The sequence below is a fragment of the Brassica rapa genome, chromosome A02 (genome assembly GCF_000309985.2).
Source record: "Brassica rapa cultivar Chiifu-401-42 chromosome A02, CAAS_Brap_v3.01, whole genome shotgun sequence".
In the NCBI taxonomy this organism is placed as follows: domain Eukaryota; kingdom Viridiplantae; phylum Streptophyta; class Magnoliopsida; order Brassicales; family Brassicaceae; genus Brassica; species Brassica rapa.
Window position 1 is genome coordinate 17,730,820 of NC_024796.2, and position 71,531 is coordinate 17,802,350.

Here is a 71,531-nt window from a genome sequence, read left to right on the forward strand (position 1 = left end):
AGAATGGAGGAAGGTCTGGATTCCCTTTGGGTGTCCAGAGCAGAAAGGCGGAGTTTCTTCGTCGGGGATATCCAAAGGTGCGCAAATCCTCTGCAAGGGAGTCATCTTTTTCCGAGATACAACGATCAAATCCGAGGAAGAGTTCGAAAGGAAGTTCTGAGAAGAGTATTGGTTTGGAGGGGTCCAAAAAATCCTCCAGACATCATCCATGAAGACAATCAGTTGGAACTGTCGAGGGATAGGGAACGACCTCACAGTTCGACGCCTTACGGAGATGTGTAAAAAGCATCGCCCAGGACTTGTGTTCCTCTCTGAAACGAAGAACAGAAGGCCGTTGTTGCAAAACATTCAAGCCGACTTAGGATTTGATCATTTATTTACTTTTGATCCTCTTGGACTCAGCGGAGGTTTAGCTTTATTTTTTATGGATGAATTTCAAGTTAATGTTTTATTTTCGAATAACAGAATGATTGACATTGAGGCAGTCATTGATGGAATAAAAGTTTTTATGACGTTTGTTTATGGTGACCCTGTCTTGGAACGAAGAGATCAAGTTTGGGAACGTCTTACGCGTTTCTCAACAACTAGATCTGGACCTTGGTTCATGATAGGAGATTTCAATGAGATTGTGGGTCATAATGAGAAGGAAGAAGGGAGACAGCGTCCTGATACTCTTTCTTACCTTTTAAGCAAATGCTTACTGACTGTGGAATGTTAGAGTTTCCTTTTACGGGGGACATGCTTTCATGGGTAGGGAAGAGAGCAGGACGTGTAACTGTTCGATGTCGTCTAGACAGAACAGTAGGAAATGCTGATTGGCATGAGAAGTTCCCACACTCTAATGTAAAGTACATGAGGTTATGGGGATCGGATCATCGCCCGATTCTCGCAGACATACTCACAAAGCCAACGAGAAGATCAAAGAAATTTAAATTCGATAGAAGATGGCTAGACAATGAGGAACTAAGACAAGTCATTATGGAGGGATGGAAATCTCATGACCCCCCCAATGCGACTATAATGGAACATATCTCTAGCTGCCGAAAAGCCTTGAGCGAGTGGAGGAAACAACATAATATTAACTCGGCAAAGTTAGTGGAAGAGCTAAAGGAGAAAGTCGAGGGTTTATACGCAGATGATAATGCGACGACTGAGGAAATTGCAGCAGCGTTGAAGGAACTCTCTGATGCTCTTAAGGCAGAAGAAATGTTCTGGAAACAGAAGAGTAGAGTGTTCTAGCTGAGAGAGGGAGATAAAAATACAAAATTCTTTCATGCCTTAACGAAGCAAAGGAGAGCAAGGAACAAAATTACGCAGCTACTGGATGCAAATGGTAACATAGTTGAGGACGAGGAAGGTTTGGTAGCCATTGCTACTAGTTATTTTCGGCAAATCTTTGAGTTTTCTGCTCCAGAAGATATTGAAGAGGCGCTATCTGAAGTTCCTACGACGATTACGGGATCAATGAATGACAGCTTTACAGCTCTTGTTTCCGAATGGGAAGTCAAATTAGCTCTCTTTACCATGCACCCAGACAAGGCGCCGGGGCCAGATGGGATGACTGCACTTTTTTACCAGAAGTTTTGGGATATAGTTAAGGAAGATTTAACTCTTATGGTTAATAAATTCTTTTTTGATGGGACTATGGTCTATGGTCTGAATGATACAAATATATGTCTTATCCCAAAGATAACTAAGCCTAATGATATGGCTCAATTCCGACCCATAAGCTTGTGCAATGTTAGCTACAAGATAGTCTCTAAGGTCTTATGCCAGAGACTAATGAAAGTCTTGCCAGGATTGATATCAGAAACCCAGTCAGCCTTTATTGCTGGAAGACAGATTTCAGATAATATCATAATTGCTCAAGAAATGTTCCATGCCCTGCGAACTAAACCGAGTGGTCGTAATAAAAGGATGGCCATCAAGACAGATATGAGTAAAGCATATGATAGGATGGAATGGTCGTTTATCGAAGCTGTGATGCGAAAGATGGCTTCTCCAAAACATGGATCACATGGATCATGAGGTACATTACGTCGGTAAAATATAAAGTTCTTATGAATGGGTAGTCAAGAGGAAATATTGTTCCAGGTAGAGGCCTGCGTCAAGGAGATCCTTTGTCTCCTTTCATTTTTATTCTGTGCACGGAAGCGCTCGTTAGCCTTCTCAATCATGCAGAGAACCAAGAAAAAATAACGGGGATGCGTGTCACACGCGCATGTCCTTCGGTATCCCACATTCTATTTGCTGATGATAGCCTTTTCTTCTGTAAGGCGGAGCCCCGTGAATGTGAAGAAGTAATGAAAGTAGTCAGGACATATGGTAAAGCATCTGGCCAATGTATTAACTTTGACAAATCTTCCTTACTTTTTGGTAAGAGGATTAATGCAGCTACTAGGCAAGATATTAAAGATACACTTGGAATACATAATGATGGTGGAATGGGAAAATACTTGGGAATCCCAGAGGACATTAGTGGCTCCAAATGCAAGCTCTTTGCATTTCTTAACGATAACTTGATGCATCGAGTAAATGGATGGACATGTAGATGGCTCTCAAAAGGGGGAAAGGAAGTAATGATCAAATCCATTCTACTCGCTCTTCCGACATATGTTATGTCGACATTTCTGCTCCCATTTGAGATTTGTGAAAACCTCGCTAGTGCCATTGCACAATTTTGGTGGAGTTCGAATCCACCAAAAAGAGGAATACACTAGGCGAAATGGGAAAAGGTTTGCCTACCAAAAGAAGAGGGTGGGATTGGCTTCCGGTTAATTCATGAATTTAATCTAGCACTATTGGCAAAGCAATTATGGAGATTGGTTCAGTACCCAGATTCATTGGTTGCCCGAGTCTTGAGGGGCAGATATTATAGAATGACCTCGCCATTAAGAGCTAATCCTGCAAACAGTCCATCATATGTATGGACAAGCATTTTCGCCGCAAGGAAGCTCTTGCTTCTATGGATCAGACAGAAGATTCATTCAGGTTATGAAGTCAAAGTGTGGGAGGATCCATGGATTCCAACGATACCTGCTAGACCAGCTACACCTGTAGCGCCTGTGATGCACCCGAATATGAGAGTTAGTGACCTCATTAATCAGGAATCGAAGGAATGGGATGCAAGGCTATTAGAGGATTATGTCCATCCCGATGACATACCACTTATGCGTAGTATGGCCATAAGCTCTACTCATCGTCGTGATACTTTATGCTGGAACTACACGAGGAATTGCCAATATACAGTTAAATCTGGATACTGGGTTGCTCAAAATCTGTTGAAGCCAGAAAAGGAAAAGGAAATACTAGAACCAAGTATCACAAAACTGCAAGCCTTTGCTTGGAAGTTGAAAGCGCCAAGGAAGATGTGCCATCTTATATGGCAATTGATAACGGGCCAGGTGGCAGTAACAAGGAATCTGGTAAGGCGTAATATAAGGTGCGATAATTATTGCCCAAGGTGTGGAGAAATAGAAGAATCTGTGACTCATGCAATATTTGAATGCCCTCCAGCAATACAAGTATGGTCCTTATCAACAACTCCTACAAGTCCAGGTACATTTCAAGTGTCAAGCATCTACACAAACATGGATTATCTATTATGGAGGAAGAATGATATCGTTGAACCCGGCCGAGATAGAGATCCTTATCCTTGGATAATATGGTATATCTGTAAGGCTCGTAATGATAAACTTTTCAGGGGAATAGACAGAGATCCTTTGGAACTAGTTCGATACGCAGAAAGTGAGTGTCAAGCATGGTTTAATGCAAATGAGACGATACCACCAGTAGTACAGGCCATCAATAATGAGGAAAACCAAGTCTTAAGCTTGGGTAATATTTCTCTGGTAGATGGATCTTGGACAGCTGCTGATAGATTTAGTGGATGTGGATGGGTCTGGATGGATAGCGGGGAGAACATACAACTTATGGGAACACGGAATTTCATTCGATGTGATTCAGCATTGCATTCAGAGGTAGAAGCACTGCGATGGGCGATGGAGAACATGCTTCAACACTCGCCATGCCAAAGCTTTGGAACAGACTGCAAGGAACTGATTGCAATGATAAAGGAACCCCAGGAGTGGCCAAGCTTCGCGACAGAATTGGAGAAGATAGAGACGCTGCAGATTTGTTTCCCGGAATTTGAAATCACCCATGTGCCACGAGTGCGCAATCAGTATTCTGATTTTTTAGCTAAGACTGCTAGAACCTTTCGCAGAGAGTTACTTTTCATTAGTTGTTTTATTTCGGTCTTGTTATCCAGACCACCTCAAGCTTGAGCAATGGAATGCTTGAGCAATGGAATGGCCGTTCGACGATTAAAAAAAAAAAAAAAACTGGCCTTAAAGTCGGAAGTGTTAAACACAAAATAGAATGTCGAAAGTGCACGTTTAATTTTTACTTTTTTGGTAGAGAAACCCAAAAAGGGAAAATATCAAAAAGAGTGTACCCATTTTTTGCCTTAACAATATTTGTATTCAGTTGGAAGTTGGCCACGAGTTTATTTTTTCATTTCGTGAACCAAATTTGATAACTTGTATTCAGTCGGGCACGAGTTAGTGAACCATAACATTTGCACCTAAAAAAAAGGAGTTAGTGAACCAATGGTACATTCTTTTTTCGTTTCGTGATCGACAACCAAACACTATTAGCTCCATTAAAAGAGTTTTAACCAGAGGCGGAAACGGGATCACGTAGCCCGTCTAAAATTTGATTTTTCTTTAATAATCATCTTGAAATTAGCTCAAAATTCGTTAAATGGCTCGCAACTAGTTCAAGATTTATGTTAATGCCCGCAACTAAATGTTCTCCTAGATCCGCCCCTGAGTTTTAACTCTGTGTAAATCTGAAGACACCCCTTGCAATTTCTCATCAATCTCTCTAATACGTGTGTCAGTATTGTTTCTTTCATTCTCTTAAAAATCGATCATTGCTCTCGTCTCTTACCACTTTGCTATAAATGTAAATATCGTTTTAAAAAGAGAGAAGTTTGGATTTGTAAATTTTGTTAACAAAATGCTTAGCCTATCTAAATTGGTCCTATGCCAAAAAAACATGGAAGCAAAAAGCTCCCACCAGTGTTTTTGGCCAAAATTTTAAAAATGTAATTTTTTTTGTTAACAAAACGTTCGGTAATGTTTTAGCATTTTTCTCGAAAGAGGAAATATTTTTATATATAGAAAAAGAGGAAATATTCATCCCAAACGAAATATTCATAAATATTACAACACTCCAAATCAACAGTTACAAAATATATTACAAAATAACACCCATCCCATTGACTACATTATTTCTGCTTCAAAGTCGAATAGGTTTTTCGCTCACTCGAACCCTCGCATAACACATACATTTAGTTCACATTCACATTATTAGGCCATGGACCTTATATCGTCAGACACCGAGTTCTTGAGGGGGTATGCAGCTCGCATCGCGATACCACATAATCCTCTTGGATTTGCAATGTTGCGAGCCATCTTCATGTAGCCAGCTTCTCCCCAAGTGTTTCCCCATGAGTTTCGCACGATCCAATAGTCACGACCATTCTCGGTTCCATACCCAACCACAACAACTCCATGGTTTAGGTTTGTTCCGCACGTTCCATCAAAAATTCCCTTCGAAGTTTTAAAAATGATATACAAACAATTATAAGAATAAAGCTTTTAAAACCAATTTTAAACGATATATTATAGAATTTATTTTATTTACTGATTCATAAAGCTGAAATTCCCTGCTGCTTGAATCGATAACGGCTGTTACAGGCTGGTGAGCAACCGCTTTCATTAGAGAAAGCTCGTCGTTGGAAGGCAAACTCTCATACCCATCAATCATAACATTCTTGTTGTTTTCCTACAACACGATATAAAATTGTTATTTTTTTTGTTGTTAGAGACATTTTTCTATATGTGTGCGTGTATCTATACCGACCTTGAGGGGGTATGCAGCTCGCATCGCGATACCACATAATCCTCTTGGATTTGCAATGTTGCGAGCCATCTTCATGTAGCCAGCTTCTCCCCAAGTGTTTCCCCATGAGTTTCGCACGATCCAATAGTCACGACCATTCTCGGTTCCATACCCAACCACAACAACTCCATGGTTTAGGTTTGTTCCGCACGTTCCATCAAAAATTCCCTTCGAAGTTTTAAAAATGATATACAAACAATTATAAGAATAAAGCTTTTAAAACCAATTTTAAACGATATATTATAGAATTTATTTTATTTACTGATTCATAAAGCTGAAATTCCCTGCTGCTTGAATCGATAACGGCTGTTACAGGCTGGTGAGCAACCGCTTTCATTAGAGAAAGCTCGTCGTTGGAAGGCAAACTCTCATACCCATCAATCATAACATTCTTGTTGTTTTCCTACAACACGATATAAAATTGTTATTTTTTTTGTTGTTAGAGACATTTTTCTATATGTGTGCGTGTATCTATACCGACCTTGAGGCCGGCGTCGCAGACCCCATTAACAGCCTTGTAAGGATAATCGTTGTTTGTACCAAGACCACCATTGGTAACTATGTACTCATAGGCAGTTTCAACTTTACCTCCTTCGCAGCCATTATTTTCTTTGTTACAATTGATCAAATCTTGCTCGGACAAAGTGACTAACTGTCCTGTCACGATCTTGTTTAAGCCTTCCACTGCCCCCACCGTCGAGAAAGCCCAACAACTCCCTTCACAAAAGAACAAAGTAAGCATGAAGCATATATACTTTTGGACTAAAAGGTAAAAAAAGTAATTGGTTACTTATTTCAACTACCACTAACGTTTACATATCCTGTGAGACTGATACATGTTTTTAAAGCCTGATACATGTTATCAACCAACACTAGTTATAATGAATCCAAGATCTACTTATCAAGATATTTTCCAGTTTGCCCTGTTTTCAAAAACAAAAGAAGATCTTTTCCAGTTAAAACGGACTAAGATCATTTTCTTATTATTAATTAGCTATGGATTCGTTTAGGTTTTACGTTTTTTACTGGTTTTAATATTTTCTAACAATTTTATTATTCTATTCTGAAAAGAATGTCGGAATTAAAATCACAACACTTACTGCAATGGCCTTGATCTTTGACTTTAGTAACTGCACCTTCCTTCCTCCAGTCAACAGACTTAGGAAGCACATCACCAGCACTAGTCTTGTATCGGTTGCTGCTAGTCATGAAAACATGGTCCTTAGGTGGTCTCGGATCAGCCCCATGGCAAATTTGTCCGTATTCATGGAGCGACAAATCTGCAAACCGGGTCAAACCAAGCCGATAACCAAGGTTTTCAGCGTTTCGGTTAGTGATGAAACGAAGGTTGTCCTCGAAAATAGTTAAACGCCGTTCCTTCTCGGCGACGGACTCGTACACCTTCCCTTGCTCAACCATCCATGACTCGAATATCAACGATGCCTCCGCATCAAAACCGCTGTTGCGGCGGCCGGGACCACCAATTACATGGTGGTTGTCATCGTAGGAAACGACGGACATATCCATGGCCATGGCGCAAGATGCGATACCCATTGATACTAAGAAGATCAGTGTGGCTGATTTAGGACTACTCATTTTCACTTTGGGGCTCAAAGCTAACGAGACTTTGGTTTGTGTGTGTTAATATGGCTAACACGTGGTGGCATTTATAGTACTCAGAGCTCAGACAGGTAACAATTATTTATTAGAAATAAAAACGTGGTAGATGTCCATTGGAGTGAACCAGTGGATGCGAGTGAGTGCCTTAGTAAATCTTTCACCATGATTTTAAAATAAATAAAATTTAGTAATATGTTTTATCTAACAAGACGAAACAACTAAAGCATCTATGAATTATAAATATTCCTTGAACTTTTCTTTTCGTATAAGCAGGAAATTATAAAACGAAATCTGGACTAACTAATTCCACAAATATATTGAAGGGGTATATTTACAATTTAAATTCTTTATAGCTAGTGACTAATTAATAATGATAGAAAAATCAGAGTAAGAAGACTCTGGATCAACCATCATACAAAATTAAATTTCGACCACTACAGAACCAAATACTAAATATTTATAAAATAATTCAAATTTCTTTTTTGAAAAAAAATATATATATATATCACATGATAGTTAACATATGGTTTAGACTAATGTATCACAAACGCTATCACGTTAAACATAATTGTAGAGGAGGTATATCTTTTGTTATAATTAATGCAAATGTGGTTTAATTAGTGGTTGATATAAAAACACAAAGAAGAAGATTAAACATACAAAAAACATTCATCAATAGACCCAAACGAACTATCCATAAATATTATACAAACTCGAGACATTGACCCTTTCCATATCCAAAATATATTATTGAGACCATCATTATTTCTCTTATGAATACATCTGAGTAGTCTCACTGCTAGATTTAGGGTTCTTCAAAAGATGATATATGGTTTGCTAATATGAATTATTGTTAGTATAATTTAATAGTTATTCATCTAGTTTTCTTTACTGCTAAATTTAAGATTGATCACCCTGAACTTAAATCTTAAGATTGATTGGTACAAGCGGAAGTTTGATTTGTTTCCTAAAATAAAATTAGTATGATCTAATTAACTTGGCGCACACAGAAGTTGGTCTAGGCGATTAGAGAACACATTAACCCATTCGCTAAAGCTTGCTAGATTTACACATGTCTTAAGCTATTCTCTAACTAATATACTCTATCCACACATACTTAATCCCAAAACAATACAAACACCCGTATACAAGTCTGAAACATCATACAACCATATTTTTTTTAGCAACCTATGAGTAGATCGAGGTGTTCACCCATTATAATACAATATATATGTCTATATATGATATAGTTCATTTACCAAAAAAATACGTGATGCTTATAGATAACACACAAGTATGAATGGTTTAGTTAAAAAATCCTTCTATGAAGCGATAATGAAAGAAGGAAGAAGAGATCACATCAGTCCCCACCTTAGCATTAGATCTGCGGATAGAAAAGAGAGTAGAAGCATATCTACAGTTTACGGCTTCACACGAACCAGTACTACAAGGAATATGATAAGTGCTACACCAAAAACTCGGAATGATATATATATATATATAAGATAAAAGAGAAAAAAAGAAATGGAGAAAACGAGAACTAGGGTTTCTTACCTCACCGGTGATCAGATCTAGAAAGAATACAAGACATATCTAGACAACGAGAGAGATCGGCTAGTTGTGGATCTCCAATGGCTTAACTCGCCCCCATCAAGACAAGAAAACTCGAAGGTGACAACTACACAACAGAAAACGAGAGCTACCTGCTTTCATGGCGTCCATATTGAGAAGAGAAAGAGGAAGATAAGAAGAAGAAAAAGATTTAGAAGACGAAATAGAAGGAGACGGTTAGACCAACAATCCGACAGAGCTCTGCTACGTTTTCTCTCTTGTGTGAAAACCTAAGGGACTGCCCCCTTTTTATAGGAGAGGAGATTAGTATGCAGGCCAAAAAAGAAGAGAAATGAATAATGGACTTTGGACCAAAACAAGTTAGTTAAAAAAACCATCTCGGTTTAAGAGAAACTGGATGTGACAACTCTTCCCCACTCAATAGGGAATTACTTTCAAGTTCTATTTGGAACACAGAATAACTCGACCGTTAAGAAAATGAACTTATTCGGGTCATATTGGTTTGAATCGAGACTGACACTCAAGGTTAAGACTAGAGAGTCTTTCATGGGTTCTAATTCCACTTGTGTCACTCCGAACCAACATAGCTAAAATGGTTGGCGATATCAGTACACTTGTCTTCTGCCACAAGGACCGAAACAATATGTCTTTCAACAAAGTAGGTTCTCATGACGCCTTTGACAAACTCTCACTAATATGAACCGAACATGCAAAAGGAAAGGGAAGAAGGGTGAACATTTCGACAAAAGCTCAGTGAGGAAAGATTTAGGAGCGATGAAATTATCACCTGACATTCACCACACACCATAACAAAAGCTCTACCTAGAAAATCCAATAAAGCAAGAGCAATCAACAAGTAACGTAAACTGCGATGGTGCCAAAAAGAGACCACATCACCTAAATCGGTACACACGTTCGTCATGTTGCCACCGCAGGAGATATTACCACTTAAATTGGTACCCATGAGTTCAATACGTTTTCGCAATTATGTTAGCGACACATGTTCACGCATGATCCGCCACAAAATTTTAAAATCCACATATATGCACGCCACCGACCCGTTCCGGTGATGAATCATGCCACCTTATTCGGTCCCCGCATGATCCAACAAGAAATGATGCAATGCTCGAGAAATTTTACATGTTTGCAAACGCTCGTATAAAAGTCTCAATCATCATACAACCATATTCTTTTAGCAACCTATGAATACATCTAGTTGTTCACACATTACAATACATTATATAGGTATATATGTATGATATAGTTCATTTATCAAACAAATACATGTATGCTAATAGATAACACACATGTATAGATTTAGTTAGAAACTCCTACTACGAAACGATAATGAAATAAGGAAGAAGAAATCACATCAGTTCTCATCTTGGCCTTAAATATGCCAATAAAAAATAGCATAGAACATATCTACAGTTTAGATCTTCCACAAATTAGATTTACAAAGAATATAATAGGTGCTATCTTGAAAATATTCGATTTTTTTTCTGTGTGATAACATAAGTAATTGTTTCTTGTTAAAATGTAATCCATTTTAATCTTTTTTGCTACGCATACCAAGTAAAAAAAGGATTAAAATGGGTTACAATAAAAAAATTCACTATAAAAAAAACCAAAAGACTTCCAGTTTAAGAGATCGAGGATATGACAGTCAAATTGTAATATCAAACAAATATTTTAAGAAATCGAATTAAAAATATACGTTAAAAACAACTGACATGACAATTTGGGTCTACTAAACCCCACTTATCACTATGAAATGTCACTGCTCACGGAGATGTGTATTGACTAGCACTGGTCACGTACTTTGTTAGTTACATACCAATGATTTTGGTGTGTTCCCCATGTTCCATCAAAACTCCAAGGTAAAATAAAGTAAAAAAATAAAAGAAAAAATTCTTTCTTTTTTGATCAAAGAAATAAGTAATATATATGAAACATTTTCACAACATTTTTAAGCGAAATTGTTTTTTTTTTTTTACCGTTTCGTAAAGTTGAACGGCTGGTGGAGTCAATTAGTGCGGTAACAGGCTGGCGAGGGCCCCGTGAAGTCAAAATCAGTCTTCAAATCCTTTTTTTACCGTTTCGTAAAGTTCCATAAGGCAAGTTTGTCGTTTTGCTACACAAAAAAAGGATTTGAATAAGAGTTTCTAGTTACAAGAAAAATGATTTGAAGACTGATTTTTCTTTTTATTGTTGTAACAATATCATTTTTATAACGATATCATTTTTATATATCTGATCGTAAATATACCATCTCTAGGCGGCCATCAGCAAACTCCATTAATAACTTTGTAAAAACATCATTAACCCAAAAACTTACTTTAAACTTTTTAATGATTTTTAAATATTAAATGTTACTTTTTTGTTTTGTTGAACTCACTTGAAGCATGTTACAACACTCGACATGTCAGAGATTTGGGATGGATTGTAAGGACCTGATTGCAATGGTAGTGGATCCATAAGCATGGTCAAATTTCGCAACCGAACTAGAGGTCATTCAACTTCTGAAAATGTGTTTTCCGGACTTCAAAATCGAACACTTCCCAAGAGTGCAAAATGGAATTGCTGATTCATTAGCTAGGAATGCCCGTTCTTTTCATAGGTCTTTGTGCTTTGTTGGTTGTTCTATTTCGGTCTGGTTACCCAGACCACCTCAAGCTTGAGTAATAGAATAGCCGTTTGTTGCAAAAAAAAAAAGAACTGACTTGAAGCATATTACATCATAGAAGAATACATCAAAACGATAATGAAAAACTAATGATTCTTCTGCAACAGAAGCTCGTGAGGATAATCATCACTGATGACACATTAGCCATATCATCTGAGTCGAACATGAGGAGCTAGCCGAAGAGCATGCCGAGATCACTCGCAGCAAACGCCGACGGGGTCGAAAAACTCCTGGCAAGAATCCCGACATTCGTGACCTTCGCAATTACATAATAAAGACTGCCGCAGAATTAAGGGCAGTACGATCCCAGATCCATTACGCTACCGGTACCGCCACTGAAATCGATTGAATGCTTGAGGAAGCTCAAAAAACACCCTTTAAAGCTCGCAAACACTGGTAAAGTTACTCCAGCTGTGACTGCTCCAATGGCCAATGCTTACGAAAACGCCGCAATGCTCAAGAGAATCGAAAACCTAATTATGACTTTCGATTTCCCTAGAGGGCAACGATAAAATCTATCAAAACCCGTAAAATTTGTCTCATTACCAAGTTGGAGAAATCTCAGTAAATAAGGGTTCGAACAAAAGACTTTTTCAAAAAGTTTTCAGAAAAATAAACCCGGTCAATCACACGAACTGGTTGCCATATGGCAACCGGTCGAGTACGCAACCCGTTTGCCATATGGCGACCGGTCGATCAGTCAATCTGGTCGCCTTATGGCGACCGGCCTGTTAACCGAACAGATCACCGTATGACGACCGGCACAATCCCTTCCCAACTCGCCATATGTCGAGCTGGCGACTCATTTCCAACTCTCCTCTTTTGAGCCTCGACTGAACGTTTCATGAAGTAACTTTCCTAAAATTAAAATCGACAACTTTTATGAAACAGTTTTTGAAAAATTAACTCGACAACAGTTTGTGGAATAACTTTCCGAAAATTAAGCTCAACAACATTTTGCAAAACATCAATCGTAAGATTAAGCTCGTGAATATTTTACGAAACATCATTTGTTAGGTCAAACAAGCTCATGTGAAACAATCAACCGAAAAATAAAGACAATAAGGGCTGTGACAGAACCAGTTGACTCATAACTTGACAAAAGGAGAACCTCACCCGAATGACTCCATGTCCCTTGCTTCATCACTTACTTCTCCTCACTTTGTTTCAACGATTTTGTAAAGTTCATTTTGTACATAAAATACTATCCGGTTTACAAAATTCTGCCATGATGAGTTGAAAACATCTATTCATAAACGTTTCATAGACTTTTCAACAATATACAAAGTGCACCTTGTCCATTTAGTAAAACCAACATTACGAAGAAACGAGAACAGAAATTTAGACGGGGAAATTCCTTCCTTACTCCGATATTCTCGTCAGAATTTCATCGAAAACCAATACATATGAAAATCAGTATCAGACCTTTAAAAGTCCTTTAACATTGAATCGAAAGTGGCCAATCCTAAACGCCTAAATTTTTTTTGACAAATTACTTACTCGTACTCGGGAATAACCTTGGACGAAACACACGCCTGTCCTTGAAATAACTTAACACTTCAAAAATTGAAACTCAGATCAGAAGACACGGGGGAGAAGAAGAATGAAGAAGAGGCAATCCCGAATCACCGATGAGACTAAGGTATGTCCGACTTAGAAAATTTTATAATATTTTTAATTTTTCGTAGGAAAAAGGATGAAAACGTCTTAGGAACTGCCGTAAACTTTAAGGAGCTTAGAATTTAGGGGGATAGTCTAGTGAGCTAAGTCTTATGCAATTTTTCCAGTCTTGTTCTATTGTTCCTTAACTGACCAGGCAGAACTCGCAAACTGATCTAATCTCTCGTAAAACCGAGAAACGATCATCACACATTCAAGCATACTTATCTCGCTTCCTAAAGAAAGAAAGAACTAGAGATACAAACGTCGTCTTAAAATCGGTTCGTTCCTAGTAATTTTCTTAAAAACTAAAATATTCCAAGTCGTCAACCTGAAAACCACCAAGTCACAATCCTGGCATTGTCTTCAAACCGACCTAGATTGTCGATCATCCCAATCTTTAAAAAAAATGGAGTAGATACGTATACTATATTCGTATATTCCCACACTTCAAAAAAACCTTTTTGCCTGGGCATCTCGAAAACGCTTTTGACAAAGCAAACTCCCGCAGCAACAGGCAGAAAAGCACATATGCATTCTGATGCCTCATTAAAATTGTCCAAAAAAGGCAAACGACAACCGAAGATTTGTCTAAAACGCTAGCGATATAGCCCAACCATCAACGAACATGGTCTGTAGAGCTCTACAACATCTCTTGTCCTAATATCGTAAATATCGTCTTGAGAGCTCTACAACATCTCTTGTTGCAATCTCGTGATTAGAAAACTTGTACCAACATCAGACTCATAACACGACGGTTAGCGACTAGATCGTAATGGAATAGACTTTGGTAAAACTCCATCAGTAATTCCAAGCAACTTTCACTGAAGGTCAAAATCAAAACAGAAATGTTCCCCGTGTAATCCGCTGAAACATCGCAACTTTGAAGTTTTTGATTTCCTATCTTCATAAAACTGGCTACCCATTATTTTTAGTATAACAAAAATATTTTATACGAAACAGCCTATGGGAAAACAAGACCAGTGTCACTACAAAACAACTTCACAAATTTCACGAGTAATTTGTGAAAAACACTCTCCATTTACTCCTATTAGAAGCCCCTCTCACAATACTTTCACTAAAAATCCCATGTATAGTACATGAGAGTTCCTTCAACGCTGCTGCAATTTCCTCAGTCGTCGCATTATCATCTGCGTATAAACCCTCGACTTTCTCCTTTAGCTCTTCCACTAACTTTGCCGAGTTAATATTATGTTGTTTCCTCCACTCGCTCAAGGCTTTTCGGCAGCTAGAGATATGTTCCATTATAGTCGCATTGGGGGGGTCATGAGATTTCCATCCCTCCATAATGACTTGTCTTAGTTCCTCATTGTCTAGCCATCTTCTATCGATATAAAATCCCATGTATAGAACCCAAAAACTTACTTTAAACTTTTTAATGATTTTTAAATATTAAATGTTACTTTTTTGTTTTGTTGAACTCACTTGAAGCATGTTACAACACTCGACATGTCAGAGATTTGGGATGGATTGTAAGGACCTGATTGCAATGGTAGTGGATCCATAAGCATGGTCAAATTTCGCAACCGAACTAGAGGTCATTCAACTTCTGAAAATGTGTTTTCCGGACTTCAAAATCGAACACTTCCCAAGAGTGCAAAATGGAATTGCTGATTCATTAGCTAGGAATGCCCGTTCTTTTCATAGGTCTTTGTGCTTTGTTGGTTGTTCTATTTCGGTCTGGTTACCCAGACCACCTCAAGCTTGAGTAATAGAATAGCCGTTTGTTGCAAAAAAAAAAAGAACTGACTTGAAGCATATTACATCATAGAAGAATACATCAAAACGATAATGAAAAACTAATGATTCTTCTGCAACAGAAGCTCGTGAGGATAATCATCACTGATGACACATTAGCCATATCATCTGAGTCGAACATGAGGAGCTAGCCTATCTCCCCTCATCACCGGGACCACCCTCATCGCGCAGGACCTCTCCTATCTCCCTCATCGTCCTGGCCACATCCTCATGCTCACTCATCGCCCATGCCCTCTTCCTCTCTCCTCATCGCCGTGGCGTCATCACCCAAGTTCCCTAATCTCCCTTCCTCATCGCCGTCATGCCTCTCAGTTTTACTCATCTCCCATGCCTCATATTCATCACCCATTACTCTGTTCATCCTGTTCTCGTGTGAATAAGAACATCTTGTTTTCTTACTAAATAGCCAAATGTCAAGTCAAAAATGGTTAACTTGAACACCAGAATGTTAGCGACAAAACAAAATTATTTTTTGATCATTTTGTAGAATAACGGCACAAAAAGCCGCAACTTTGAGCGAATTGACGATTTTTTCCAAGAGAAATTAAAACGTGTAAGTCATAAAAACGGTCCAAAATGACTTAAAACACGGCAGAACCCTCTTACAATTTTGGACATGATGCGGCCAATGTAGATTACGGTTTATCTTAGTTGGAGGGGATAATGGAAGAAAAAAAGATAACATAATATTTCTGGGAAGGATAAACTTGAATCTCGAAAAATAAGCCAAGATAAAACGAAATAGAAGATATGGATATGCGGGGACAATGAAACTCGTCCGGCCTTATAGGAGAATATTAAAAAGGCGAGGCAGAGAAGAAAAGGAAGAAACTTAGCTACTGTAACTCTCTATGATTAGAAACTTAGGCTTTATTTTCGTCGAAGGATGAATCATGCCTTGAGATGTTAGAGACCAGTGTGCTGGTTTAGGGCAAGACCTAGGTTTCCTCCGGGTTTTAGAGGGTGCGATGACTAATTCGACTTACGTATCCCGTTTCAGTTTCATCATGATTCCATACCGATTTAAAGTCCGCGATAGGTTCTCGGCTTATACGACTTGTATGGTTGGAACCGAGCATCTCTCCAAGGACAATTTTTAAGCCTCCTAGAAGTGCTGATCAAAAATTTTGGGTTTCTTTTATAGCGCTATTATTTTTGTGTCGGATGTACGAGAGTCATCTCTACGAGATGGCTAAGTCTGTTTAGGATGTTAAGATTTTGTTGTGATCAGCAAAAAACTTAATAGTAAAAATTACCGATTTAAGTCTTCGCGAAGGATATGTTTTGAGAAGATGTTAGTGCATATGACTGTCTGGTCTTCCAAGAAGGTGTTTTTATCGAGGAAGAAAATTTCGTCGAAGGACGAATCTCCAGTTGTCTGCGACGTCTCGCGATGCTGAAGATTTGTTATTCTTTCGTATCTCGCGTTTCGTGCTAGAAATGTTCGCGGGCTTGAAGGTGTTCCAGTGTTGCAAGGGTTTAGTCTTAACCCTGCGTTGGAGAAACGTCTTGGTTTATCTGCAGATGTTCGCAGCCAAAATTGTTGTTCCATTTTTGATGTTAAATAGTTTGATTTATGATTGGGGGATTAGGATCAAGGGGTCACATAGATTTGTCCCTGGGAAGAAGCGTTTTTCTTCACTGTGCTTTTGTGAAGAGTCGGCCCTCTGAGATTTTATTTCGTGCATTTATGATTCGTATAGATGCATGAGCTTTGTTACGTGTTTTTCCTAACATGCTGCGTTGTACAGGTACAACGTTGCATGCTTAAAGTGAATTGTAAAACTTGTTCGATTATCGATAAGTTTAATTTTTCCGTTAACTGTTTGGTTGTTAGGACTCAAATTTGTTATGGAAAAATGTATCGTATAATTTCCGCTCTGGGTTATACGACAAATAGTCTGTGTAATCGTCACTTGGCGTTTTATGACAAATCGTGGATTTTTCTTTACCTGTTTAAGTGATTGGAGCGGTTGTCGCTTAATTATTATGGCTTGGATGAAGATTGTGTTCAGCCGTATAGCCAAGGACGTTGTTGGTAAAGGACCACGCCATGGAACTTTTGTCTTACGATTATCCTCAAAGAGGATGCTGAATTCTGGTTCGGGTTTTACGGGGAGGCGTAGTTGGCCGAGGGCCAAAAAGCGTTTGTCGAGATTGATAGGCCAAGTTTAGCGGAGTTTTTCGTGTTATGGTTGATGGTTGTTTTAAAACGAGCTTCCACTTTGGGTTTAAGTTATACGATGAATGTTTCGTATACTGTTTTTTTTAGTCGTATAAAATTGTTTCCTTTTTATCTGAGGGAGACAAATTTTAAGAGGCTCAACGCATAACCCTTGTGGATTTGGTTGCGAGGAAATTTCCTGCTCAGATCTAACCGAGGGAAGTAAAAAGTAGAAGTCAACAATCTTGATGGAGCTTTGTTTTTATTATACGAAAAATTATCAATGATAGTTTTTCGGAAGACCCATAATGTCTATTTCATAAAATTTCTTCGTATGACCTGATTTGACTATACATGGGATTTTTAGTGAAAGTATTGTGAGAGGGGCTTCTAATAGGAGTAAATGGAGAGTGAGAGATGGGTAATGAAGAGAGAAGAAAAGAGAGAGTGGCAATGAGGAGAAAGGAGAGGGGCGACGAGGGAGAACGGCAATGAGAACTTGAGAGTGGGAGATGATGGCGATGAGGCCACCCTCCTGCCTTGTCATCTCCTCCATTCTTCGTTGATGGTTTTGTATACTTTTGGAATTGTTCTTTTGTATTTTTACAGAAGTATTTCTGTATAAAAACTTTTAAAGTTTATTACGGAATATTATTTCATAAAGCATGGTGTTTTGCCGTAAAAACTTTTTGAAATAACTTTTTTTTCCAGTTGTTTCTTGTTTTTATAGAAATCTCTTCGTCCTTTTCTGGGAAGAAACATGCGGAGCTTTTTCTATGTATTGTTATCTCGATATTTCCGACTTATTCTTGTAAGTGATACAATTCTCGGAGGATTATATCCCCGATTTTGACCCTAACAAACATCTTTCTGCAAACGAGACATCAAAGGTATTTGTATCTCTGAACTCGTCGGATTCTCCATTATAACCTGTAATTAAGCTTTCGCGTGTGAAAACATCGTTATGGTATCATGAGCACACCAATTTGTTATCAACTTGAGTTGTATCCCTTATATATTAAAAGAGAAGCATTGCAATAAATGCATTCACACTATAATAGACACGTGGTAGTCTCATAATGCTTTGATAATAAGTATGTTTACGTGTTTACACTATATTCATAAATATGTTCACACTATGTACTTTGCGCTTTTTTTAAATATAAAACTCACATACATGGTTCCAATAAAATCTGGATTTTCGGTTCGAACAAAAATAGATAACGAATCAAAAGCCAAACTATATATATATATTATTTACGGATAAAGTTGAGAAAAATATTCATAAATTTGATTCAATTTGTTATCCGTTTAGATTTGAACAAAAAAAATTTGGATATCTGTAACTATACAAAACAAATCAGATGCTAAAATACAATATCCAAAAAAGAAACAAATCACAAATACCAATATTTTTAGGAAAAAATATCTAATACGATATGTTATATGCAAATATATACGTTATATATTATACTTTATATCAGTTTTACAATATTTTTATCAATTAAATTTATTATATTAGGTACTAGAATTTAAAAAGTTAAATAATGTTTTAGATTTGTTATAAAATGTTATTATTAAAAAAATTCAACTATTTTAAAAATTTTATTTTATTTACGGATCAAATCGGATATTCTTTAAAATTCTAAAACATTTTGGATATTCGAGTCACAGAATATCTAAGTGGTAAAAGATCGAATCGACACGAATGCGTCCAAATACCCAGATATTCGATTTGTGCCCACCCCTATTTGCGGATACAATTTTATTTTTTTTTTATGTGAAAAATGACTAATGTCAAGGCCTTTTTATTTTAGATTAATTTTAATTTTATCTTTCATGTATTATTTTGAAAAAAAATGTTATTTAATATTAATTAACAATATATTTGTTAACTATTTTTATATACTTTTTACATACACATACATGTGCACCTTTTTTATTGGACATCAAATACTTTATTAACTAAACAAAAGTTTACACACCATGAAACTGAGTCAGAGCTCTCTTAGCAAGGGAACATTTTGATGTGAATACCTTGTAACTAAGTATTCACCACAACTGAAATAGTTATTTTTTTTTAAGTTAAAATATTTTTTTTAATGTTTCTTTCACTACCCGACCAAATTGTAGTAAAACGATTTGTCTTAATAATTTTCTTTTCTTTTTATTAAACTATTATATGTTTAGAAACTATAATATGAAACTATTGGTTCGACATGACGACTATCAAAAATTATAACATGAAAATAAACAAATAATATTAATTTTTGGGTTTTACCGGAAAAAAAAAATCAAACATTTTAACCGAATAAACTAAAATGAATATTAGTTTAAAATAATAGTTATATTTTAGAAGATTAAAAATCATAAAAAAAAATTAAAACCGAACCAATATTCAGATTAAACAGATTTAATGTCTTTTTTATTAAAATAACAAAACTAATAATCACATTGCGCGGATTATTACATAGTTACTTTGTTAAAGGAGATACAGATTGTTCTAACAATATTTTAAACTAGTAACGGTCAACGGATGACTCATATCGTCAACCAAATATCACTAATACAATTTGCATAGAATGACCTGCAAAAGTACAACTCTTGTTAATAGTATCATGTACAGTTCACTCAACCTGTCCATATCATCCTTCTAAACTAGCTCATCTCTTTCAAGCCTTGATCACCTAACTTCTCATCAACCGTTTTCTTCTACTTACGAAAGTAGACCTTTAATGGTCCGTCAGATTAACACTCAGTAAGTATAACAAAAGTGATTAACACTCAGTAAGTATAACAAAAGTCCTAGGAACTGGTCACTAGTGTGGGAAGAGCGGTGTACACAAGGTAAGACTCATAAAAGCAAACAAAATTAAGTATACCAGAGATGTATAAAGCATCGCTTACTAGCCTCTAATATTATATCTTATCACTTATCAACGGGGGAAACAAACAAAACTTAAGATGAAACCAGTTCTGATTCTTTAAGACCCTGATATGCAGCTTCTGTACGCAGTGGAAGTGAAAACCGAACAATCACAACAACATTAGGCAGCACCCATCTAATGAAAAATTATGATCAGTGATAAAAGGTAACAAGTCTCTAGTTGAAACCTGTTGTTCCTCTACTCTCAACACTAACAATATATTAACAACTCTTAAGCTCCTAAGACAAGGCACCACTGAAAATTGGCTAGAAAGCCACAAACTTTCACACAGTAGAATTATGGAAACATAAAAATCATCATCAGACAAAAGTGAAACTAATCATCATATTCATAAAGTCCATAGCTAAGTGAAACTAATCTCACAAATAAAAGGACAAATATAACATAAGAAACTAAAAACAAAACTAATCTGAAGTGAGACTTTGGATACAAGCATAAAAGCCTTTTGTCTCACTTTTTCCAGAATAGATACCATAAACCAAAAGATTCAAAACTTAAAGAGCAGTGTAACACAAACCCATCTCATTATTCGTCATCGCTGTCTTTGCTTTTCTTCTTCTTATCCTTCTTTTTCTTCTTCTCACTCTTCTCTGCTGATTCACCAGCAGCAGCTTCATCTGTCTCTTTGCTCTTCTTTTTCTTCTTCTTCTCACTCTTCTCTGCTGCTGATACATCTTCACCATTAGCCGCAGCAGCTTCATCTGCCTCCTTGCTCTTCTTTTTCTTCTTCTTCTCTGACTTTGGTGTAGCCAACTCTTCTTTATCCTCCTCCTTGTCCTTCTTTTTCTTCTTCTCCTTTTTCTCAGACCCAGCTTCTTCTTCTTTCCCCTCCGCCTTGTCCTTCTTCTTCTTTGCCTTAACCTTCTCTTCAACCTCTCCTCCTTCGAGATCTTTTGTTTTAGCTTTCTTCGTTGACACAGGGGCAGGGCTGTCACTGCTATCATCATGCTTACGCTTGCGCACCTCTCCACTCACAGCCTCAACCTTTCCCTCGGGAGCGGCAGCAGCACCAGCAATCATAGCATCACCACCAGTTGGCAAGACCACCACGTTCCTGCTCCACTCTAGAGGCGTTTTCTCATTCGGCTTCCCATGCTTATCCAATTTACCATCAGCAATAAGCTTCTTCTTCATGGAAGCTCTAGGGCCCAATCCCCATTTCCTGGGGTAAGTGTCTCTATCCATCACCACCCGCTTGATCTTAGCCACCACACCATGGTCACACGTAGCCATCACAGACGTGGTCATCTCAGCGATACCAACAGCAATCGCCTCACCTTTAGTCGTCATCAGAACAACCTCAGTGCCAACGTCAATGTCATTCTCGAACCTCAACAACCCAGGAATCATCAGCTTAGCACCATAGCAGATGGCATTAACAGCAGAGTCCTTCACAACGAGTCTCTTGTAGCTCGTCAAAATCACCTCAAGAGGCATAATCACCCTCCTCAGATAACTCTCATCCTTGTAGTTATCATACATCCATTGAGCATCCATGACATCATGCATCGTAACCATGTTATCATTCTCACCTAAAATCCCAGACCTAACCCTCCTAAGCTCTTGCATATGAGCACCAACACCAAGAAGTAAACCCAAGTGAACGCACATGGTCCTAATGTAAGTACCTGCCTCACAGGAAACCCAGAACACAACCAAATGCCTGTCCGCATCATACTCAAGCAGCTTGCTTTGGTAGATTGTCCTAATCCTCAGCTGCCTCTTCACGGCAGAGATCAAAGGAGGCCTCTGAAAGACAGCCCCAGTAAGCGACTCCAGAGCTCTCGCCACCTTAGCCACATCGGGAACAGCAGAGTGAAGGCGAGCTACACAGACGTACTCTTTACCGGCACCTTGCTGAGACTTGACGAGCCGTGTAGCTCGGTCGATGCAGACAATGAGATTACCCGTGACCTTAGGGTCGAGAGTTCCACTGTGTCCTGTCTTCTCGACACGGAGGATTCGCTTGATCCAAGCGACGACCTCGTGGGAGGAAGGGTTGGAGGGTTTGTCGAGATTGATGACACCGTACCTGATGTAGTCTAGGAGAGGACGCTTGAGGGGAGAGTGGCCGGAGGAGATGGGAGTGTAGTGACCCGTACGGACGTTGAGGCGGTCATAGTTCTTGAGGAGGAGGGGCCACTGAGATGTGTCGATGGCGGGAGTGAAACTCTGAGGCTTGATCATGTACTCTCCCGTTTCGGCAGCAACTTCTTCGACCTCCGTCATGGCGCCGGCTGGGTTAGGGTTTTCAGAAATGGAGGGAGGAAGAAGACGGCAACTTAGTGGTGAGCGGGTTTTAAAATATGTTTTTGAATTAGGGTTTCTTTAGTTTGTATTGGGCTTTGATATAAGTTCAAATTGTTTAAGGTCCATTCTAAAGCAACTGGAGAGAAATTTTATGTGGTATTTAGGGGTGTGTATTTATGTTTAAATTCTGGTTTGATCGGTTTAATTTGTTTGCTTCTAAAATATAATTGAAATAAACCAAAGTTTATTTGGTTTCTGTTCGCTTCAGTTTGATTTTGTTTGAGTTTGGTTAAGATTAATCGAGTTGATTTTTATTTTTGTTCTAATTTGATTAAGAAAATAGAATTATAAGACACAAATAAAATCACTATTTTCATATTTAATCATTATCTTCAAATCTAGTATAACTACTATCATACTACTTTTTGATTTTTTTTATAGTGTAAGAGATAAGAAAAATAATACATATTGGTTTAATTTTACAATTAAAATATATGCATAATTTTTTTTTGAACAAAATATGTTAATATATGCATAATTTATTAACATATATTTCATATATAATCTTGTAAAATTTATCAACGTATCTCAATAATATTATATAGTATATAATAATAAAATCATAACATGCGAGATTTTTTTATTCAACCACATGCAAATTTTTTTATGATAAAATAATAATTATGTTAAGGTAACAATTATTGGAAAATATTTGTGAAGTCTGGGAATCGGATATGTCAAAATTCAATTTAAAAGTGATATATATATATATATATATATATATATATATATATATATCTTTTTTACTTTTTTTTTATTTATAAATGACATAATAGATTAGGATTAAAAACGTTGTAAGTTTTGAGGGTTCTGGGTTTTTGTCTTTTGCTGTCTCTTTATGTAATTCGATTGTTCATAGTGGAACCAAGTTTTATACTTTATCGGTTTAGTTTAGCGTTAGGGTTCATTGACGTTTAGGGTCTTCATCCGTTTGATTTTCACAGCTTTATCACGTTTGAATTGTTGTGTTCCTTTCTATGCTGTTTGATTCTTGGATCTGACATATGATCTGTTGTGCTTCTCAATGAGCAGAAGCTGTTGTAGATGCGAACAAAGCCATCGAGTTGGAGCCTACTTTGGCCAAAGCTTACCTCCGAAAGGGCTATGAATGATATTGTCATCATCTCTCAGTATAATGACACTTTGATGATGATGATGATGATGATGATGATATATTTGAATTTGGTGATGTACTATTCTGTATTTTGAACACTAGTAAAAATCTTCGCATAGTCACTGAAGTGCCATTACAAAATCGTGGCTAAAAAATAAAAGCCACGCTATTGCCACGTTTTAAACACAAGGCAAAACAAGCCACGGTATATCTAAATAAAGCCACGGTCTAGTCACGAAAACAAGTGTGGCCACGAAAAAGCAATGAAGTATTCGTGGGAACAAATATAGCCACGAATTTACCACTAATAAAAGAGTGGCCAGGTTTTGTTTTTTTGTGCCGACATCAAAAAGTTATTGCTACGTCAAATTGTTTGACGAAAAGAGATACAGCCACGGTTTTTTCATGGCTATGTCGTGGCTATATGTACTTTATTCAGTCCGTGGCAGAGAAAGATTTGATTGGGCTGTGATATTTTAAAAGAGCCACGGAATGTTCGTTGCTAAAGAGTGGCTACTTTGTAATATATATACACTACACAACCGTAACATTTACAACTTTTGTTCTTCACTCAAATTTTCTAAACAAAATGTCTTTCTACTTTCAGTCTAGAGAATGGATGGATCAAAGGATTGATCCTGGGAGTAATTGCGTTTCAGAAACATTTTTCGGAGGTATTGACGCATTTATTCAATTTGCGTGTAATCAAGCTGATTACAAAGAAAGAACTTTATTGTATCCGTGTGCTCGATGCAAAAATGTGAAGCAACGAGAAGCAAGAGTTGTCGCAAGACATCTATTCTTATACGGTTTTAAGGGAAATTATTATGTTTGGACGAGTCATGGAGAGAAATTCTACGATGTTGGTGAGAGTTCTGGGGCGAATCAGTTGACGGGTGAAGAAGAAATGTGGGAGAATCCTACTTGGAATGCTTATGAAGATCACCATCAGAATATTCCAGAAGTACAAGAAGACATTGCGCCACCTTACATGTCAGAATCTATAGAAGAGATGGGCATAGCGGAACCATATCACGATAGTGTTTTTGAAGCATTTGAAGCAGACACTCAACCTCTCTACGAAGAATGTGCAGAGGGAATATCTCAGTTGTCTCTTGCTTCGCGGATGATGAAAGTGAAGAAAGATTATAATCTACCAGAAGCTTGTGTAGATGAGATATCTGAAGTATTTAAAAACATACTTCCACAGCCAAATAAAGCTCCAGCAACATATTATGAGACAAAGAAACTGACACGAGCGCTTGGGTTACCTGTACAGAAGATTGACGTTTGCGTGAAGAATTGTATGTTATTTTGGAAAGGAGAAGATGCAAAGTTGGTCAGTTGTCGGTTTTATGGAGAAGATCGCTACTACCCGAAGAATGGAAAAGGTAAAAACAAACCGAAACAGAGAATGTTTTACCTGCCAATTGCAGATCGTCTGAAGTGTCTATACCAACTCGAGGTGACAGCTTCCAATATGCGGTGGCATAAGGAACATGTGACTCCGGAAGGAGAAATGCATCACCCATGTGATGCCATTGCGTGGAAACACTTTAATGAGTTATATCCTGGTTTTGCTGCTGAAAGCCGAAATATTTATCTATGCTTATCAACATATGGGTTTAATCTGATTGGTATGAATGGCGAAGCACATTCCCTTTGGCCCGTTATTGTAAGTCCATACAATTTGCCTCCGGGAATGTGTATGAAAAGAGAATTCTTTTACCTTTCGGTGCTAATTTTGGGGCCCAAACATCCAAGAAAAAGCTTAGATATTTACCTTCAGTATTTGATTGAAGAATTACAGAGTTTATGGAAGGATGGTGTGGAGGCATATGATATTTCAAGGAAAGAAAGATTCATAATGCGAGCAGTGTTGATGTGGACTATAAGCGATTTTCTAGCGTATGGGATGCTTTCAGGTTGGACGACGCATGGTCGGTTGGCGTGCCCATATTGTCAAGATGAGACATGTGCGTTCTGGTTACGTAATGTTTGAAAACATAGTTGGTTTGATTGCCACAGAAGGTTTTTAGATGAAGATCATCCTTACAGGAAAAACACTCAAGCATTTACACGGGGAAAAAACAGTTCTAGATCCTCCTCTACCATGGATGACCGGAGAAGAAATATTGCGTGAGAGGATAAATAATATAGAAGGTTTATCAAAGTCCGTTGAATGTGGAGGGAATGGACATGATAATCCATCTAAGACAATATCTGAATACGGAGTTACTCACAATTGGGTAAAGAAGAGTATTTTCTGGGAGTTATCGTATTGGAAAACTCATCTACTTCGGCATAACCTTGATTTCATGCACATTGAGAAGAACTTCTTCGATAACCTCACGAACACCTTGTTAAATGCTCCTGGAAAGACAAAAGACAACATCAAAAGCAGATTGGATCTTCCAGGACTATGCAAAAGACGTGATTTAGAGATGAAAGAGGATGGAACGATGCCCATGCCAATATTCAGGCTGTCAAATGCGGCAAAGCAAGAATTCCTTATGTGGCTAAAAAATGACATAAAATTTCCCGATTGATACGCCTCCAAATTTAGTCGATGTATTGACGAAAGCAATTTAAAGCTACATGGCTTGAAAAATCATGATTGTCATGTCATAATGGAACGACTATATCCATTTGCGTTCGCTGAACTCCTTCCAAAAAATGTTCATACGGCAATTAGAGGTATTTATTTTTTATATCATTTTAAAATTTACTATAATTGATGTTATAACTTTAATGTTTTGTTTACAGATATTTTCCTCTTTTTCTGAGATATCTCTTCGAAGATTTTAAAAGAATCAGATGTTGGTATTTTAAAGGCAAATATTGGTGTGAAGCTTTGTAACTTGGAAAATATATTTCCTCCATCATTTTTTGATGTTATGGAACATCTTCTTGTGCACCTTCCAGATGAGGTAGCCTTAGAAGGCCCCGTCCATTTTAGGTGGATGTATGTATTTGAAAGATACATGTACCATTTGAAGAAAATGGTCAAAAACAAATCACACATTGCAGGTTTGATAGTTGCACAATGGATAAACGAGGAGATTTCAAGAGCATCCTCAATTTTTTTTGGGAATCCTGAAATCATGAGCATTCCAGAAGGTCCAAGTGATATTTGTTTCTCATACAATTATTCGGATGTACCACCTTTGTTTTACCATGAAGAGATAATCAGTGGTCAATGCTCAACTGGTTGGTTAAATGATGAAGATAAACATCGTTCTTCAGACATTTATGATGCTCAACTGTGAACCATTTGCTCCATATGAAAGGTACTTTAATATTATGAAAATATAATAAAAATACATATTTCTAGTTACATAATTAATATTTTAAATGTGTGTAGGATGTTTGAAGAATATATGACGCGAAGTATTCCTGATATTACTACAGCTGCAATGCAAAAAGCGAAAGACACCAAGTTTGCATAGTGGTGCAAAGACTATGTGAGTTTTTGTTTTTATATTATCAAGTTCCACAATTTATTTAATTAAACTTGTAATTTATAGCAATGTTATTTTATTGCAGATTAATGATGTGACTCAGTTTTACACATTTTCTATGTGGATGTTGGATTTTGTACAAGGTCCTAGGCGCAATTATAGGTCTTGGCCAATATATCACACACGGGATACACTTTCCACACACATAACCACGGTCAAGATAGGAAAACTCAACATTATAGTGTTTGTGTTCCTGGAACCAATAAAAAAGACTACTATGGCCTCATACAGGAGATTATGATGGTGGAGTATCATGGTGATGTTGGCTTGAAAGTCATAGTTTTCAAATGTTCGTGGTTTGACACCACGGAAAATCGCAGTATGAGAATACATTCATCTGGTCTTGTTGATGTCTCACCACGAAGACAATATGCCAAATATGATCCTTTTGTATTACCTGGTAAGTGAAATATAGTTATGTGCTTGAGATTTGATGTTTGATGAAAAGCCATGATTTGAAACTATGATGTTATTGTATCATGAATAGGTAATTGTGATCAAGCATGTTTTATTTCTTATCCACGGGTACGTCGACATTCAGCCGATGATTGGTGGGCATGCGCAAAAATTATACCTCGAGGAATCCGAGAAACGTTAGAAATTGCTTTAACTACTTGGCAGGATGATAGACGTGACCAAGTTGCGGAAAGTTCATTGTTACGGTTGGAAACACATGTTGTTGACGATGTGTCTGATTATGATATTTCTCCGGTGAATCCTCCAAACGATGAATATGTATAAGATTTCGAGGTACAATCAGATGGTGATTCGGAATAGTTAAATATATTCTAAAATTGTAAAATATGATGTAAGGTTGTAAAATATGTTGTAAGCTTGTAAAATATGTTGTGAGTATGTTAAAAAAATTATATGATGTAGAATATATGGAATATGTATGAAAGGTTTGGATTGTAGTTGTTGTATGAGTATAAGGTTGATAAGAAAAGGGTTTGGGTTTGGGTATCGTAGTTTATGGGTTAGGTGTTTGTGGTTTCGCGTTTTTAATATAGCCACGATTATATAGTGGCTATCTAGTGGCTATGTGGAAATTGGGACAAAACCAATTGATTTGGCTCCAACTGTTTTTAGTTTGGCGCTTGATATTGAAATTTAGCCACTGTAATGGCGTGGGTATTTCGTGGCTTCTCTAAAATTTTGGTAAACCATTTGGGTTTGGCTCCAATTTATTTGGTTTTGGCGGTTCTTATTAAACATAGCCACTGTTAGCCACTATACTTTCGTGGCTTTGCTGAAAAGGGTTTTATACTCCGGTTTTCTTCTTTCTTCTCAACACTTAGAGAAAAAAGGAGAAACTCTCGACTCGCGACTCAACACAGAATCACCTTCTCTGATTCTAGTCTTGCCGTCTCTGATTCCAAGTCGCGTCATCTCCCGTCTCCCGCCTTCCGCCTCAATCTCACACCACTCAAGGTAACCCTCTCTCTCTTCCCCTGACTTGAACCTCAAGCCCTTCGATTCTCGATTAGATATGATGTTTTAGGGTTTCCGATTTCTCTGTGTCTTCTTTGTGTTTGTCTTGCATGTTTATTTCTTGTTTTCGATCTAGACTTTCGTCTTTTTGTTTTGTTTTGTGAGCTCTAGGGTTTTCGATCTAGGGTTTTAGTCTGTCTATTTTGTAATTAGTATGTCTACTTTGTAAGCTCTAGGGCATTCGATCTAGGGTTTTAGACTGTCTACTTTGTAAGCTCGCTGTTTCTGTCTCTGTAATCAGTTGTCTTTGTTAGATTTGTCTTTCTCTCTTTGTTTTCTCTAAACGATGAATATGTAAGATCTAATGTGTTTTCTTTGGTTGTGAACAGATGAACTCAACAAGAGTACATGGAACACATGTTGTGTCTCCTCCTATGCCTCCTGGTGCTACTGGACCCGTTTTTAACCATGCTGGATCTCCTCCTATGCCCCCTGGTGCTACTGGACCCGCTTTTAACCATCCTGGATCTCCTCCTATGCCTCCTGGTGCTACTGGACCCGCTCTAAACCATACTGCTTCCTCATCTCGTTCCAACAGCTACCCGCAAATGACCCTTAATGCAATGCTCAACTCACCTGCTCGGCTCTTACAGCCACATCTCCATCCCGATAAGCTGAATGGAGCTTTATGGTAAGATCACTTCCTCCTCTTGGAATGTTTCTTTTATTTGAATTGTGCCTGTGATTGCTAGGATTGTTTCTGTTAGGATTGTTTTGTGATAGTTTCTGTAGGATTTTGTCATAGTATTGTTTCTGTTACTAATATTTGTTATCATCTTAGGTTTGGTATTGACCCATCTGTCCATGCTTTCATCCGTGCAACTTGGCAAGGATACTACATGGGTCCTTGGAAGAGTTGAAGGAAGGTTCCAGAGGAAAGGAAGGATTCATGGAGGCAAACATTTGTGGTCATTGTCTAGTATACGTTATATATATGCGTCTTACATGTTTTTAAATCACTTACTGTTTTTTTTTTTTTGTAGCAAAATTTCTACTGGGAGTCTCAGTTTGATGACTTGGTCTACGGTCTGTGGAAGAAAGAAACTTGGACAACCATTGGTGAAAGGATTAGCAAGAAGAAGATGCAACACAAAAAGCCAAAGTACATCAGTGATAGCGACTCGACACTCCTTCTGGAGTATTGGGCAACTGATTAAGCTAAAAAGAAAAGCAAGAAGGCTGCTACCAGCCGCAAGTCTGATCCGGTGGGTAAAAGTTGCCACAAGCATAATGCAGGACCTAGGTCTTTTGCAAGGATAGCGTATAACATGGTATATTCCATGTCTATGCTCTGAAATATATTTTTTTCTAACTGTCTTTCTATTTTTTTTTTTTTGCAGAAGCAAGCGTCTGCTACGGGAGAACCACCATCCTACACTGCCCTTGTCAGGGAGACACACTCCCGACCAGATGGGACTTTTGAGGACTATCGTGCTGAAGAACAGGTAACTCAGGCCGAGATGGAAGCCACACAGCTCTCTAACACTGAAGGATCACCCGGGAGTCCAAGTGCATCATCTGCTCCTTCTCGCCTCATGTTAAACAAAGCTTATCTGAAGGTATGATCACTTAACATTTTCATTCTCGGGAATTTTTTTATGTTCTGTTCTGTTTTAAAAATTTCATTGCATATGATCAATTTATTTAAAATGTTGATTGTGTTACCTGAGTTGATCAAATTGCCTTATGTTAGCTTATGTTTCGTCTTGCTTGGTTTTGAATATCTTTCCATTTCTCTTACATAATGCTAAGAGTAAGAGGGGATATGTTTACGGACTGGGCAGTGAACAATACAGGGAGCATGCGCCTTCTACACGCATCCCCAATGGTCTTGCCCGCAACCTGGAGCTGGAGATGCGTGTGGGCGGTCTTGAGACAAGCCTCCAACGTGTCACTGCTGATGTTGCTGGGGTGAAGCAGGACGTTGCTGGGGTGAAGCAGGACGTCTCAGACATGAGGCAGGACTTTTCATCAACAAGGGAAGCAATCAATCAGCTCCTCCAAACACTTAGGCCCCCGCAAGCACCTACTGGACAGACTTCTGATCAGCCTCAAGCACCAACTGCTCAGCCTAATCCTCCCAATGGCATTTAGAAGTTGGTTGTTTATCTTATAACCTCTTTTGTAACAAGGTCTTTTGATAATCTTCTTAGACTCAAAACTCTTAACCTTGTCTATGTAAGTTTTTATGAATGATGAATCTAAGACTTATCTTTTATATATATATATGAAGTTGTCGTGTTTATTGAATGTGCAATGTTTAATAATTTGAATGGATATCTAATATGAAAAATTGGGTAATTAAAACTAACCAAACGAAATGCTTTTAAAAACCGTGGCTACAACAAAGCCACTAAAACACAGTGGCTAAATCGTGGCTACGTTGGCTAGAATAGCAACAAATAAAATAGTAGCACAAATGTGGCTAACCTAGCTATGATAAAGAAAGTGACAAAACCGTGGCTATAGTAGCCACTATCTATAGCCACGCTTTTAATTAATACTGTGGCTAAAAGAGCAACAAAAACGCGCGTGGTAAAAGCGTGGCTATTAGCCACGATAAGCCACAATTTTTTTAGCCACGAGGCTATAGCCACTGTAATTTTTTGACAAATAAACGTGGCTGTTTTCTTTTGTAGCCACAAATATTTTCTCTATAGCCACGTTTTTGTAGTGGCTATGCGGTGGATTTTTACTAGTGGAAGTACTGCTTGTATGAAGCTGGAAAAATATAGTACTACTAAATCAGCCCTAGAAAAAGGCGCTTCTGTTGCACCTAATGAATCAAAGTTTAAGAAGATGTTAGATGAATTCAATCTTCTCATTGCAGTTATTACATAAGCTTTTAAAAAAAAAAAGAACTATGCGTTTCTCAGTATTTTCCTGCACTAATATAATTTTTTTTTAAGGCTTAGATTTGTAGTATAATCTTTTTTTTTCTCTCGAGGAAGAGAAAGATTTGGTTCAACAGATGCCACCGACTTTTCCTTCAAGCTCTACAACACCACTAGCAACCGCAGCACTCCTCTTCCAAGTCTTGCTAAACCTATGTTCAGGTAGTCTAGTTTCTAAAGTGTTTCTTTCTTTTTTTTTTTTGTTTAATTTTTGTATCACTTTATCTCTCAGACTTTATTGTTTTTCAACAGACACGAGTTCTATCAAAAGCCAGAAGAAGTGGTGGTGACGATTTTCGCTAAAGGAATACCAAAGCAGAACGTAAATGTTGAGTTTGGTGACCAGATTGTGAGTATCCTGCAATCAGATTTTTTACTGAACTTGTAAACCTATCTCGCAATGTAATCTGACATTGTGTGTCTCTTCTTTTTTTTTTGTCGTGTTGTGATTGATGTTGCTGGAGAGGATGCTTATCAATTCCAGCCAAAATTGTTCGGGAAAGTATTTTTATACCGCAAATTAGAATTGTCTGGTTTTTTACTAAATCATTCTTCATGTGTGTGTTATATAAGATAATACCAGAGAAGTGCAGATATAAAGTATTGTCAACTAAAGTTCAGATTCATCTCACAAAAGCAGAAATAATCTCACTTGGGCCTCTCTTTAATATAGCAAATGCTAAGCTCTTTTGCCTAAACCCAATGTCACATCAGGTTACCTTTATGTTACCACAGTGTGTTTATTTGGTCTCAAAAGATTTATACATCTATTCCAAACAACTCAGATCTCTTAGAAACACAAAGAGTTATAAGAACAACTTTTCTTATTAGCTTTAGAAACTACTCAAAACTAAAGCTCTCAATATGTTTCACTTAGATCATATGGAACACCTCTCCATTAGACCTATATTTATATGAAAGACAATTCCCTTTAACATGTGGGATATGGAAAACACAAACCTAACCTAAATAGAAACTTCCTTTTCCTATTTCTAGGTTTCCTTATTGTGTTTATCTTAACATATTAAACATCTAATAATATGTTAAGTTTCCACAAGCTTGGAATTATCCAACATTCACCCCCTTAATTCCAACTTGAATTAGGGAGATCAATTTCTTGAACTCCGATTAAGCTCCTCATTTGCTTGAACATAATCCTTGCTAATGGCTTGGTAAGGATGTCGGCCTTCTGCTCAACACCCGGCACATGCTCCACTTCGATATGCCCGTTCTCCACACACTCACGAATGAAGTGATATTTCTTGAGTACATGCTTACTCCTTCCATGGAAAACTGGATTCTTGGTTAGAGCAATGGCTGATTTGTTGTCGATCCTAAGCTTGACTCTCTCGCCTTCTTTGCTTAGTATCTCACTCAACAATTCCTTGATCCATATAGCTTGCTTCGCTGCTTCTGTTGCTGCCATGAATTCTGCTTCGCATGATGACAATGCAACCGTCTGCTGCTTCTGCGACGTCCAAGTAATCAGTGATGAACCGTAGTAGAATGCATGTCCTGACGTGCTCCTCCCGTCATCGAGATCAATGTTGTGACTGCTGTCACTATAACCAACGACACTCCTTGACCCATCTCTCTTGAAGAACAGACCGAAGTTTGTTGTTCCTTTCACATACCGCAGTATGTGCTTGATGGCTTGTCCGTGAGAGTTTCTCGGATTGTGCATGTATCTGCTAAGAACACCTACTGCGTAACACAGGTCGGGTCTTGTGTGAAGCAGATACCTCAAACATCCTATGATTCTTCTGAACTCGGTAGCATCTATCTCTTGTTCATCTTCAGCTTTTGAGATCTTCAAATTCGCCTCCATTGGAATTTGAGTTGCGTTACACGCTTCCATCTTTGTGTCACGCAGGATTCCTTGAGCATACCTCTCTTGTTTTATTCTGATTCCGTCTGCTCCTTGAATCACCTCTATGCCAAGGTAGTACGTTAGCTTACCTAGATCTGACATCTCGAACTTCTTAGACATCTCCTCCTTGAATTGCCTAATCACCTTAAGTGAAGTCCCTGTCACAAATAGATCATCAACGTAGATGGCAATGATCAAGACGTCTCCTCCTTCAGTCTTGCAGTACACTGATGGTTCCTTCGTGCACTTCTCAAATCTCATCTCCTTGAGAACCTGATCGAGTTTTACATTCCATGCCCTGGGTGCCTGGCGTAACCCATACAAAGCCTTGTGTAACACATATACTCGATCCTCTTCTCCTTTCTTTTCGAAACCTTCAGGTTGAGTTACATACACTAACTCCTTTAGATCTCCATTCAAGAAAGCGGTCTTCACGTCCATGTGATGTATCTCCCAACCGTTCGTTGCTGCGAGGGCTATTAAGAGCCGAATGGTTTCAAGTCTTGCCACTGGTGCAAACACTTCGTCGAAATCTATTCCTTCTCTTTGTACATAGCCTTTTGCCACAAGTCTCGCCTTATACTTGCTCACTGTACCATCCGCCTTTCTCTTGATCTTGAAGATCCACTTCAACCCTATGGGTTTCACTCCAGCCGGTCTATCCACAAGTTTCCATGTCTTGTTTCTTGTGATAGACTCCAACTCGGCCACCATCGCTTCAACCCATTCTCGTACGTGTTCAGCTTCAAAATAGTTCTCTGGCTCGCCATCCACTGTGAGCAACAGCATTGCACTTTCTTGATCTGCAAGTAACACATAATCATCGAGATATCTTGGTTTTGTTATGGTTCGGCCTTGTCTGGTCACCAGCGGTTGACCTCCACCGTTTTGGTTTGCATTGTGATCCGCATCTTCTTCTTCTTCCTCATCTTGGTTTATAGCTTCCTGTTCATGATCCTCACCTTGATCATTACCTTCTTCTATATCACCCTCATGTGGAAGCTTAAGCATGCTCGGTTCACAATCATCTTGGTTTGTTGTAGACGCCCAGTCCCAAGCTTTCTCTTCATCGAAAATCACATCTCTACTCACCATCACCTTCCTTGTGTCTGGATCATAAAGTCTGTAGGCTTTGGAACCCGGCTCAGTTCCAAGATTGACCATACTCTTTGATCTCTCATCCAACTTCTTCAGATAAGGACCAGTGATTTTCGCATGAGCTACACAACCGAATATCCTCAAGTGCTTGATATTTGGTTTCCTCGATGTAAGGCACTCGTATGGTGTTTGATTCTTCAAGGCTTTTGTAGGAACTCTGTTGATGAGGTAAGTTGAATGTCGTACAGCTTCACCCCACAAGTAGTTCGGCATCTTCATTGCCTTCAGCATACTTCTTGTCATTCCCATCAAGGTTCGGTTTCTCCTCTCCACAACACCGTTTTGTTGAGGTGTGTAAGGCGCGGTTAGGTGCCTTTTAACTCCATTCTCTTCACAGAATAGATTGAACTCAGCTGAGGTAAACTCTCCTCCTCTATCGGTGCGAAAGGTTTTGATGGTTGACCCGGTCTGCTTCTCTACACTCTCTTTAAACCTTTTGAATCGATCGAATACCTCACTCTTCTCCTTCAATAGCATAACCCACATATACCTAGAGAAGTCATCGATCAATACAAAGACATACTTATTATTTGCAGGCGTTGGTGGTGTGATTGGACCACACAAATCTCCATGCAATAACTCTAATGGCTTTGTCGCACGAAACATGGCTTTGGTCGGGAATGACTGTCTGATCTGCTTTCCTGCGAGACATGCGTCACACACGCTTTCTTCGTGTGTTACACACGGCATTCCTACGACCATCTCCTTCCTTACCATGTTGTTCATCACTCCATAGCTTATATGTCCTAGTCGAGCATGCCACCTCCATGTAGCATCTACGTCCCTGACATGTAAACACTCCGGGTAGCTTATCTCCATAGGGGTCTTGTAGAGACGGTTTGGAGATCTTGTCACACGAACTAGCAACCTTCCATGCGAATCTGTGAGCGTTAAGTAGACATCTTTCATGTTAACCTCACATCCGTTCTCTGTTGCTTGCCCAAGACTCAATATATTGTGCTTCAGATCGGGTATGTAGTATATGTCCTTGAGTGCCTTCTTCTCTCCAGTCTTGCACACAAAGGTAACCACACCCTTTCCTACAATGTCAACACACGATCCATCACCAAACTTCACCTTCCCTTTGGTGTTGAGATTCAAACTCGAAAAGAACTCCTTGTTCCCTGTCATGTGATTGCTCGCTCCATTATCCAAATACCAGACACTTGCATTGCCTTTGTCGATATCAAGATTCTTCGGAATCACCTTATCTTCATTCAAAAACACCACCTCGTGTACATAGAGTGCATCAGCCTCTTCTGTCTCGTTTAGGTTAGTTTCTTGATTCTTCTCTGTCTTTTCGGGACAGACAGTTGCGTAGTGACCAGGCTTGTCACATCTCCAACATATCAGCTTTGAACGATTCTTCTTCGAGTTGTTATCTTCGGTGTGTGACGCACGGTTTTGGTTGTGTGACCTACCTCGACCTCTGCCTCTACCGTTCCGTCCTCTTCCTCTACCACGGGAATTCTCATAGCCCCTCTGACTATGCTCTTCATTGTTCGAAAACATCAGCTTCCCTTGGTCTTCTTTCTGAGTTTCTTCTCCTACACGCTCCTCGTACGCCTTAAGCCTTCCTACTATGTCTTCAAACCCCGTCGAGTTGAGATCTAGGACTTGCTCAAGTGATGCTACGATCTGGATATACTTGTGTCTTGGAAGACCCTTCAAGAACTTCTTGACCATCTTGGATTCTTCTATGTTTTCTCCCAACGAGGTTGCTTTGGATGATAGGCCCGATATCTTCCCCGCGAAGTCATCGACCGTATCTGAATCATCCATCTTCAACCTGTCAAACTCCGCCATCAACGTCTGAAGTCTCGCCTCCCTTACACGATCAGCTCCTAGGTGTCGCGACTTGATGGCGTTCCAGATCTCTTTTGATGCGGTTTGTTCTCCCACCTGGAGAATCAATGTTTCGGGAACAGATTGAAACAAAAGAGCTATCGCAACATCGTTCTTCTTTTGATCATCTGAACCAGGTTCGATTGTGTCCCACACTTCATGAACACGTAGTAGAACCTTCATCCTCATCGACCAAACTGTGTAGTTTGTCGATGACAACATCGGACATTGGATGGATGTAGATCCAAAGTCCTTCGTGCGTGGAGCCCTAGTCACGTCAGCCATCTTGCCGTCGCGATCTCTTGTTCACAAGCACCAGGATCTTAAGCTACAACTTAAGCTTAGATCGAGTCTCCAACCTGAGGCTCTGATACCAATTCAGATCTCTTAGAAACACAAAGAGTTATAAGAACAACTTTTCTTATTAGCTTTAGAAACTACTCAAAACTAAAGCTCTCAATATGTTTCACTTAGATCATATGGAACACCTCTCCATTAGACCTATATTTATATGAAAGACAATTCCCTTTAACATGTGGGATATGGAAAACACAAACCTAACCTAAATAGAAACTTCCTTTTCCTATTTCTAGGTTTCCTTATTGTGTTTATCTTAACATATTAAACATCTAATAATATGTTAAGTTTCCACAAGCTTGGAATTATCCAACAACAACAATTATACTTAAACAACTTAAGCAAAAACTTTCTCTTCTCATTTAATTTTATGTTGATATGTAGTGGTTTCGCACAGGCCAGTGTTCCCATCTTCTAAGCCTCGAAAAGAATCAGACAAGCTGAAAGCTGAAGTGAAGAAACAGGTTTCTCTTTTAGCTCCAGAGGCTTTGACTTTACTGTATACTATTTTTGCTTATCGCTTTTGAATAGGCAGGAGAAGGATGAGAAGCTAGATGGAGATGCAGCTATGAACAAGTTTTTCAGCGATATATACCAGAGTGCTTATGAGGACATGAGGCGAGCTATGAACAAATCATTTGTGAGCTGATCAATCTCTCTTCTGGTGTTTCTTTTTTGACTACTTATCATTTGTTCTTTAACTGACGATATACCTTCTCGGGTTGTTTTTGGTTTGACAGGCAGAGTCGAACGGGACAGTGCTGTCTACAAATTGGAAAGATGTTGGGACTAAGAAACTGGAGAGCACTCCTCCAGATGGCATAGAGCTTAAGAAATGGTGGTATCTATTTAAATATTCATTTATGTGTCTTGTCAAAAATAGTGACAAATATTTAAACTTCAATTTTTTTGGTTTTTGCTTGAATTTTCTCTTCATTCTTGCGGTGCGGTCTGAAAAAAACGTTATGATTATTGTATTAGAAAACCTTGCAAGTTTGTGTGTACTTTTTTAGAGTTTCAAGCCATTCTTGCATTATTATCTTAAATTGGACTAACTTTCGGTTGGAAAATGTTGTCACCATTACAAAACAAATATAACATAACAAAACAAAACCACTGTGGGAACCGAAATTTGCACTATCGATTTCCGTTTAAATTAGGAGACTAGGAAAACTCTAATTTCCCAGAGGTCCCGGATATCTGCTAATACCACACGCCAAGCAATCAGAACACGAGGTAACAACGATAAAGTATAAGAAATCATAAAAAGAGAGCAAAGAGAAGTCTTATTCCGAATTTGCATATGAGCGTTTACTACAAGGTATAAGCATGGGCTCGAGAGCTGTTGGCGAGATTCCTAGTTCTAACAACCCTAAGACGGCTAAACCTAATTGAGTCGCAGCTCGAAATAACAAAAACGGAAAGTTGCCTAATTGCTCTAAGTGCTAAGTTTTCTGTTAAAAAAGTCCTTCTCATGCCTCTCGCCTAGGACTCCTTATATACTCCCTCCTAGGTCGGTTTACGTTTTTCCCCTTCTGTCCTTAACCCGTCATAGCCAAAAATAGAGATATTCCATTTTTTCCGATCTTCGTAATTATCTTCCAAAACTTTGTATTTATCCGCGGAAACTTGACATTTATCTTTCCTTGCGAACCAAGCGTAAAACGTCCTATGGTTTACGGGCTGTTGGTTAAGAAATCGTAAAGTGAGCTTCAAGTCATGTCTTAGGTCCCTTTGGGCCGTCTTTTGGCTCGAAGCGTTTATTACGGCTTCTTTCGATAAAAACAAACATTCCGCGGTTTTTATCGTAATGTTTGATTGATGACCTCAAATGTCAAGAAACATGAAATGGGTTTGCTACGGTCTTCGGGAGATAGCATCAAAGGGTAGACGAGAATGCATGGATTCGTGTCGCATTCGACGTAGCGACCAAACGGCGCGCACGCTCGGTCGCTACGTAGCGACCGGGAAGTGTGCATGTTCGGTCGTTGCGTAGTGACTGAGCTTGGCTTGTCTGTGTTCCGATCGTCACACTCGAACGTATCCGTGGCTGGTTTAAATACGTTTCCGTTACCTTGGGACAGCTTGTGTTTGATCTAACCGAGACTTGAACAAGGTTTTATCTCGAGATCATGTGTCGTGACATTATTTTTACCAAGCGTAATTATCGCAGAAAGACACTCACACTTGTTTTTGCGGAGGTTTGGATATTAACTTCGTCGTAACCTTTTTCCACCCCAACAGTTAGCGCCCCAGCCCGTTAGAATCATGGATTCCCGATGAGATTCTAGCTTGCGGTATGGTGAGTTTGAACGACATTGGCGTATTTGGGCGAGGTTCATATCCAAAAGTCCACAAGTAAATAGTAATTTCTCAAGCCTATAAGAAGGGAGGTAACTTCTTCATAATTTTTTCACTTGCTTGTTTTCATAAGGAGCTTTCTTGAAAGAAATTTATCTCTTCTCTCCATCTTTTTCTTCTTGTTTTCATTTGAAAATTACGAAATGTCGAGTAGGAAAAAGAATTCGAAGAAAGGCACCTCGTCCGCAAATGTCAATGAAGAGCTCCTTGTGCCGAAGATCGAGTTTGTGCCTCATTCGGTAGATCCGGCTGAGAACGAGGCGTGGTGGGTTGCGAGATATGGTTCGATCACATCTCCCAACAAGAAATCGTTCACAGTCTTGAACCATCGTTTGGTTGGCCGAATGTGGCCTTTGAACTTTGTATTGGCCTGTTTTGGCCGTTATTATCTTTTATCGGGCTGTTGGTTAAGAAATCGTAAAGTGGGCTTCTAGTCATGTCTTAGGTCCCTTTGGGCCGTCTTTTGGCTCGAAGCGTTTATTACGGCTTCTTTCGATAAAAATGAACTTTCCGCGGTTTTTATCGTAAAGTTTGATTGATGACCCAAATGTCGAGAAACATGAAATAGGTTTGCTACGGTCTTCGGGAGATAGCATCAAATGGTAGACGAGAATAAATGGATTAGTGTCGCATTCGACGTTTCGGAAAAGCTCGGTCGCTACGTAGCGACCGAACGGCGCGCAAGCTCGGTCGCTACGTAGTGACCAAGCGGGACACGCGCTCGGTCAAAATAACCCACATCAGTTTTTTGACCCCCATTTTGTCAATTACCCATTTTCTTTTTTTTCATCATGTAATTTTGAACTCAGATGGTTAGTTAAAACATGGTAGAATTTTGTATTTGAATGTCTTGATGTATAGTACATACTTGTGCTTTTCTGTTGCTAGTAATTCTCTTCATCTTTGTATCCCTCCTACAGTTTACTTAACACATCCATAACCCCTCATGGATCATGTTATCATTATCTTGGACCTCTTCCAGAACCCTCTGTGTTCATTAATCTTTTCTCCCCATAAGGTGGATTTTTTTTCCTCTAATCTCATGCAATAGCTACTCAACTTTGTAACAAAATCTTGCTTGTAATGTCCTCCTAAATATTCTCATCTTCTAGATATTGATTCAATTAAACCATTTTGTCAAATCAATCTTTTATCCAAATTGAACTGTTTTTTTTTTTCTAAAAAATCTTATATTCAATGGTTGGCACTATAGGTCGGTGGTTAGATCCTATCATTTTTTTTTTTTTTTTGATAACTCTGGTATCTGGGCAGCCACATTCCCAACTATCCCCCCGAAAGGGGTCCAGCGCCCCAACGGAAGGGATGTTAAATCCGTTGTGGCCAAGACTCGAACCCGGGTGGCGGGCAGTACAGCTGTACCTCCTTTACCACCAAGCTACGAGCCTTGGTTAGTTAGATCCTATCATTCCTAACTATTATGTAAATGAACGTGAATCAAATTTATGAAGGAAGACTTTTCAAGATTGGTAAGTTTTCCTTTGTATACCAGAATAATTTGGATTACTTTTACTGGATTACATATTTACATTTATACCAGCTTATTGTATTACTGGATTAGTTTTATACCAGACTAATTTGGTAATTTATTAAAATTTTGTAGAAGTTTAATTTTTCAAAAAAGACTTCCCGAAAAAAGTTATACAAAATTTTTTTTCTAAAAATATTTTTCAGTCACATGAGATCTTCGAAGTGGCGCAAAAAATCTACGGAAGTCAATTTTACAATTGACCATGTTTGAATTTATAAGAGCAGCTTTCTAATTAAAGAAGTCTTTTATTAGAATTCTTAGAACCTTGCTTTCAAAACCAAATGTTTGATCAGAATATAGGAACAAAATTAAAGAGGACTTTAAAGAAGTCTTTGAGTTATTTTATTTATTGTTAATTGAAAAACTAATTTATGTGGATTTCTAGAGAAGTTTTCGGACACTTCATGCGATTGATTTTTCAAGAAGTTTTTTCGGACTAAAAAACTTAGGACTGGGCAAATAAACCGAACCCGAAAACCTGAACAGAATTCGATCCGATAAAAATGAATCCGAACCGATCCGAACCCGACGTAAATACCGAATGGATCTTGTTTTGTGGTATTTCGGGTTATGGGTATTATCCGAACCGAATCCGAATCTAAATGGATATCCGATAGAACCCGATACATTCAAAAACCTCAAAAAGATCTTGTGCCAAACATGATCTCAATTCCTAATATATATCCAAAATACTCTAATAAGAAATATTGAACATCTAAAATACTTATCTATTACATGAAGGTTGGTGGTTCTATTACATGAAGATTGGTGGTTCTATTACATGAAGGTTGATGGTTGAAAATGGCCGTTGAATCTTGAAGTATTTAGATTTAGATTTTGTTTTCGTTAAACAATGTTTCTTATTTCATGAGAACTTAGTTTTTGTTTTATGCTTTTATTTATTTTGTTTTCTTTTTATCAGTAAATATGTTTATTTTTCGTTTGATTTTGAATGATCAAGGTTGATGTTCCTTATTTTTGAATCGATTTTACTTAAGTTCTGGTTACAAAATATGTACAGATCAGGTATTTTAAAACTGAAGAACCGATTTTACTCATGTTTTGGTTATAAAATAGGTAAAAATCAGGTACTTTTAAACCGAAAAACCGACCGGGACCCGAACCCTAAAATATATTGGGTTGTACCGGTTCTTTGAAGATTTACTAACCCCGATCCGAACCCGATAGAACCCGAACCGCTCCGGAACCAAATTTTCATATAATCCGAATGGGGCTGATTTTGATAAACCCGAAAAACCAAAACCCGATTGGATAAAACCGAAACCCGATTGGGACCCGAATGTCCATGCCTTTAAAAATCTTATCGGGAAATGACAAAGTCAAATTTGTGCAAATTTTTGGTCAAATGTAAAAGTAATGTCTAATCAGAAAACATTTCTAGAAAAATTTACTAAATTCTTTTTTGTTACAAAAGAAATTACCTGAGTTCTAGAGAAATCTTCTATGAAAATCATTTTTGGTTAACCAATTAGCGCAGAAGACAAAAATCATTTTAAATTTTCAAAAAATCTTATTTAGTCGCGTCTCTCCCTCTCCTCCCTAGTCTTCCCCTCCAAACACTTTTGGAATGTCAATGTCATTTTCCCATGACGACCGGTGGGGCTCCGATTTGGCTTCTGCCGGAGAATTCACCCAAAGCTTTCCATCGCTGGGGGCGACTTACTCACCTTCCTGTGGTGAAGAGCTCCTCGAGGTGACCATTGAATTTCCAAGCGGCGTGCTACTGAACATCGACTCTGTTTCAACCACCGATCCAGAGATCACATCTTGCTCCGCTTCCGGTTCAGGATCGTCGGAGCGGCTGGTGGTGGCGAACGCAAAACAGTTCTCAAAAGATTTGAAACGGAAGCTTCAGGCAGGCCAGGGAATCTCACAGCGTGATGGCGGCGGTTACTCGTGCCGGTCCGCGCCGGAGCCGGTGGTTCCACACGGAGGCGAAACCCCCGATGCGCTTATGTTATGTCGTTCCGTAACAAAGAGACTTAACCGGAATGGTTCATGCACGCAGAGAGCGATTCACGGTTTGAGATTCATCAGCAGCAAAGAGAACGAGATCGCTGCCTGGAGTGAAGTTCGTGACAAATTCGCTAACCTGTCGAAAGACGGTTATCTTTGTCGGAGCGATTTCGGTCGTTGCATAGGTTTGAGTTTGGTTTCTTGTTTTGTCTGATTTCGATGTAGATTGTCGTTGACATTTGATTTTCCTGTGTTAGGGCTGGAAAATGAAAATTCGAAAGAGTTTGCAGAGGAGTTGTTCGACGCACTGTGCAGAAGAAGAAGTATAATGGTCGATAAGATCACCCTTCAAGAACTATACGAGTTTTGGTACCAAATTGCAGACGAAAGCTTCGATTCTCGCCTCCAAATCTTCTTCAACATGTAGTAATCAATCTATCATCAATTAATTATTAAATATGTTTAAACATGAGTTTCTTGATTTACTTGTCACATTCTTGATACTTTCAGGGTCAACAAAAATGGAGACGGTAGAATCACAGAGAACGAAGTAAAAGAGGTGACTTATGTTTCTTTTTTTTCGGTTTTATTAGGGAGGTGACTTATGTTTCATATTCTAATCAACATTTAGCCGTTGACTGTGTTAACCATCCAAGCGTAAGCAAAGCTTTACAGTCTTAGATTTATAATTTAATGAATCTTACATGTGTGCCATTATCTCTCCTTCAGTTGATTATTTCTATTAGTAAAGGATCATGTTGTTGATATTTTATAGCTATAAATGATATTCTTTTCCATGTATCTCTTGTAACCAATGCAAGTCTAGAAAATGTAATTAACAATTTTTTTTTTTTAATACACTATGTTTGATTGACCTTGTAACAGCTTACTTAATTTAAAAGAAGAGTTCGTAACTACTAACTCAATTATAAGTTTTCTATAACCACTCAGTTTATGTTGAATCTTTCAAATAGAAGATTCTAATAGGCATTAACATTTTTGTATGATTTTTCTTGATTTTGACAACTTTGTAGATAATTATATTAAGTGCATCGGCAAATAATCTATCAAGGTTGAGAGAAAGAGCAGAAGAGTATGCAGCATTGATCATGGAAGAACTGTCTCCTGATGGGCTCCCCTCTCAGTACATAGAGGTGATTTCATCACTTTTATCTCCCATATTGGAAAAGTTCATATAACACAAAACTTGCTTAAACGAAAAAGCTATTGATGTGAGTATCCAGAGCATTTTCTGAAAGAAAAAGAAAAGTGGGCAGAGCAATCCCTGTCAATGAGAGAGACTAGAAGAGTTCTTAGTTAGTTTGACCTTAGTAATTGATGACGCTGAGATCTTACCTTTCTAGTTCTCTGATAATGACATTTGACTGAGTCAAGAGACCAATGAGCTTAAAGCTAAGTGCTATGCAAGTTTGTGTGTTTGTATGGAATCAACATAATTAAAAATTGACGTAGCTCTCTGATAGGTAAAAAAATTAGAGCTTCAAATGACTGGTACTCAAAACTAATATCAACTGTTGTAGTGGCGTTGTGTGATTAGGGGTTAAGATCATTTTTGAGGAACACTAACAGCTAGTAGCCTAGTACTAATTGAGAGCCTGCCTACCTATTCGACTTTTTTTTCCCTGTTTGGGACTGACATGAACATTTAAAGTATCAGACCAAGGAACTCCGTTCAACATTCTAATATGATATCTTTGGTTATGCATTTGAAATGATGCAGTTAAAGGATCTAGAGATGCTACTACTACACAAGGACACACCTCAAAGTTACAGCCAACCGTTCAGCCAAACAAGCCGAGCCTTAAGCCAAAACCTAAAGGATATGAGATGGGGAATAAGTAGGAGCTTGCTATACTCTTTCCAAGACAATTTGAAGAGGATTTGGGTTTTGACACTATGGTTAATGATCATGGTCGTGTTGTTTATGTGGAAATGCGTTCAGTACAAACGCAAAGACGCATTCCATGTAATGGGCTACTGTCTTGTCGTGGCGAAAGGCGCTGCTGAGACATTGAAATTCAATATGGCTCTTATCCTTCTACCCGTTTGCAGAACCACCATCACCTATCTTAGATCTACCGCTTTGTCCCACTCAGTGCCTTTCGATGACAGTCTCAACTTTCACAAGGTATCATTACATTTTGTCTTAATAGACTATATATGCTTTAATTGATTCGTACCTTTTTTTTTGGTTATTGGCAGACTGTCTCTGTAGCAATCATCATTGGAATGCTTATCCATGCATCTAGTCACCTGGCATGTGACTTCCCAAGGATTGTAACAGCTACAGATGTTGATTACAAAAGATACTTGGTTCATTACTTTGGTGTGCCCAGACCAACATACTTTGACTTGGTTAAAGGTCCAGTGGGAATCACTGGATTTATAATGGTTATATTTATGTTAATTGCATACACATTGGCTAGTCGAAGACTCAGACGGAACCTAACTAAGTTGCCAAAGCCATTTGATAAGCTAACTGGATTTAATGCTTTCTGGTATTCACATCACTTGCTTCTAGCTGTTTACGTCTTGTTGATCATTCACGGTGTTTCCCTCTTTCTCGAGCAGACATGGTACCACAAGACGGTACATTCCATAACTCTCTTTTCTTAAGTAATAGGGAGTGATGTATAATAATACCAGATGCTGCCTCCAGCAGATATGGATGTATCTTGCTTGTCCAGTTTTACTCTATGGTGGTGAAAGGATGCTGAGATTCTTCCGTTCCAGGCTATACAGCGTTGAGATCTGCAAGGTAAAAGTCTTGTTCACAGTTACATTTTCATTGTAAATCATCTTGGGTAATCTTATAGTATGTTTATACCAACTTAAATGATTCGGTTTCAGGTTGTAATTTACCCCGGAAACGTTATTGTGCTACACATGTCTAAGCCTACATCATTTGAGTACAAGAGTGGACAATATATATTTCTTCAGTGTCCTGCTGTATCAAAATTTGAGTGGTGAGTCTTTTTTATGTGTGTGTGAGGTTACACAAGCCCTTAATAGCTTTTCTTGCAATCTAAGAGTCTATAATATTTAATATATGTTTTTTGGCCCTAAATCTATCTCCAGGCATCCATTTTCTATTACATCATCCCCTGGAGATGATTACCTCAGCATTCACATCCGTCAGCTCGGTGATTGGACAGAAGGGATTAAGAAGGCGTTCTCAGTAATATGTCAAGCACCTGATGCTGGAAAAAGTGGACTACTCAGAGCAGACGGACCAAACAAAACAAGGTGCAATAAAAAGTTTTGAGTTTCCATAATATGGTTATCTTCATCCTCACGTAAAGTCTCTTGTAATTTAGTTTGCCAGAGCTGTTGATAGATGGACCTTATGGCTCTCCAGCGCAAGACCATTGGAAGTACGATGTGCTATTACTCGTTGGCCTTGGGATAGGGGCAACACCTTTCATTAGCATTTTGAGAGATTTACTCAACAAGATTGTTAAGCAACACGAAAAAGCTGTGAGTATAAAAGTTAAGAAAACTTATTTTGAGAATTAATAGAATATTAACTAAGTTAATTCGAGTTATGTTATGTTTTCAGGAAGGCCTTTCGGGTAGCTGTAGTAACAGCAATGTGTCGTCGGATCAAAGTTTCAGTTGCTTAAACTCAGAACCTGGGAATTCGATTTCAACAAATCGAACGGGAATGTTGAATACCAAGAACGCTTACTTTTACTGGGTAACACGTGAACAGGGCTCGTTCGATTGGTTTAGACAAATCATGAGCGAAATTGCTGACTCTGATATAAAGGTAAAGTACATCATTCATTTGAGTCTTTAGTTGGGTGCTTGTGTTTGAGTTTGCGTTTACGTTTATTTATATTTTTTTTTCAAATTAAACCAATAGCTTTAGCATCTTAAACGCAAAATTGCTTTTGTGTTTAATAAACCTATTGGTTAAATTTAATCGGATCGGTTCATTTGTTTCTGGTCGGCTTTCTATTTAAAAGAGATCGATTTACAATTTGGGTTGTCGGATTCTAATGCGTGGTCTATTGGCAACACGTACTAGTTACATAATATTTATTAGTTGATACATGTTTCTCATGTTTGTATCGTTAGTTATAAGTTAGTATTGTCTAGATGTATGGCTACGTGATGAATAAATTTGGTGTAGCTGTCAGTTATCTTTAATTTGTAAATGTAAAACGCCGAAGTCAAACAGAAGGAAATTTTTTGTGTTTGTGTCTGGCGTTTGCATTTGTAGAAAGAAACTTAAGAATGTTTTATATTTAAGTTAACTACTAACATGTTTGTATTAACAAATACAAAAGGGTGTTATTGAGATGCACAACTACTTGACGAGTGTGTACGACGTTGGAGATGCTCGAACTACTCTTCTCACCATGATCCAAACGTTACACCACGCCAAAAATGGCGTTGACATGTTTTCTGGAACTAAGGCAATTATCTTTATCGATTACTTTCTATTAGCCAAACTATCGATTACTTTTATCCTTATATATATATACATACATAAGACAATACTTTGGTTTCTTGTCTGTGACTTTGATTATTGTAGGTACGAACACACTTTGGGAGGCCGAAGTGGAAGAAGGTTTTATCAAAGATTAGCACCAAACATAAGAATGCAAGAATTGGTAAAAATAACAGCAGAGTTGTAGTCAATCATGGTCTGTATTTTCTTTGTCTGAAGAAAGTTTTTGATTTGGTAAAACAGGAGTGTTCTATTGTGGAGGACCGAGTTTAGGGAAGGAACTCTCCACATTGTGCCATGAATTTAATCAAACGGGATGTTCCAGGTTCGAGTTCCGCAAAGAACAGTTTTAAGGGTAAAAATGATATGGCTCCTCTACAATGTGGCTTTTGAATCAATCGAATCAAGTATATTGGTATACATGTAAAATTAATGTTCATGATTTTCTTCGCTTCATTCATACAACCTTCTTGTTCTTGTTTTTTTTGGTACATTTAACTTTTAGCCAATTCATCAAGAATAAGATTGTAAAACATGGGTGAAAAGAGTACATTAAGTTAAGGTCTAGAAGCTTAGAGCACATAATTTCTGATTGGTTTCTGATAATCAAAAATAGGAAAATTTGGCAAAAAAGAACAAAACAACTATATTTTAGAAAAACCAAAATATTTGTCCTTATAGAATAAACAGTAATAAAAATCCAGTTTACCCCTTCTAATTAACCTCAAAATACTTTTATTTTTATTATCTAAGAAGTAAAGCAATGAAAAGTGAAAACTTAGAACTTATCAACTCCGACTCTGCTTTCTCTCCATCGAAGAGGCGATTAGGTTTCGCCGTTGACACCTTCTTTCTCCGGCCTGTTTTAGTTCGTCGGAGAGCTTTCACTCGTCATCACATCTCTCCTTCGTCCTCTTTCTTTCGTTTCTCCTCTTTAAACACCACCGATTACAATCACTTTGTAATTTCCGCTGGCTACTATCAGAGTTTCTCAAGCTCAGGAAAAGCTTTTTGTCTCTTAGAAAGGACGATTAGCTTCACGTTTTTCTTCTGTTACTTTTACTTCATCTCGGTTCTCAAAACTTGAAGGTTAAGGCTTCGAAATCCTCTTTCTGTTTTTTTTTTGTTTTGGTTAGTTATTGTTGATGAGATTGAATTGTTTAGAAACACAAATCGATTCACGTTTATGGTTTTAATTGTAGTTTGCGGTTGAGTTGATTGTGGGTTATATGTGCTATTTTGAGTTATATTTTGTTTTGGGATTGGGTTTGCATGTATTTTTGAATGCCTAGTAGACTAGTAAATGTGTGATGGTTATATTTGGTTTACTGTTCATTTCTGAATTTCTTTTAAGTAATGGCTAACGGGTTGAAGTATTTGAATTCAAGGATAGGCATGCCGAGTGAGTTTTCAAAACGCATTCTTGAAGGAGTTGAGACCCAGATTGATAAGATCAACGACACGTGTAGACGTAGGACTCTGAATTGGTGAAGGTTGTTCTCAAGGATGAGTACGAGGAAACTTTGCACGACCCAGTCTTCGGTCCGATGGCACTTTTGTTTCTCCATCTGGATGAGTCATCTGGATGAAGATGAGAGTTTTGTTTGTTTAGGCACTAAAAGTGCAACTCATTCAGATGGATCATCCAGATGACTTTTGAAAATTTAGGCTTAATTTTAAAATTCATTCAGCTGAACCAATTGGGATCATTTGAATAAAGATGGTTCATTCAAAATGGTATAATGTCTATTATGCCCCTAATGTAATTCACAAATTACAAACTTAAACATAATATCATTTTTGTCACATACGAAAACTGACAAAACTACAAAAACACGTTTTCCCGCAAAAACCTAAAAACTATTTTTTCCACGCCGAAACTCCAAAAACGCATTTTCCCGCCAAAATTGCAAAAACATGTTTTTCCGGAAAAACTGAAAAACGTGTTTTCGTGTCAAAATCACAAAAAAAGCATGTTTTCACGCCAACTCCCCAAAACACATTTTCCGCCAAAACACAAAAACGTATTTTCCCGCCAAAATTACAAAAATAAGTTTTCCCGCCAAAACAAAAAAAAATGTGTTTTCCCGTTAAAACCGAAAATCTCCTTTTCCCGCCAAAATCGAAAAATCTCGTTTTCCCACCAAAACCGAAAAATTTCGTTTTTCCGCCAAAACTGCAAAAAAACACATTTTCCCGCCAAAAACGTGTTTCCCCGCCTAAACCGCAAAAAACACGTTTTCCCGCCAAAAACGTGTTCTCATCAAAACCGGAAAAACGCGTTTTCCGGTCAAAATGCAAAAACACATTTTCCCGCCAAAACCGCAAATGCGTGTTTCCCTCCAAAATCGCAAAAACGTGTTTTCCCGCCCAAAACTGCAAAAACGTGTTTTCCCGCCAAAACTTCAAAAGCGTGTTTCCCGCCAAAACCGCAAAAATGCATGTTCCCGCCAAAACGGGTTTCCCGCCAATAACGAAAGATTTCATTTTCTCGCCAAAACCGAAAAAATTCATTTTCCCGCGAAAATCGCAAAAATGTGTTTCCCTCCAAAACCGCAAAAACGTGTTTTTCCACCAAAAATGTGTTTTCCGCCAAAACCGCAAAAACGTATTTTCTCGCCAAAACCAAAAATTTGTATTTTCCCGCCAAAACCGCAAAAATCTCATTTTGCTGCCAGAACCGAAAAATCTTGTTTTCCCGCTAAAACCGAAAAATGTGTGTTTCTCGCTGAAACCGAAAAATCTTTTTTTTTCCGTCCAAACCGCAAAAAGAAAACTCGTTACAATTGAAATAATTCTAATGTAAATATATTAAACAAAAATAATTAAATGTAATATAGTTAAAATTAATATCAAACATATGATTAAATCAACATAAGGATATTTCGGTAATGTGTTTACTAGACTCATTTGAATGGAAATGAAAATAAAGAAACAAACATAAGATCCATTTAGATGAATTATCTAGATGAGCTATGTGGATAGACAAACAAACAATCACAAAAATCTGAATGGATCATCTGAATAGATCATGCAAATGAATCATTTGGATGGAGATGACAAATGGTGAAACAAACAGCCTTCTATTGCTTAAATTTAATCGGATCGGTTCATTTGTTTCTTGTCGGCTTTCTATTTAAAAGAGATCGATTTACAATTTGGGTTGTCGGATTCTAATGCGTGGTCTATTGGCAACACGTACTAGTTACATAATATTTATTAGTTGATACATGTTTCTCATGTTTGTATAGTTAGTTATAAGTTAGTATTGTCTAGACGTATGGCTACGTGATGAATAAATTTGGTGTAGCTGTCAATTATCTTTAATTTGTAAATGTAAAACGCCGAAGTCAAACAGAAGGAAAATTTTTGTGTTTGTGTCTGGCGTTTGCATTTGTAGAAAGAAACTTAAGAATGTTTTATATTTAAGTTAACTACTAACATGTTTGTATTAACAAATACAAAAGGGTGTTATTGAGATGCACAACTACTTGACGAGTGTGTACGACGTTGGAGATGCTCGAAGTACTCTTCTCACCATGATCCAAACGTTACACCACGCCAAAAATGGCGTTGACATGTTTTCTGGAACTAAGGCAATTATCTTTATCGATTACTTTCTATTAGCCAAACTATCGATTACTTTTATCCTTATATATATACATACATAAGACAATACTTTGGTTTCTTGTCTGTGACTTTGATTATTGTAGGTACGAACACACTTTGGGAGACCGAAGTGGAAGAAGGTTTTATCAAAGATTAGCACCAAACATAAGAATGCAAGAATCGGTAAAAATAACAGCAGAGTTGTAGTCAATCATGGTCTGTATTTTCTTTGTCTGAAGAAAGTTTTTGATTTGGTAAAACAGGAGTGTTCTATTGTGGAGGACCGAGTTTAGGGAAGGAACTCTCCACATTGTGCCATGAATTTAATCAAACGGGCTGTTCCAGGTTCGAGTTCCGCAAAGAACAGTTTTAAGGGTAAAAATGATATGGCTCCTCTACAATGTGGCTTTTGAATCAATCGAATCAAGTATATTGGTATACATGTAAAATTAATGTTCATGATTTTCTTCGCTTCATTCATACAACTTTCTTGTTCTTGTTTTTTTTGGTACATTTAACTTTTAGCCAATTCATCAAGAATAAGATTGTAAAACATGGGTGAAAAGAGTACATTAAGTTAAGGTCTAGAAGCTTAGAGCACATAATTTCTGATTGGTTTCTGATAATCAAAAAAAGAAAAATTTGGCAAAAAAGAACAAAACAACTATATTTTAGAATTAAAACCAAAATATTTGTCCTTATAGTATAAACAGTAATAAAAATCCAGTTTACCCCTTCTAATTAACCTCAAAATACTTTTATTTTTATTATCTAAGAAGTAAAGCAATGAAAAGTGAAAAATTAGAACTTATCAACTCCGACTCTGCTTTCTCTCCATCGAAGAGGCGATTAGGTTTCGCCGTTGACACCTTCTTTCTCCGGCCTGTTTTAGTTCGTCGGAGAGCTTTCACTCGTCATCACATCTCTCCTTCGTCCTCTTTCTTTCGTTTCTCCTCTTTAAACACCACCGATTACAATCACTTTGTAATTTCCGCTGGCTACTATCAGAGTTTCTCAAGCTCAGGAAAAGCTTTTTGTCTCTTAGAAAGAACGATTAGCTTCACGTTTTTCTTCTGTTACTCTTACTTCATCTCGGTTCTCAAAACTTGAAGGTTAAGGCTTCGAAATCCCGTCTCTATTTTTTTTTTGTTTTGGTTAGTTATTGTTTATGAGATTGAATTGTTTAGAAACAAAAATCGATTCACGTTTATGGTTTTAATTGTAGTTTGCGGTTGAGTTGATTGTGGGTTATATGTGCTATTTTGAGTTATATTTTGTTTTGGGATTGGGTTTGCATGTATTTTTGAATGCCTAGTAGACTAGTAAATGTGTGATGGTTATATTTGGTTTACTGTTCATTTCTGAATTTCTTTTAAGTAATGGCTAACGGGTTGAAGTATTTGAATTCAAGGATAGGCATGCCGAGTGAGTTTTCAAAACGCATTCTTGAAGGAGTTGAGACCCAGATTGATAAGATCAGCGACACGTGTGGACGTAGGACTCTGAATTGGTGAAGGCTGTTCTCAAGGATGAGTACGAGGAAACTTTGCACGACCCAGTCTTCGGTCCGATGGCACTTGTACAACAAGCTCATTTACTCAGGGAAGATTATTCACAGCTTTACATGCAAGCAGCTCAAGGTTTCCAAGCCTCACGAGTTGTGGTTTTTATTTGCAAAGAGGCTTCTTAGGTTTTCTATGCAAGAATTTTATGTTGTGACTAAACTCAAGTCGAAAATTGAACCCGGCATAGATTTGATGATTGGAACGATGATAAGGGGTTCTGGAACAAGGTGCTGAAGCAAAATGGAAGTATCAACTTAGTGAGTATAAGGAAGGAGCACCTTTAAGTCTGTAACCAGTGGAAATGGTGAATCTAGTGTAACTGTATATTATCTAGGGATTCATCATGGCAAGGTGATGCAGATAAGTATTTGGAATATATCCAAATATCTTATTATTTATTTTATTATGTGGAATAAATTTAGATAATCACCTTTATTTGTATTTTCTATATTTTATTGGTTTTCCTATTTTAATGAAGATTAGGATTTTCTAGATTTAAAGATTTATTATAAATATATATTAAAGCCTAAAGTTGTACTCAAAATTTGGTAATAAACCAGTTGTTCTTTATACCTTGTTCGATTTGATTAAATTGATGAAGCAGAAAGTTGGTCTCAAGAAGCTATTGAAAGAAACTCTTGCTCGATCCAAGAAGAGGTCTCTAAGAACCTTAAAGTTCCTTGATCGACCGTTCAACCTATTTGTCCACTGCATCACAAGGGATGAGAATGTGTTTATCCTTCATGAATACATTCAGTTGGTGATGGACTTTGAGAAAATGAGGATGTATCCTTGGAGTCTTCACGCGTATGATGAGCTGATTGCATCAATACTCAAAGCAAGGAAAAATGTGCATCTTAAGAAAATTTACGTTTTTGATGGATTCTCCATTGCCTTTTAGATATGGGTTATGGAGGCAATCCCAGACATTTGTACTATGGTGGTTAAGAAGATAAAAAAACATGACCAAAGTGAGATGTAGGAATTCGAAAGAAAGTGGATAAGTATCCTACGAAGATATCGCTAGTCTAGAATCTCAGTTCGATAAGGTAATTAGTTTTCCTTTTTTTTTATATTCAGTTCAATTGTCAAAAAAATTATGTTTATTGTTTCATTTGTTCTTGCCAGGGAGAGCTGTTCCAATATATATCTTCTACTAAGAATTTCGATGAGATTGATTAATCTGAGTTTTTAAGTGAAAAGGGTGATGAAAGAGTTGGTCGTGTTACTGCTCTTATCAATGTCAAACAAGACTGGAAGCAATTCGCTTGGGAAGTTGAAGTTTTGCCTCCAAATGTAGAGCTTTTTGATTAAGAAGAGGATGTTGAAGGGGCAAGTGTAAGCTAAATGATCCTGGTGCTGAGACTCTCAAAAAAGGAGCTTTGACTGCTTTATGTAAGATGGGACAACTCATGCATCCTCTAAAACACTAATAGGATTTATGCTTTCCTACTCCATGAAGCAGTGGTGTACATGTCATTAGTTAGTGTATGTGCTTTTTTCCCACACAAAAATCTGCTTTTATGGCGTGCCTGCATGGGATTTTCAACAAATCGAATTTCCCACATGAACATGTGCGTCTGACCAAGTCAACCATACGTTCAAAAGTTTCACCTCGAACCAAAAACCTGTCATCGCTAACTGGGAAAACCTTACACTTCTTACCTTTCTCAATCCTTTAGTCAATCTTCTTCTCCACAACAATGTTCAGTGGCTACGTATGCAAAGAACTAAGTACTTTAACTTCTACATGAAAAACCATCGATTCATCATTTCTTTTATGATGCCCAACAAAGGTATAACTGGAAACTCTATGGGTGAACGCAAAACAACATTTATAGATTCAGTAGGGTTAGTGGTCCTAATATCATACATGTAACCCGAAAATTGACAACGAGCCCAATTTCTCACATCAGGTTATTTTAGATATTTTCCAATTTCACGACTAATTGAGAAAATAGCAGTGAACATCTTCTTAAATCAGCAACTCGGTAAGATTTCGAGGCCTTTGCAACCAAACCAGCGACACATTTTCCCTTGAAACATATTACAACATTGTTCGTCAAGTGGTGATTGAAAATCCCATGATGAGATTGCCAATAAACTTTCGCAAGAGCTTTATCAATTGAGGTATTCCTATCAGAAACAAAAGTTAAACTCGGATCATCAGCAAAGACAACATTAAGCTGTCTCATAAACCAGTCCCACGAGCGTTCCTTCTCTGAGTCGACAACTCCAAATGCAATATGATATAGGTTCTAGTTTCCATCTAAATCAGTAGCAACTAGTAATACTCATTTATATTTGCTCTTCAAAAAAGTCTCATCCACAACAATAACTTTCCGAATGGCAGCATAAAAACCGAGAACACACTGACCATATGAGATGAAGAGGAATCTGAATCTCCCATTGCTATCAGTCTCATAAAATGTGTGTGATCCTGGATTAGCTTCCCTCATCATGTGCAAGTATTTGGGAATTTTTCATAACCTTACTCTGAAATAACTCTCACTGCATTTACTGCATACTCACGTGCTTCCTATACTAAAAAGTAGGTATCTCAACTCCATGCTCAGTACGCATAAATTGGATGATATCATTAGGTTTCAGCCATTCTTTGACACTTTCATACTTACGCACAATGAGAGTACCAATTGTTTTTGATGAAGCTGTCGGAACAAAATTGTTCTTTTTTGATGGAGCACATGAATGATCAGGTACGTACTTTTTGATAATAAAATATGAAGAACCTGTTAATCCCTCTGCACGAACAAGCCAGCTGCAATCATAATCTGCACAACGATTATATACCAAAAACTTTTATCCAATTTGCCAAGCATGTAGTCGAAATTATTTTTCATTGCACATATTTCCATTGTTGCCTTCAAAGCTATTTTGCTAGTAAAATGTTGACGCTTCTTCACAACATCAACCAGAGAAAAACGGAAACACTTTTTTTGTTGATCATATCTTTGTCACAATTGTTATCATCATCACTTTCATCTAGCTTAACATCTTCTTCTTCAAACTCGGTTTCACCATCAGTATCATCTTTAAACTTCATATGACATAGGCTCTTCCTCTCTGTTAGGCGATTCGGTTGGCTCTTCATTCAAGTTAAAATCGACTGTGATATTGCCTGTCTCAACCTTATAGGTCTGGGACTTCGGATATTCGGATTGGGTTCGGGTAAGATTCATTCAGGTCCGGGTTTTTCGGATTAATGAATTCTCTACCCAATAGGTACTTAATAGATTTCGGTTCGGGTTTCGGGTCGGATACCACCGGTTTCGGTTCAGTTCCGGGTACCCATTTATTATGTAAATCATATATATATTTATCAAATAAAATAATGTGTGTAAATTGAAGTGGTTTAGTAGTTACATACTCTATCTTTAGTGTGGCCAACCTGGGTTCAAGTCCCTAAATTGTCAATTTTATTAAAAAAAATAATATTGAAATACTATATATATTTACAATATAGAAGAACGCATAAAAGTTGAAATGGTCTGATGGTAACATAGCCGCTTTTCTACCTATCCAACCCGGGTTCGAGTAGAGGTGTTGACACTTTTTCTAATATTTTGGGTTTTAGGCTATCCATTTTGGTTTAAATGGGTATCCGATCGGGTTTTGGGTAATAACCGGAACCGACCCGATACCCACGGGTATTAGAAGCAATGACCCATCGGGTAATATGGCCATATCTGAAACCGAACCGAATCGGTCCATTTCGGGTTGGATCCGGTTCAGGTAAACGGTACCGGTTAAAAGTCCCAGCCCTATAACCTTAGATCGAATAGACACACATAACCTCGTAGAAGCTTTGTCCCTAACATATGTAAGATAATTTTTGAGTTGTGGATGCTCATTGGTGATGAAAACAGGTGGTGAGACGATGCTAATGATCAAATCAGTAGGTAAGTAACTCAGCTATATATTGACTGTTTACATCAATTCCACAGTCCTCACAAACCATAACTTTTAGGTTGTCAAAGGTTTTACTTATGTTCAAAGTAAGTAATCAACCTCCTTTTCTTGATTAATTAATTAAAAGTCGGTAACTATTACATAAGTAGAGGCTACGACTCTTCCGTCAATTCCCGGAATCCCCTATATATTATTTGAAAAGCATTGCAACATTTTTTTGTAGCCACGTGTCATCACTAGAATGATTTTTAGAATCCTTAGAAAAATAGGTTGGTCCATCTAAATATATAATAAGATTTTTATTAAACCACAATAAATACATTATTAATGTGCTTCATTATTTCCTTAAAATAAGATTACGGAATTGCCTAATGTTGCTAAAGTATATATAACAATTTATGATTTTGAATAATAAAAATTTGATAAAAATAAGTATGTATTATAATTATATTTGTTTAATTTTAAGCTCTTAAAATAAATTAAACAATCATAGTTACCATATAATAAAAATTAAAAAAATTATTTATATATTATATTTTGAACTTTTAAAAACAAGTATAAATTACTAAAACTGTTAAAAGTTTCACATTCAAATTTTGTGATCTATGATTTAAAAATTTTGTTATGACATGATACAAATAACTAAAAAATAATATAAATTGAAAATCTCATTTAATAAGTATCAAAAATAAAAGATATATAAATATATGTATCATTTTAAATTAAACTATATGCCATATAAAAATACATGAATATCATAATTTTGAAATTTACTTTGAACATTTTTTTGATAAAAATTTTGAAAAAATATTGACAACTTAATTTTTTTTAAATATTATAAATTACTTAAACCATTAATCCCACAGTGAAAATTTTGTTATCACTAATTTAAACTTTTTTGCTATAACAGATACAAATGATAAAAAAAGATATGAGCAAAAAGCATCATCTAATAAATATTAATATTTAAATATACCATATATATATTACTATCATTTAAATTTAATTATATATCATATCAAATAGAAAAAATATTTTTTCGATTTATAAAATTTATTTATATGTTCGCACCAATTTAATTATATAAGTAGTAGATAATGATTTTTTAATTATTCAATATATATTTATTATTTCATAATATTTTGTAAACATATATATTTATATATATAATGTTTATCCCGCGCAAGGCACGGATCTTAATCTAGTATGAGATTGTTTCTGATGTAACTTTACTGCATTAGCCGCGTTATCACTATGCTAGGCCATGTTCCGGAGATGAAGTTCGAAATTGTTTTATCAAAAAAACTGAAACAAGATTTCATAATTAGTTTTTTTACCAAAAGCTTATAAAATTGATCGTGGATATATGTTGCTCATATAACGAGACATCCTGACGTTGAAAACGCGATATGTTACGACATAGAATACTTTAAAAATGTATGTTTTCATGGCTTTATCAGTATGTTTATGATTTAGTAAACAAAACATAAGATTATTATTATCATAAAACTCGTTACAAGCGAATTACAATACTATTATGTGGCAACTTGAAGAAACATCACCTGGAATGCATTATTGAAATGTCCAAACACACATGAAACCCAAACGGAGACAAAGGATACATATATATTAGTAACACTCGTAGAGTTTAATATCCAGTTTGATACGGAAATACTTGCTGCCTTCAAAGGTATCGGTCGTCAACGTAACAACCCCACGAGTCATGAGGAAATCACCGGTCCCGCCAACAATCGATAGGTCTCTGGTCGGCTCCATCATCGGATTCGCATCGATTATGGTCATTGTCCCTTTGTGTTGCGTTGAGTTAAACAACAACGTGAAAGTCACCCACGTGTTGTAGGTCGTCTTCTTGTTGTAGAAGAAGAAGCCTTGGGCACGAGCCACCGGTTCCGAGAGGTAGTTCTCGTCCATTGTCACAGGGTTGTCAAAGACTACAAACTTTCCAAAATTGAAGTTGCCTAGTCCTATAGGGTTTACAATTGTTGCTGACGTGGCATTATCCGCGTTATCACCATCGTAGGCAATGTTATGGAGACGGAGGACGAAATGTTTGCATGGTTTTTTTAGGTCGATTGATTTTCGGACTGATGAGACCGTATCAGAGAGGAGTAAAACGAATAAGAAGAAAGAAAATAGGGTTTTGAATATTTGTTTGGAGACTTGATTTGCCATGGTTCTTGCGTTTAGTAGAAATGAGTAGCGGTGTTGGTTTGTGAACAGAAAGAGGGCCGTTGAAACCTTATTTATATACACAATTCACATATTTGTTTTTGGGTTAAAAAAAGTGGCTTTGAGAGACGCATATAATTAGTTGTATTTCGTCTAAAGCTAAATTGCCAAAATTGGCATATTGACTTTTTTAAACACTGATCGTGTGGGAAACTCGATATATTATTTGCCCAACTACTAACTTTTCAAAAATAATTTAAAGGATAGATTCAGCAAGGCGCATCCTTTTTTAGAAAGACATAAGAAACATTAGCATCCAAATAATGGCTGGATTGATCGAATATCATAATTCTTTCATTATCAATTATAAAGTTAACTTTCATGAATTAAAAGTCATACATAGTTCTATAGCGAAAAAAAAAAAGTCATACATAGTTGTCAATGTTAAAACTATTTATATTTCCATTTTATTTAATAAATTTCTGGTTCGATTTTATTTTAATTTCATTTTCCTTTTCTTTTCTTACCAAAACTACATAAACAATAAAAAGGGAATATATATATCTATGTTGACAAAAAGGGGAATATATATCTATAAACTATATATATATATATATAATGAATATTATTTGTTCTTCATATTTATGTAAAAGAACATAAATAAAAGGGGAATTTTACAAAAATAACTTAAAATTTGATTTTAAATACAAAAAAGTGTATCCCAAATTTAATCAAATTCAAAGTAATCTAAAAAACTAGTGAAATTATAACAAACCTCGTATGACCAAACAAAAAACTTGTATTGAGTTTTACTATAATAATCCTCCGCGTGAGAAGACATCTAGGAAAGTCTTCTCGTACAGTAAATTTTAAAAATAATTTATAAATTTTATCAAAAATATTTATATGGGAGGAAGATTGAGTCATGTAACTATAAACATTTACAAATGATGTAAATTTAGATTTAATAGAATTAAATTGTTTGCAACATAGATGAGTGAATGTAGATTGAGTCCTATTTAAAAAAAGTCATAGACGTAAATTGTAACTGATGTAATAGATTTTGTATCACTCATCTCTTATATATTAAAAGAAAAGCATTATAATAAATGCATTCACACTATAATAGACACGTGACAACTTTATAATAATTTGATAATAAGTATGCTAACGCGTTCACACTATATTCATAAATCTGTTCACACTATGTACTTTTGCACTTTCTTAAATATAAAACTCACATACATGGTTCCAATAAAACTCTGGATTTTCCGGTTCGAATAAAAATAGATAATGAATCAAAAGTCAAACTATATATATATATATATATATATATTATTTTTATTTTTTAACCGATAAAGTTGAGCAAAATATTCATAAATTTTGATTTGATTCGTTATCTGTTTTGATTTGAACAAAAAAATCTGGATATCCGTAACTCTACGAAACAAATCAAATACTAAAATACAATATCCAAAAAAAGAAGCAAATAACAAATACCAATATTTTTAAGAACAAATATCTAATTCGATCTGTTATATGCATATATAGTATAACCTCTTTAAATTAATACTCTATAAGTTAATATACACTAAAAATCTCTATAAAATAATATAATTTTATAGTCCCAAATTGAGTTTTTGGTTCAATTAGTATATCGATAAATTAATATCTCTATAAATTAATAAAAAATTATATTTTTTGTGTAGTCCCAACATTATTAATTTATAGAGGTTTCACTATATATAAATATATGTAAAGAATTATATATATATATATATATATACATTATATATATTATACTTTATATCAGTTTTACAATATGTTTGTGAATTAAAATTATTATATTAGGTAATAGAATTTAAAAAATTAAATATTGTTTTATTTTTGCAATAATAATAAAATGTTATTATTGAAATTTTCAATAATTTTAAAATTTTATTTTATTTACGGATAAAATCGGTTATTCTAAAATTCTAAAAAATTTCGGATATCCGAATATCTAGGTGGCTAAAGATCGAATCGACACGAATGCTTTCAAATATCCAGATATTCTATTTGTGCCTACCCCTATTTACAAATACACTTTTATTTTCTTTACACTAAAAATTGACTAATGTCAAGGCCTTTTTATTTTAAATTAATTTTAATTTTATCTTTAATGTAATATTTTGAACAAAAATGTCATTTTGTATTAATTATAAATATCTTTTTATATTTGTCAACTATTTTTATATACTTTTTACATACACATACATGTGCAGCTTGATGTGAGCACCTTGTAACTGAAATATTTAATTTTTTTGAAAGTTGAAATATTTTTTCTTAATGCTTCTTTCTGTACCGACCAAATGGTAGTAAAATAATTTATCTTAATATTTTTTTTTTCTTTTTCTTAAACTATTATATGTTTACAAACTATAATATGAAACTATTGGTTCGACATGACGACTATCTAAAATTCATAACATGAAAATAAATAAATAATATTAATTTTTGGTTTTTACCGGAAAAAAAAACCAAAAAATCAAACATTTTAACCGAATAAACTAAAATGAATATTAATTTAAAATAATAGTTATATTTTAGAAGATTAAAGAAAAAAAAACTTAAAACCGAACCAATATCCAGATTAAACAGATTTAATGCCTTTTTATTAAAAATAACGAAACTAATAATCAAATTCCGTGTAAGGCGCGAGTTATTACCTAGTATTGTATTACAATTGCAACATAACATAATTTCAATCGTAACATAATTTCAAAAGAACACATGACAAAAAATTACATAACACAAATTTATAGTTATATAGCAGACTTCTCTATGAGATTTCTCAAAGAGATGAGTGTACCCTACATGATGGTCATATTAATTTTACAATAAACCACAATTTAAGAAGAAATTAACTTTTCGAAACAGACTTCGAAAGAAATCGTGTAAAGACATATTTGTCTTGTTATTGCCTATGTTTGACTTTACCAAAGTACACTGCCCGTGAAGTCTGAAAATGTTTAGACCTTACGTGATGTAAACTCTCGTAATCATATGTTAGTTTTGTGTTTGACTAAAATTTTAAAATAAATTAACACTTAAATTCTGTTTTATGTTCAAAAATAGAAGATTTCACAAGAAGTATGCAATTTAGTTTCTTTTTTGGTTAATTTCTTTAACATTTGATCAAACACAAAACTAACATGAGAAAAATTCAATTGATATATAGAGACTCGATGTGCAGTTTAGGGAGACTTCATGCAAAGTCTCTTTGAAGTAATCATTCGGAAAATCAAATTCTGGTAACTTTATTTTACGGAGATTCACATCGTCACATGAATCGACTTAATTTTTTCTCTAAAGATAATTAGCAGACATTCTACGTTTAAAATTAACAAAGAAATTTCAATAAAGTATTTTCATGACACATATCTTTGAAATATGAAGATCAATAAATAATTATCTAGATCCGTTAGATTTTTAAGCATATATAACTTTGAAGTTTGAACTTCAACTAAATGAAAGATACTCAGTCATTACTAACCAAAACTTATCAAAATTGAAGAATTTCCATGAAATTATGATTTTGAAAATGGAAATTTTAAAAACAGTTAGATGAATTAGAGAGAAAATAGAATATTGTAGTTGTGTGTATAAGGAAAAAATAAGATTAATTAAAAAAAAAAGCAAACTCTAAAATATTTTTCGTAAATAATTAAATATGATAAAATTAACCAAATGATCTTTGCCTAGTGGTAAACGGATTCCGGCTGGAGCTTCCATTTTGGGTTTGATTCCTCTTGGCCACTTTATATTTATGGATTAGTTGCATACCGAGATGCAACACCTTGTGGGATTAGTTTTTGAGTCTATAAAACCTCTGAGATCCCCACGATTATAAAAAAAAAAGTGATAAAATTATTCAGAGACATTTCTTTGATTTTTAAATAACATATAATGATATTTTGTAAATAATTTGATATATTAATATTGTTTTAAATGAAATGGCAAAATATGTTAAACTGAAAAAATAGTTCTGTATTTAACTAAAAAAAGATAAGTCATTTTAGCAAAATTTCCATGATTGAATAACACTGAAATATAATCTATTAATCATAAAATCAATAATATATAATTTCAGCATACGTTCTAAAATCATATAATAGCACTAAATGTAGTTTGGATTTCTAAGCATTAAATACACTACCAATAATTTTCGATCAATACTCTTTCTGTTTCATAATAAGTAGGGGTGGGCACTTTACCCGATATCCGAAGTGGCACCCGAATCCGATCCGAAAAACCTGAACCGAAATCCGAACCGAAGTAGCAAAATACCCGAACGGGTATTGAACAAGGAGAGATTGGATACCCGAACCCGAACGGATAATACCCGAACCCGAATGGATATCCGAAGATAACCGAACATATGTATAATTAACCTTATATTTCTAGTTTACATCTCTCATTTTATATAAAATATTTATATTGATACTACACATACTTTAAGTTCATATGATGTACATACAATTACGGAAAAAATAATTTGCTACTCACTTAAACAATGCATGTCAAGTTTTTTATTTCAAAAATTTACAAAAAGTTACATCCAAAATTAAAAAAAAATAACTAAATTAATGTCCTTTTAGTTTTAAAATGTTATGTCCAAATCTATTAACCATTCAATCTATTATAAATAAAAACTTAGTTAACTGAAAGTTATATTTTTAAATACAAAGAAACTTGAGAAATGAAAATTTTAATTTTTTTTTCAAAATCTAAATATCCGAACCCGATCCGAAATAACCGAATCCAAACTAAAAATACCCGAACCCGACCCGAAATACAGAAATACCCGAACGGGTTCTACACCTCTATACCGAAATACCCGAAAATCCGAAATACCCGATCCGAACCCGAACGGGTACCCGAACGCCCACCCCTAATAATAAGTGTTGTTCTAACATATTTTTTTTGTTACATAAAAAGTTTTACTTTAAAATTTTAATGCAAATTATATTTATTTTCAGCTGAGAGTTAATTACAAACTGCATTGATTTTATAAATAATTTTATTTATCTCAAATAATATTGATCAAATAGGTGTAATAAATAACAATTTAAATACATTTTAATCACTTTTTTAATCTATGTGAAAAATGTTAAAGTGACACTTATTAAGAATAAGAATATTATATTTTGTTTTTCTACATGCTAAACAAAGAAAAAAAATTTAAATTCAAAATAACGGAAAATATAATTCAACTGAAAACGTTAAAGGTGCGTGGTTGAAATCAGAACACTTTAATTCCTTACCTTTCCTTTTACGATTACTTTGAACATATAATATTTCCTCAAACCATTTCATTTCCGTTTAGGAACATATATATGAAGAAGTAACAATCACTACACACAGGAATTCATCGATTGATAAAAACAAAATAGCAAAAACACAAAGTAGAAATCTTCATTACTGTAGATGTGTAATAGTTAAAAAGTGTATCTTTTAAATTTTTAATCTTGGTGAAACGAGATCTTCGTAAATCAAATCCCTCTACGTATTTCTATTGCTTCGCATTTAAATTAATAATCCGACTTGAGCTAAAACCAATACGAACATTTTTTCACTTAAGTTGGCTAGAACGAACGACAAAAAATATGTTCATGTTAAGTTTTCTCGGTTTTTAGTTTAAAACTCAAATCAAGTGCATATACGAAAAAGCTTGTGTAGATGGAATGAGAACAGAATGCACTTGAGAATTCTAATAAAAGAGAAGCTTATACGAATATAACTAAAATTTTAATCAATATTATTTAAAATCTTTTTATTAATCAACCAAAAACTAAATACAATTTTAAGACTAAAACATATAATAAACCCTTAAATATAGAAAATCCAAACTTGGCTATAATAAATCCTTAAATTGCAATTCACGGATTTTTTAAATACGTAGTACAATTGACAGGATCCGAAATACCCTTTGGATTCTTCAGTGTCTACTGTCTACTACTCATTATGAATTTGATACGACTTTTTTTAATCATAATCATAAAAGTTATCCGTACATCTCCAGACATGTAACCCATAATTTTAATCTCATTATCCGCATCGACTCGAAACATCACACTGGAAAGTTATTTGGTCACCAAACCTTCAAGTATTGCTTTGTTGATCCCTTCTTTAACAAGGTTGGTTTGATTAGCACCTCCGCTAATTCTGTGGCAAGGTATTACTGGACGGAGATTTATAACCAAATTTCTCGAACCAAAAGGAAAAAAGAAAACGCACACAATATAACTAAAGCTGATTTCTCTTTAAAACAGGATTGCTTTTGGAAAATTGAAGCAAGTCAGAATACAATCTAAAGCTGCATATCGGCACATGGTACACAAATAAAAAAAACAATAACTAAATATTCAATGGGATCAAAATCTGGAGAGTAACGACAAACCTTTCTCAACAAAAAAAAAAAAACTAAATATTCAGTGTCATGGTAAACATAGAAAATGGGTTAAAATCTAATCAAGTTAATTTGATCAGATATATAAAATATAGAAATCGCATCTTTTATCTACATAAAATTTTTCAGAGAATTATAAAATTAAACCATTAATTCAAAGGAATAAATTTATAAGTTAATGAAATACAAAATCTCTGACATTGTTAATTTATAGAGTTTAAGATAGGGGTGGGCGTTCGGGTATCCGTTCGGGTACCCGTTCGGGTATTTCAGATTTTTGGGTATTTCGGTATAGATGTGTAGAACCCATTTGGGTATTTCTGTACTTCGGATCATGTTCGGGTATTTTTTAGTTCGGATTCGGTTATTTCAGATCGGGTTCGGATATTTAGATTTTGAAAAAAAAATTAAAAATTTTCATTTCTCAAATTTCTTGTATTTAAAAATATAACTTTCACTTAACTAGTTTTTTTTTTAATTTTTAATAGATTAAATGGTTAATAGATTTGGACATAACATTTTGAAACTAAAAATACATTAATTTAGTCATTTTTAAAAAAATTTGGATGTAATTTTTTGCTAATTCTTGAAATAAAAAGTTTGACATGCATTTTAAGTGAATAGCAAATTATTTTCTCCGTAATTGTATGTATATCATATGAACTTAAAGTGTGTTTGGTATCAATATAAATATTTTATATAAAATAAAAGATGTAAACTAGAAATATAAGGTTAATATACATATGTTCGGTTATCTTCGGATATCCATTCGCGTTAGGATATTATCCATTCGGGTTTGGATATCCAGTCTCTCATAACATTTTGTTAATATACATAGCTTTTTGTGTTAAATGAGTGAATCAAGCCAAGCCGCGAAGTGCATAATCATTTTTATTATACTTCTACCCAAAATGTTAAGATATTTTAACAGCAGATTTAGGAATAAATTAAACTGAGGACACAACAACTTTCCGTTGTATTTTATTTTTTGGTTATGGGATTTATATAATACTAGATGATAATCAGTGTGCATGCGCGAATTGAGTTTTTATATTAATGTTTGTTCATTAAATGTTTTTAGCATTTTGCAACATTACAATCTTTATCGATTATAAAATAGCGAATACCTAGTTGAGTGGGGAGAGGAGTTGAGTAGCTTTTTTAGGTGCAAGTTTTGTGTTAAATGAGTGAATCAAGCCAAGCCGTGAAGTGCAAATCATTTTTGTTATACTTCTATCCGAAATGTTAAGATATTTTAACCGCAGATTTAGGAATAAATTAAACTGAGGACACAACAATTTTTCGTTGTATTTTATTTTTTGGTTATGGGATTTATATAATACTAGATGATAATCCGCGTGCATGCGGGAATTGAGTTTTTTTATATTAATATTTGTTCATTAAATGGTTTTAACATTTTGCAACATTACAATCTTTATTGATTGTAAAATGGCGAATACAAATATTGGTCTCTTAAATGTATCATCGTTGTTGAAGTGTTAACGTATTGCAGCTCATTTTAATTATTTTTAAGACTTCATATGCACAAAAAAAATTAAGTTTTGCGGTTCACACAAATCACCAAAACAAGATAGACAACTTCAATTGTAAAATAAAGAAATATGATTAGGTTTTCAGTTCTCGATTTGTTTACTATTGACTCTCTATAAGTGATTTCATTTTCTACCTCTATAAACTTGTGCTTTTGTACTCGTTTTTGTTTTACTGATATGATTTTTTTTTTTAACTTCTTCTACGAATTCTGTGAATTACATAAGTGTCAGTTTAAAAAGATGGAAATCTGTAAAAATTAGTTTCACTCGAGATACATATCTAGGAATCAAATTTTTGAAGATGTTAGTATTCAAATCTAATATATCAAGATGTTATAAAATATAAGTTCAGACTCGAAATATAATGCATGTCTAGTATATATTCACCAGTTAGGTCAAAAAATGATCTAATTCTGGAACAACAAAACAAATTACTTATTCTATTAACCTATGCTTTTGAAGTTTAGTTACTTAAAAGTATACCGATAAAAATATATATAATACTTTACCATTCTAATATATGTAAACTATGTATAAACTAAGAACTGTTTGATTTATTAAATGATAAAACAGAAAACTTATAATAAATAGTTCAATATCTCATTCTTGTAATTATAATAGCTAGACAGGGTAATAGGAAGAAATAAATATTAGACGAATAATCAAATCTCTCATTCTTCGAACAAAATCAAAAAGAGGTGATTGGAATCTTGTCATTATATTTCATTAAAAGCTTTTTAATAATAAAATCAAGACTAAATTATTTAATCTGAATGAAATAATATATATATATATATATATATATATATATGAAGTGCTTCCAATATTAAAAATTACTCGGATTTAAAGAATTATATTTCTGGGATTGTGATGATCAAATAACATATTAGAAACCATCTATTTAAAAAATAATTTGTATACATAAAAGTATATACATTAAGAGTAAGCAAATAAATAAAAATCAATATTTTTTGTTTATTTACAATCATGTTTTTTTTTGGTTGAAATGTTAAATTTATTTATCAACAAAAGAAAAAAAATGTTTACAGCACAGTAGAGTTTGGAAACATTTGTAGAGCTAGAATGGTAAACTAGAGAGCAAAGTAAACCTTATGTTGTTCTTCCCATCCACTCAAGCAAAATGCTGCCATAGAAAGCAACATTCTTGTGACGCAAGGAGGACACTCTGTTTCGAATAATCTTGTCAATCTTCTTAATGAGCTCTGGTGCTGTATTGAAACCATTGTTGTATTTGCGTCTGTTCCGTTCACACCAAACACTGTGGATCACGGCTTGGAATGAGAGACAAAGCAAATAAGCGCCTAGAGAGGAGTGTTGTGATGGTGATGTTCCAGTCTGGGTTTGGTCTCGGAAGTAGTGATCCTATCGTCTCTGTCCAGACCGTATATGTATAAGGACAGCCGAAGAAGATGTGGTCTCGCGTTTCCTGTGGCTCACCACAGAGGCGACAGTGTTGGTGCTCACCCCAAGCCTGACTGCGATCACCGGTTGAGAGACGGTTGCGAACAGTAAGCCATGCAGTGAAAGAGAAGCGAGGTATAGCTTGTGGAAACCAAACCAACTCACTCCATGCCACTGTGGGGCTTCTCTCTCGCACTTGATCCCATGTCCTCGATGAGGATAACCATGCTTTGTAGTCGTCTTCCCCGTGTCGCCATAGCAGTTTGTCGTGTTCTGCATCCACTACCGGAGCTGGAACATCGTGGATGCGAGCTATCATCGCCCGTAGGTGATAGCTGCGACATCGTCGAATGCTCCATTGTCCAGACGTGGCTGATTCAGAGACAGTTGCGTAGCGAGTGATACCGAGGAGCTGAGTGCCAGAGTCACCTGCAACATCAAGCGGACTTCCCATGTCAAGCCAGTTATCAAACCAGAATAGAGTGTGCCTACCATTTCCGATCTCAGATCGCAGATAGGAGGCAGCCTGTTGCCGAAGCTTAAGGAGCTTGACCAGATCCATGAGCCAGAGCCAGTGTCGGTTACATCCCAGAAGCATCGAGTTTATATGGTAAATCATGTTTTAGTAAATAAATTTAAACAATCGTTTTATTTACTTTATATGGTATATAATTAAAATTTAGTGATATGGACATAGATATATAGTATATTTTAATATAAATATTTATTATTGACACTTCCTACTCATATGAATTTATTAACATTAACAGAAATTTAAACTATTTATAACAAAACTTTTAATGTGAAATTTTTCAATACAAATTTCAAAATTAAAATACTAAAATTTCAATAATTTTTCAATGCAAATTTTGAAATCAACATATTTTTATATTGTATATTATCATACGATTTATGACAATTTATATCTTTCTTGAACCAAAAAAAAGTTAAACCATTGATCACAAAATTTTCAGGTAGAATTTTTACCATTTTTTTATTAATTAGTCGTTTTAATTTTTTTTTTAATTATATGCTTAATGTGATTGTTTATTTTTTTAATAAAATTAAAATTAAATAAAAAAGAGAGAATATACAAAAATTGTTATCAAATATGTATTAATCATAATCATTAACTTTCATATATATGTTAATTATATTAGGTAACTCCGTAGCTTTTCTTTAAGAAAATAATTGAGAATATTCTTTTGCACACTACTAATCAGTTTGATAGTTAGTTGTAAGGATTATAAGAATCATCCTAGTGATGACACGTGGCTACGAAAACATGTTGTATTGCTCCATAATTAATATATAGGGGATACTTCATACTAATTGTGAAGGAAAAATAGTCATGCAACCGTACATTGTTCTTTACGTTCCCCGTTAATTAAGGATATTCAAACGAGCATAACCTATCCACATTATAAAGTTCAGTTTTATGTATGTGGGGCTCGGACCATCATCATCCAGTACTTGTAAATATCCTATCCAAATCAACAACGAAAAGAAAAACCTTCAAATTTGATAAGCGATGGCTGGATAGTGAAGAAATAAGACAAGTCATTTTCGATGGTTGGAACTCATGTGACCTCTCTCCTTAAAGCAAATATAATGGATCACTAGGTGATAACCCGCGCCATGTGCGGGGTTAATGGCTAAAAAAGATTATTACTTTTAATCTATATATAATAGAAAGTCAAAAGTCACAAATATTATATATAATAAAATATCTTACTATAATGTGCATGTTTATATAATGTAAGCTTTTTTTTTTGAAAAAGTTTATGTAGTTGGATAGGTGCATTTAAGTATATTTTATGAAAAAAAAACTATAAAAATAAGCAAAGACTTATATAAATTTATTATGAATTAAAAAAAACAAAACATAGAAAATATAATTATTCCATTCATAATAAAATTATGATTATAATAACTAAAGCAACATAGGTAATAGAAAAATATAACACCAAATCATGAAAATTGTCTTCAAAATTCCTGGTTTGCAATCCTATTGAGAGAAATAACGAAGAGTGAGTTTACCAAAAGAAATGTTGAAACCACAAGATGGTGTCAAGAAGAAGTTAAACATCAGCTTAGAACATCTTTGGGTGAATAAATGTTGAAACTGGGAAACCAGTTCGTTTTTAATTGATATATGGATTTTATCTCCCTGCAAAAGAAAAAAAAAACATCAGATACGAAAGAAATAACATGTTCAATATGTACAGGAAACTAAAATTTATAACTTACTTTTTCATCAACAAAAACCATTTCTATGGTCTCTCCACCAGCGGCCGAGTATTGCTTCCAAAGTCTTATGACTTTCACCTTAATCTTCCATAGAGACTTTTTTGGTTTTAAATCAGAAATAAAATTCATGCCTTGCATTTTGGATTATACTTTTGAAACTTTTGGGTTGTGATGGTGGTGTAGTCTTAGCATAGGCAAGATATATATATATATAATATTTCGACGTTACGGTTTAGGCGAGGAAACTTCTCTCGGTAATTAAGATTTTATAGCCACAAAATCATGTCTACAATCCCTAATTGATCGTCTAATTTGGAAAGAATACAGATTAGATTTACACCATAAACATTTCAAATCCAACAATCAGTAAATTGTTAGCAAAAACTAATCAAGACACATAACCTATTGTACATTTTGTCATATCAAAATTGTTGCATAAATCGTATTGTTGATTTTTAAATCGGAAATAAATCATTCGACTTCCCATAAACAATCATGTCATCATAATAATGTAATATATGTATATTGGAAAGGAGATCCCTTAATAATCACAACATGTATTTATCAACACTCTGGGCTGATAAGGAAAATGATAAGGATTTATCAACATTCGTCTTCTCAAATAATTCCAATTGATGAAAAATAACATTATTAGTCTATTAAAATTTATTGAGATTTCTTAATCTCAATGTCTTGGTGATTAAGTTAAAGGATTGCATTAATTTATTATGGATTTTCCTTTTGAATTTTATGTACTTCGTAATATCAATAAATTATGATTTATAGCGATATCGTGCAATATCAATCCGTTTGAATTTATGTACTTCATAATATTGTTTCGTTTGAATCAATATTGCGCAAGTAATGACATGATTATGATTTATCATTCTGATGACCATTATCATAATGACATGATTATGATTTATAATGTATTATAGAAAATAATAACCGTCATTATTTCGGTCAAACATATTAATTGCATACCAAATTTAGTTTGAAAGAGATTGAGATGGAGTATAAAACACGTAGAACATGTATTATATAGGTCACTAACTTTTTATTATAACATATAGATTGCTGTACAAAGCATATACAAATGGACTAAAAATGATTATCATAATAACAAAAGTTTGATATACAAAGATCATAATTATAAGTTATGACATATAGATTGATATATAAATTTTTAATATTAAAAACACGTACAAAATATAAAAAAACGTTGAAAAGTTCAGCATG

General features: G+C 35.8%; 8 protein-coding genes and 1 long non-coding RNA gene across 15 annotated transcripts; 5 read left to right on the plus strand and 4 right to left on the minus strand.

The window, feature by feature from the left end:
• Positions 1-2,879: 2,879 nt before the first annotated feature.
• Positions 2,880-4,286, plus strand: LOC103853589. Its single transcript, XM_009130495.2, has one exon. The coding sequence runs from the start codon at positions 2,880-2,882 to the stop codon at positions 4,284-4,286; it is 1,407 nt and encodes a 468-aa protein (XP_009128743.2).
• Positions 4,287-5,181: 895 nt separating this feature from the next.
• Positions 5,182-9,415, minus strand: LOC103853526 (probable cysteine protease RDL4). Its single transcript, XM_033284340.1, has 6 exons — positions 7,071-9,415; positions 6,452-6,687; positions 6,233-6,373; positions 5,932-6,138; positions 5,713-5,853; positions 5,182-5,618 (listed from the first exon to the last, which is right to left on the minus strand). The coding sequence occupies exons 1-6, from the start codon at positions 7,564-7,566 to the stop codon at positions 5,376-5,378; spliced, it is 1,464 nt and encodes a 487-aa protein (XP_033140231.1). The 5' UTR covers positions 7,567-9,415; the 3' UTR covers positions 5,182-5,375.
• Positions 9,416-20,674: 11,259 nt separating this feature from the next.
• LOC103853527 (H/ACA ribonucleoprotein complex subunit 4) lies at positions 20,675-22,705 on the minus strand. Its single transcript, XM_009130429.3, has one exon. The coding sequence runs from the start codon at positions 22,625-22,627 to the stop codon at positions 20,924-20,926; it is 1,704 nt and encodes a 567-aa protein (XP_009128677.1). The 5' UTR covers positions 22,628-22,705; the 3' UTR covers positions 20,675-20,923.
• A 1,706-nt stretch (positions 22,706-24,411) lies between these two features.
• LOC117131971 lies at positions 24,412-25,824 on the plus strand. The gene has a single exon (XM_033285234.1). It carries the CDS (start codon positions 24,412-24,414, stop codon positions 25,822-25,824), a length of 1,413 nt encoding a protein of 470 aa, XP_033141125.1.
• A 1,842-nt stretch (positions 25,825-27,666) lies between these two features.
• Positions 27,667-40,693, plus strand: LOC108870782. Of its 5 annotated transcripts, XR_004455296.1 has the most exons (6): positions 27,668-31,890; positions 31,981-32,077; positions 32,193-32,442; positions 37,343-37,422; positions 37,494-37,598; positions 37,699-40,693. It is a non-coding gene; the product is annotated as an uncharacterized LOC108870782 (long non-coding RNA). The 5 variants fall into 5 exon arrangements; XR_004455293.1 differs by having other exon boundaries at positions 27,667-31,890; positions 31,981-32,442; XR_004455295.1 differs by having other exon boundaries at positions 27,672-32,077.
• A 1,078-nt stretch (positions 40,694-41,771) lies between these two features.
• On the plus strand, positions 41,772-47,902 carry LOC103853528 (probable respiratory burst oxidase homolog protein I). 3 transcript variants are annotated; one of them, XM_033284795.1, is made up of 14 exons: positions 41,872-43,030; positions 43,103-43,268; positions 43,356-43,404; positions 43,880-43,999; positions 44,587-44,994; positions 45,069-45,455; positions 45,529-45,624; positions 45,717-45,832; positions 45,945-46,112; positions 46,184-46,347; positions 46,496-46,635; positions 47,159-47,287; positions 47,407-47,485; positions 47,566-47,902. In XM_033284795.1, exons 1-14 carry the CDS (start codon positions 42,457-42,459, stop codon positions 47,673-47,675), a joined length of 2,706 nt encoding a protein of 901 aa, XP_033140686.1. In that variant the 5' UTR covers positions 41,872-42,456; the 3' UTR covers positions 47,676-47,902. The 3 variants fall into 3 exon arrangements, with proteins under 3 accessions (XP_033140684.1, XP_033140685.1, XP_033140686.1); XM_033284793.1 differs by lacking the exons at positions 47,159-47,287; positions 47,407-47,485; positions 47,566-47,902 and having other exon boundaries at positions 41,772-43,030; positions 45,526-45,624; positions 46,184-46,343; positions 46,426-46,848; XM_033284794.1 differs by lacking the exons at positions 47,159-47,287; positions 47,407-47,485; positions 47,566-47,902 and having other exon boundaries at positions 41,774-43,030; positions 46,184-46,343; positions 46,426-46,848.
• A 2,689-nt stretch (positions 47,903-50,591) lies between these two features.
• Positions 50,592-51,533, plus strand: LOC103853529 (probable respiratory burst oxidase homolog protein I). Its single transcript, XM_009130431.3, has 3 exons — positions 50,592-50,918; positions 51,036-51,114; positions 51,195-51,533. The coding sequence occupies exons 1-3, from the start codon at positions 50,802-50,804 to the stop codon at positions 51,302-51,304; spliced, it is 306 nt and encodes a 101-aa protein (XP_009128679.1). The 5' UTR covers positions 50,592-50,801; the 3' UTR covers positions 51,305-51,533.
• A 6,364-nt stretch (positions 51,534-57,897) lies between these two features.
• LOC103853531 (dirigent protein 6) lies at positions 57,898-59,639 on the minus strand. The gene has a single exon (XM_009130432.3). It carries the CDS (start codon positions 58,617-58,619, stop codon positions 58,056-58,058), a length of 564 nt encoding a protein of 187 aa, XP_009128680.1. The 5' UTR covers positions 58,620-59,639; the 3' UTR covers positions 57,898-58,055.
• An 8,248-nt stretch (positions 59,640-67,887) lies between these two features.
• Positions 67,888-68,661, minus strand: LOC103853532. Its single transcript, XM_033285235.1, has one exon. The coding sequence runs from the start codon at positions 68,659-68,661 to the stop codon at positions 67,888-67,890; it is 774 nt and encodes a 257-aa protein (XP_033141126.1).
• Positions 68,662-71,531: the final 2,870 nt, after the last annotated feature.

Bases quoted from the DNA above. Each gene is read 5' to 3' on its own strand.
- LOC103853529 (XM_009130431.3), top strand. From the start codon at position 50,802: ATGCACAACTACTTGACGAGTGTGTACGACGTTGGAGATGCTCGAAGT. The intron at 50,919-51,035 runs GCAATTATCTTT...TGATTATTGTAG, and splicing joins ACATGTTTTCTGGAACTAAG to GTACGAACACACTTTGGGAG. The intron at 51,115-51,194 runs GTAAAAATAACA...TTGGTAAAACAG, and splicing joins ACATAAGAATGCAAGAATCG to GAGTGTTCTATTGTGGAGGA.
- LOC103853589 (XM_009130495.2), top strand. From the start codon at position 2,880: ATGACCTCGCCATTAAGAGCTAATCCTGCAAACAGTCCATCATATGTA.
- LOC103853527 (XM_009130429.3), bottom strand. From the start codon at position 22,627: ATGACGGAGGTCGAAGAAGTTGCTGCCGAAACGGGAGAGTACATGATC.
- LOC117131971 (XM_033285234.1), top strand. From the start codon at position 24,412: ATGTCTTTCTACTTTCAGTCTAGAGAATGGATGGATCAAAGGATTGAT.
- LOC103853526 (XM_033284340.1), bottom strand. From the start codon at position 7,566: ATGAGTAGTCCTAAATCAGCCACACTGATCTTCTTAGTATCAATGGGT. The intron at 6,688-7,070 runs GTAAGTGTTGTG...TCTTTTGTGAAG, and splicing joins CAAAGATCAAGGCCATTGCA to GGAGTTGTTGGGCTTTCTCG. The intron at 5,854-5,931 runs GTCGGTATAGAT...ATCGTGTTGTAG, and splicing joins GAGCTGCATACCCCCTCAAG to GAAAACAACAAGAATGTTAT.
- LOC103853528 (XM_033284795.1), top strand. From the start codon at position 42,457: ATGTCAATGTCATTTTCCCATGACGACCGGTGGGGCTCCGATTTGGCT. The intron at 43,031-43,102 runs GTTTGAGTTTGG...TTCCTGTGTTAG, and splicing joins CGATTTCGGTCGTTGCATAG to GGCTGGAAAATGAAAATTCG. The intron at 45,833-45,944 runs GTGAGTCTTTTT...ATCTATCTCCAG, and splicing joins GCTGTATCAAAATTTGAGTG to GCATCCATTTTCTATTACAT.
- LOC103853532 (XM_033285235.1), bottom strand. From the start codon at position 68,661: ATGATTTACCATATAAACTCGATGCTTCTGGGATGTAACCGACACTGG.
- LOC103853531 (XM_009130432.3), bottom strand. From the start codon at position 58,619: ATGGCAAATCAAGTCTCCAAACAAATATTCAAAACCCTATTTTCTTTC.